This window comes from Polyodon spathula, chromosome 9 (assembly GCF_017654505.1).
Source record: "Polyodon spathula isolate WHYD16114869_AA chromosome 9, ASM1765450v1, whole genome shotgun sequence".
Lineage (NCBI taxonomy): Eukaryota > Metazoa > Chordata > Actinopteri > Acipenseriformes > Polyodontidae > Polyodon > Polyodon spathula.
The window spans coordinates 50,014,051-50,085,282 of NC_054542.1; the positions used below are offsets into that span (position 1 = coordinate 50,014,051).

At 44.7% G+C, this 71,232-nt stretch overlaps 3 protein-coding genes and 1 pseudogene across 9 annotated transcripts; 2 read left to right on the forward strand and 2 right to left on the reverse strand.

The window, feature by feature from the left end:
* Positions 1-4,146: 4,146 nt before the first annotated feature.
* LOC121321112 (leucine-rich repeat extensin-like protein 5) lies at positions 4,147-6,344 on the reverse strand. The gene is made up of 2 exons (XM_041260016.1): positions 6,323-6,344; positions 4,147-5,714 (listed from the first exon to the last, which is right to left on the reverse strand). Exons 1-2 carry the CDS (start codon positions 6,342-6,344, stop codon positions 4,147-4,149), a joined length of 1,590 nt encoding a protein of 529 aa, XP_041115950.1.
* Positions 6,345-6,879: 535 nt separating this feature from the next.
* Positions 6,880-14,620, reverse strand: LOC121321296 (annotated as a pseudogene).
* An 11,864-nt stretch (positions 14,621-26,484) lies between these two features.
* On the forward strand, positions 26,485-45,397 carry LOC121320995 (calcipressin-1-like). Of its 4 annotated transcripts, XM_041259877.1 has the most exons (4): positions 41,725-42,191; positions 42,774-42,947; positions 43,234-43,393; positions 44,332-45,397. In XM_041259877.1, the coding sequence occupies exons 1-4, from the start codon at positions 42,105-42,107 to the stop codon at positions 44,487-44,489; spliced, it is 579 nt and encodes a 192-aa protein (XP_041115811.1). In that variant the 5' UTR covers positions 41,725-42,104; the 3' UTR covers positions 44,490-45,397. The 4 variants fall into 4 exon arrangements, with proteins under 4 accessions (XP_041115810.1, XP_041115809.1, XP_041115808.1 ...); XM_041259876.1 differs by lacking the exons at positions 41,725-42,191; positions 44,332-45,397 and adding an exon at positions 26,485-26,553 and having other exon boundaries at positions 43,234-44,325; XM_041259875.1 differs by lacking the exons at positions 41,725-42,191; positions 44,332-45,397 and adding an exon at positions 28,599-29,222 and having other exon boundaries at positions 43,234-44,325.
* A 2,770-nt stretch (positions 45,398-48,167) lies between these two features.
* LOC121320996 (potassium voltage-gated channel subfamily E member 1-like) lies at positions 48,168-56,915 on the forward strand. Of its 4 annotated transcripts, XM_041259881.1 has the most exons (3): positions 53,542-54,979; positions 55,543-55,593; positions 55,785-56,915. In XM_041259881.1, the coding sequence occupies exon 3, from the start codon at positions 56,039-56,041 to the stop codon at positions 56,399-56,401; it is 363 nt and encodes a 120-aa protein (XP_041115815.1). In that variant the 5' UTR covers positions 53,542-54,979; positions 55,543-55,593; positions 55,785-56,038; the 3' UTR covers positions 56,402-56,915. The 4 variants fall into 4 exon arrangements, with proteins under 4 accessions (XP_041115814.1, XP_041115816.1, XP_041115815.1 ...); XM_041259880.1 differs by lacking the exons at positions 53,542-54,979; positions 55,543-55,593 and adding an exon at positions 48,168-48,621; XM_041259882.1 differs by lacking the exons at positions 53,542-54,979; positions 55,543-55,593 and adding an exon at positions 48,168-48,603.
* The last annotated feature ends 14,317 nt before the right edge of the window (positions 56,916-71,232 follow it).

Here is a 71,232-nt window from a genome sequence, read left to right on the forward strand (position 1 = left end):
TGGCTCTACAGTGTATGAAATAACTTACAGCTACAGTATGTTTAACTTGTCTGATTCCTGCTAACAGTTTTCTTGGCAGATTAACACTGAAGTGTAAACTCAAGCATTTGAAATAAATTCAATGGAACTAACCTTGGGGATTTCTAGAGAAGGAAAGTCATATCCCGAATGTTACCAGGTTGAGGAGTCCCTGCAAGTAGAGTTCGGGCAGCTCCCCCAGGACACTGGTCTGCAGCCCCAGGGGAGAGGAACTTATTTCAGGCTCAAGGACTGAATAGACCTGCATGCAATGCATCCCTGTCTCCAAGTATCGATAGTGCTTAAGACAGAGGACTGTGGGAAAGTATGTCGATGTCATTTTAATATGTGTTTGTCTTTTCTTTATTGTAGCTAATACGAGGAATCTGGGGAGAAGGGCTAAAACGGTAAGGACAGCTCTTTATAAAGCCCTTTGATTGCAGTGGGGTTGTATATTTGATTGCAGTGAGGTTGTATATTTAGCATTTTTGTATTTTTAAAGGCCTTTTTCAGCCAAAGCAATTACAAAAAAAATACTATGAATCGATTGAAGTTTTGTTCTATGACTTGTGAAAGGCAGTTATCTGAAATTCCATCCCCACTTGAGTAATCAGTGGTTTTTTTATTATATTATTATTATTATTATTATTATTATTATTATTATTATTATTATTATTAATGTATTTTATTTCTTAGCAGATGCCCTTATCCAGGACGACTTACAGTTGTTACAAAATATCACATTACAGATAAGAGCTGTTATAAAATACAATACAGTCAGTAGTAAATAACAGCAAATATAAATAAGAGAAAATAAATACAGTAAATAATTATGTTTGAGAGCGAGTTTGATGAAAAGCAGCTAAACTTACAGTAAAAAATATGTGCTTATAAGAGTAAAATCCACCAAGAGTAAGTAGAACGGCTAAGAACAATTTCAAACAAGCAATTACAAAAAATGTGACTACGGTTTCCTTTAGAGAACAATCAAGACACAGATACAGAAAATATAGCTCTAATTGAGAGCAGCAGTAGAATACAACAACGGTTATGTAGCAAATTACAGTCTCAGAGCAGCTGACTGTAGAGCACTGCTATAGTACCACTTGACATCACTCTCAGAGAGGCCAAGGAAGGCATAGATTGTGTCTTTTTGGTAGAGAGCCATTGTGTATTGCCTCCTGTACCCGTGTCAATATAAATACACACAGTACACCAATTGTCTGCCATGTCAATGCTTGTGTAACAGACAGTGTTGTGTAGATTCTGTCCTGTCCTCTGTCTGTGAAATGAGATGAGATTAAAAGCACTAAATGTCTTTATTTCTTTTTTAATTGGTTAGGGTTAGGGTCTCAGTGAGCGCTCTGCTGTATCTCATGCACTCTGTTGATTTATTTTCCCCCCGCAGTTCTCTGAAGAGTCTCAAGTAGCTCCCACCCCTTCCTCTCAAGACGAGGGCAGCTTGCTTGAGTTCAATGATGAGATCTCCGACACCCGCTATCCGGGAGGGAGAAGCTTCAAGAAATCCGTCCAGCCTCCAGCGAAGAAGCCAAAAAAGAGAGGTGAGCGCTCCAGGGATCCTGCGGATTCAAAGTTGATCTATTACTGAGGATAGAGCTTTGCTACACAAACTGCGCCTGAAAACCCCACAGTAAAACTTGACAGCAGTAAATGGTGCTAAAAAGCATAGTAAAAGCACAGTGAAAGCATGCTAGGCCCAGGGAAGCTTGGTGCATCACTGGGGGATTATGTTAAAGTGCAGTTTTGAGGCCCTATTGTAATGAACTCTTTAAGAGTACAGAATAATATTGAAAAAATCTATTTAGTCAGTCCTCTCCAATCTGGCATAACCACCACTTACTATCTGCTGGCCAACTCTTTGTATATCCTATCTGGTCGTCCAGGGGCACTTACACATTGAAAGCTATATCTGATGATGTGGATGTTCCCGGTCATTAGGGATAAGTACTCTCTCCAGGGTTCTTCCTTCTTTATGTATCTAAAGCTTAGATTAGCTATGCGGGCCTGTGGTGTGCCTTGGAATTCACTTTTACCATGTCATTCTATGGCAGATTGGATCAAACAGTAACAAAGTTCTTGGGCATAGTTTCTCATATATACAATTTATTATTGAACCAATCATGCCACTCTGTGCCAATTACACACATTTGGGACCGAGAGCTCGGCTGGATGGGACTTAATCTTCTGGGAAAGAATATGGTCAAACATATCTTTAGCATCTAAAAATCCAGCCCCTCAACTTACACATTTCAAACTCATCCACCAAGCCTATGCAACACCTTACAGATCCTATCTGGAACATCTGCCACCTTAACACACCAGCTACCTTCATGCACATGTTCTGGGACTGCCCTGCGATTGCACGCTTTTTGAGTCATGTGACCTCTGTGCTATCCAATCAGTCAGGGGTTCAGTTTGGACCTGACCCCTGTTTATGTTTGTTAATGATGGTTCAATATCTGATTTTGCACTGCTTCAACATTGAATTCTATTAGCAGGTCTAACTTCAGTGAAGAAGTCAATTCTGCCGCACTGGATTACCCCAAGCTTGCCTCTGATCTGATACTGGCTCACTGCTTTCTGAGATATTGTGCACCTAGGGAGAAGTACAGCCAGATTAAAGAGGGCTCGGCCAGCTACAGTAGAGGCACGGAATATAGTCTGGGCAGTCACTGCCCATTTCATCCAGGCATGACCGCTTTTATTTGAGTTGTACAGCTATTGTTCTTCTTGCTTGTATGATGTATATGTGTAAACTTGTGAGCGGTTCCTGTGTGCTTTGTTTTTTGTTTTCGTTTGGTTTTATGTAAGTTATTGTTCTACGTGTGTAAGTGTGATCCATGTATTTCCTTTTTATTGTGAAAATAACAAAGAAAAAAATAGTGATCACAAAAAAGTGCCTATTTGACATGGCAAGCTTTTGTAAGGGATTAAAGGGCTAAAAGACATTTTTAAACCTGACTATGTTCCCCCACCAGTCGGACACGACCGCCTGCCTGTCTGCAGCAGCTGGCACCAAAGTCACTTTCTAATCCCTTGTGCTGCAGACTCGAATTGCTCATCTTTAAACCAGCAGTGAATCCACGGTTCAGACCTGCTGTTCAGAGGCACGGGTCTTGTGCATCACTGCTGGATCACAGCCAGTTTGTCACTTCCTTTATCTATTTATTTTTCATTATTTTTTTTTCCAGCATGTTTCTGGAAGTACTGTGTGCAGAACTGACCTTTGACCCCTCGACTAAACCTCTCCGGTGACCTCCTAAACCAACGCACACCGACAATGACACTATGACAACGATGACGAACACTTCAAGAAAGAAAGTGAAGCAGCTTTACACTAACCCACTGAAACCGACCATAATCACATAGAACCTTCTGTCCATTATGACTTGTGTACCGGCTGTGTGCATTAAGAGCAGAATAGGATACAGCGCAGTAAATAAATGTTAAGGCATGAAATAATAAAACTGCATTTTATTTTTGTACAATCTGGGGTGTTCCCTATGGACATGGTTTCTGTGGTTACACTGTGTTATCAGACAGAGTTATAAGGAGGCTGCCCTTTACAGAAAGGAAAATAGTTGTGTTCTTCTCTGTTTCCTGTGAAAGAAACACAAAGGAGACGCGGCCCACCCCTATGGAGACGCAGTGAAATCCAGGCTCATAAACCAGGGTCTGGGCAATAAATAGAGTACCGTGTGTCCAGGCAGCTGTCAATCCTACTGTTGCCATGCCAACTGGGCAATTAATGAGCAGGAGTCAGACTTCCAGCAAACGAGAGGACTAAAATAACTCGCCTTGGTGGGAAAAACTAATAGAAATCAAGAGTTTCCATTCAGCTCAGGTCACACTGTGGATGAACACCAAAACATACAGAGGGCGTTTTGGTTCTCTCTAGGACCAGGCAGCTCTTGAAAGTTTCCAGCAGAAAGCAACCCAGCCCTAAAGGAGTACCAGCTCCATACATATAGGGCAGAGGAAACCATTTAGCCAACAACAAAGAAGGTATAGAGAGATTCGACAGCAGTGTTTAAAACCTGAAAGAGTCTCTACATAGTAACCCTAGAGTCTCTATTTCAAGCACAGGGGTAGGGAGCTGTACTGAGACTATAGAGCAGAGGGTAGTGGACTGCACTGAGAGTATAGAGCAGAGGGTAGTGGATTGCATTGAGAGTATGCAGCAGAGGGTAGAGGGTTGTAGTGAGAGTATGGAGCAGAGGGTAGGGAGTTGTAGTGAGAGTATGGAGCAGAGGGTAGGGGACTGTAGTGAGAGTATGGAGCAGAGGGTAGGGAACTGTAGTGAGAGTATGCAGCAGAGGATAGGGGACTGTAGTGAGAGTATGGAGCAGGTAGGGGACTGTAGTGAGAGTATGGAGGGGGTAGGGGACTGTAGTGAGAGTATGGAGCAGAGGGTAGGGGACTGTAGTGAGAGTATGGAGCAGAGGGTAGGGGGTTGTAGTGAGAGTATGGAGCAGAGGGTAGGGGGTTGTAGTGAGAGTATGCAGCAGAGGGTAGGGGGTTGTAGTGAGAGTATGGAGCAGAGGGTAGGGGGTTGTAGTGAGAGTATGGAGCAGAGGGTAGGGGGTTGTAGTGAGAGTATGGAGCAGAGGGTAGGGGACTGTAGTGAGAGTATGGAGCAGAGGGTAGGGGACTGTAGTGAGAGTATGGAGCAGAGGGTAGGGGACTGTAGTGAGAGTATGGAGCAGAGGGTAGGGGACTGTAGTGAGAGTATGGAGCAGAGGGTAGGGGACTGTAGTGAGAGTATGGAGCAGAGGGTAGGGGGTTGTAGTGAGAGTATGGAGCAGAGGGTAGGGGACTGTAGTGAGAGTATGGAGCAGAGGGTAGGGGACTGTAGTGAGAGTATGGAGCAGAGGGTAGGGGGTTGTAGTGAGAGTATGGAGCAGAGGGTAGGGGACTGTAGTGAGAGTATGGAGCAGAGGGTAGGGGGTTGTAGTGAGAGTATGGAGCAGAGGGTAGGGGGTTGTAGTGAGAGTATGGAGCAGAGGGTAGGGGGTTGTAGTGAGAGTATGGAGCAGAGGGTAGGGGACTGTAGTGAGAGTATGGAGCAGAGGGTAGGGGGTTGTAGTGAGAGTATGGAGCAGAGGGTAGGGGACTGTAGTGAGAGTATGGAGCAGAGGGTAGGGGGTTGTAGTGAGAGTATGGAGCAGAGGGTAGGGGACTGTAGTGAGAGTATGGAGCAGAGGGTAGGGGGTTGTAGTGAGAGTATGGAGCAGAGGGTAGGGGGTTGTAGTGAGAGTATGGAGCAGAGGGTAGGGGGTTGTAGTGAGAGTATGGAGCAGAGGGTAGGGGACTGTAGTGAGAGTATGGAGCAGAGGGTAGGGGACTGTAGTGAGAGTATGGAGCAGAGGGTAGGGGGCTGTAGTGAGAGTATGGAGCAGAGGGTAGGGGACTGTAGTGAGAGTATGGAGCAGAGGGTAGGGGACTGTAGTGAGAGTATGGAGCAGAGGGTAGGGGACTGTAGTGAGAGTATGGAGCAGTGAGGTAGGGGACTGTAGTGAGAGTATGGAGCAGAGGGTAGGGGACTGTAGTGAGAGTATGGAGCAGAGGGTAGGGGACTGTAGTGAGAGTATGGAGCAGAGGGTAGGGGGCTGTAGTGAGAGTATGGAGCAGAGGGTAGGGGACTGTAGTGAGAGTGTGGAGCAGAGGGTAGGGGACTGTAGTGAGAGTATGGAGCGGGTTATTAAGCCACCTTATAGCTGCTGACTAACTGGAATCCTTTAAGAGCCAACTTTTACAAAGTTTTGGGACTAATCCGCTCCGTGTTTTTTGACTCAGATCAGAAGATAAAGAAACACATACTGCGATAAATCATGATACAAAAATGAAAACTTAAAAAGGATTATAATAGATACTTATTTTGTTCTCTATTGAGATGTATAATGCATGTGTAGTGATACTGGTGCTTAAATTGTTAGTAAGAGCAGACAAAAAAAACAAACGCTACAAATAGCGGCAGATTAAATAACTCAGCAAATAAAAAACAATAATTATGATTAATACCAGATGAGGATATAATTGGGTGGGTTTTTCTTTTTATCCCGGTCAAATGATAAAAATACAATGAAGTATTTCAGAACTCAAACTAGAGCCAATGCCAGCTGCTGACACATCTAACTGATTATTGTGATTGTTATTATTCTAATTGCATGACACACGTATGCAGGATTGTTTCACATTCCGTCACAGTAATCTTTCAAAAGCAGGAGTAAATCCCACATGCATTGGCTCTTTCTAGACATGCCCTGTTAACCTGGTCCAGTACCCAGGAGCATGTAAATGGGCATATTGGGGTCAAAATAATGCCTTGTTACTCCAAGCTGGTAAACTTTAGCATTTTATACTAGTGTAGTGATAAGGCAATATATGTTATGAATTTGCAATTCGTGTTTGAGCTTAGGCTTTCCCAATGCTGAAAATATGATGCAAATCTCTTAAACTTAAATACTTTCAAGCCCCAGTTTGAAGGAGACTTTCCCATTCAAAAAACTAAAGAAATGGACTTCAGTCTTCTCTTACTGTAACTGCAGATTGCAACAACAGTTCCATTCATTGATGTGAAACAATAAACTACAGACACGTGTTGAATCCAGCCACCATGTGATTGCAGTGCAGCTTAACTGCGGTTTCAGTTAAACTACAGCCTAACTATTCACTGCAGTTAATCGACATGGACGCACCAATGGAGGTCATTGAATTCCAATGCTCCTCTGCACATCACTGAGCTGGGCAGGGACAGTCTTTCTTGATAAGGGGAATCTTGTGTGTGAACTCTGCTGTCTGTAGGAGCTGTGATTGTCACAGCTTTCACAGAATGGGTTTTTATTGAATCCTCTTCGCCACGTCCAGGTAAGCGATCTCAATCTCACGGTCCGCCGGGCACGTGTTGGTGAACTCGTCCCGGCTGTAGGCGTTATTGAGGTATTTCCAGACTGCTGTCATCTCCACTGGGATCTCAAAATTGCGATATTTCCTGGCTACCACCTTAAATAAAATTACATTAAAAAAAGTAAGATTACAAAATTAGGATTACAGGTAATTGTGATTGGTAGCTTTTAAATGTATTGATGATGTGCAGTTTGGGGAGCAGGTTGCAGTTCAGTGTACATTACTGTAGTGTGGGGGGGGGGGGGGGGTACCTTGATGATGTGCAGTTTGGGGAGCAGGTTGCAGTTCAGTGTACATTACTGCAGTGTGGATGGGGGGGGGGGGTACCTTGATGATGTGCAGTTTGGGGAGCAGGTTGCAGTTCAGTGTACATTACTGTAGTGTGGGGGGGGGGGTACCTTGATGATGTGCAGTTTGGGGAGCAGGTTGCAGTTCAGTGTACATTACTGTAGTGTGGATGGGGGGGTACCTTGATGATGTGCAGTTTGGGGAGCAGGTTGCAGTTCAGTGTACATTACTGCAGTGTGGATGGGGGGGTACCTTGATGATGTGCAGTTTGGGGAGCAGGTTGCAGTTCAGTGTACATTACTGTAGTGTGGATGGGGGGGGGGGGTACCTTGATGATGTGCAGTTTGGGGAGCAGGTTGCAGTTCAGTGTACATTACTGTAGTGTGGATGGGGGGGTACCTTGATGATGTGCAGTTTGGGGAGCAGGTTGCAGTTCAGTGTACATTACTGTAGTGTGGATGGGGGGGTACCTTGATGATGTGCAGTTTGGGGAGCAGGTTGCAGTTCAGTGTACATTACTGTAGTGTGGATGGGGGGGGGGGGTACCTTGATGATGTGCAGTTTGGGGAGCAGGTTGCAGTTCAGTGTACATTACTGTAGTGTGTACATTACTGTAGTGTGGGGGGGGGGGTACCTTGATGATGTGCAGTTTGGGGAGCAGGTTGCAGTTCAGTGTACATTACTGTAGTGTGGATGGGGGGGGGGGGTACCTTGATGATGTGCAGTTTGGGGAGCAGGTTGCAGTTCAGTGTACATTACTGTAGTGTGGATTTGGGGGGGGGGGTACTGCAGTGTGGATGGGGGGGTACCTTGATGATGTGCAGTTTGGGGAGCAGGTTGCAGTTCAGTGTACATTACTGCAGTGTGGATGGGGGGGGGGGGTACCTTGATGATGTGCAGTTTGGGGAGCAGGTTGCAGTTCAGTGTACATTACTGTAGTGTGGGTGGGGGGGGGGGGTACCTTGATGATGTGCAGTTTGGGGAGCAGGTTGCAGTTCAGTGTACATTACTGCAGTGTGGATGGGGGGGGGGGGTACCTTGATGATGTGCAGTTTGGGGAGCAGGTTGCAGTTCAGTGTACATTACTGTAGTGTGGGGGGGGGGGGGGTACCTTGATGATGTGCAGTTTGGGGAGCAGGTTGCAATGACATCACCCCCACCCCCCCCCCCCCATGAACACTACCCGTCAACTACTACACGTCAAACCCCTCGTCCAACGTCAAGTCACATGTAATGACATCACACTGTAATGACCCCCCCCCCCCCATGGAACTACTACACGTCAAACTCCTCGTCCAACGTCAAGTCACATGTAATGACATCACACCACCCCCCCCCCCCCCCATGGAACTACTACACGTCAAACCCCTCGTCCAACGTCAAGTCACAAAATTACTGTAGTGGGGGGGGGGGGGGGGGGTACCTTGATGATGTGCACAAACTCCTCGTCCAACACGTTCCAAGTCCACCATTACATGTAATATGTGGGGGGGGGGGGGGGGGGTACCTGATGATGATGTGGAATGCAGTTTGGGGAGCAGGTTGCAGTTCAGTGTACATTACTGTAGTGTGGTTGGGGGGGGTGATGGGGGGGGGGGGGGGGGGTACCTTGATGATGTGCAGTTTGGGGAGCAGGTTGCAGTTCAGTGTACATTACTGTAGTGTGGGGGGGGGGGGGTACCTTGATGATGTGCAGTTTGGGGAGCAGGTTGCAGTTCAGTGTACATTACTGTAGTGTGGGGGGGGGGGGGGTACCTTGATGATGTGTACAGTTTGGGGAGCAGGTACCTTGCAGTTCAGTGTACATTACTGTAGTGTGGGGGGGGGGGGGGGGTACCTTGATGATGTGCAGTTTGGGGAGCAGGTTGCAGTTCAGTGTACATTACTGTAGTGTGGATGGGGGGGGGGGGTACCTTGATGATGTGCAGTTTGGGGAGCAGGTTGCAGTTCAGTGTACATTACTGTAGTGTGGGATGGGTGTGGGGGGGGGGGGGGGGGGTACCTTGATGATGGGTACCTTGATGATGTGGGGGGGGGGGGGGGGTACCTTGATGATGTGCAGTTTGGGGAGCAGGTTGCAGTTCAGTGTACATTACTGTAGGGTGGGGGGGGGGGGGGGGTACCTTGATGATGTGCAGTTTGGGGAGCAGGTTGCAGTTCAGTGTACATTACTGTAGTGGGGGGGGGGGGGGGGGGGGTACCTTGATGATGTGCAGTTTGGGGAGCAGGTTGCAGTTCAGTGTGGTACAAATCAAACCCCTCGTCCCAAGCAAGTCCATGTAATGACATCACACCCCCCCCCCCCACCCCATGTGACTCCTACACGTCATACCCTCGTCCAAGTCAGTCACATGCAATGACATCACACCGGGGGGGGGGGGGTACCTTGATGATGTGCAGTTTGGGGAGCAGGTTGCAGTTCAGTGTACATTACTGTAGTGTGGGTAGGGGGGGGGGGGTACCCTGATGATGTGTAGTTTGGGGAGCAGGTTGCTATCGGCCAGGATAAGCTCACCCCCATCCAGGTACTTCCTGATGGAGGAGGGGAGCTCATCCATGCTGTCAGCGTCGATCTCGTCAGGGAGCGGAGTGGTCAAGTATTCATCCAGCCTCCCCAGGGCCTTCAGCAGAGCCTTTTCCAGATCTGCAGCCAACATACACCCATCAACATCAGCACTGAACTTTCCTTTACTCTAGTGCATCTGGAGCTCATGAGATATCAGCCACAGTACTGAACTCTTCTTTACTCTAGTGCATCTTTAGAGCCTTCTCCAGGTCTGCAGCCAAACCACTCCCATCAGCAGCAGCACTGAACTCTCCTTTACTCTAGCGCATCTGGAGATCATGAGAGATCAGCCTCAGTATTGAACTCTCCTTTACTTTAATGCATCTGGTGCTCATGAGAGGTGAGGCACAACGACTATAGCTAGATGCACTGCTGGTGAGCTTAATGAAACCTGAATGCCATAAGCATCAGAAAAGGTGTAGTGACTGGAGTGGCTGTGAGTTCACTAAGCATCATCAGAGCCATGGCAGCGGTTCATAGACCCTGCACTGCAACGGGGCTATACCTGCACTCAGAGCAAAGAGCCAGGCTATCTGTCACAGGGCTAGCAACGCTTACTTTCATTGAAATCCTTCCTGGCATTTTTAATGGAGGCAGAGAACTTGTCAAATTATACCTGCAATAGAAACACAGCTAATTCAATCTACAAATAGAAACACAGCTAATTATACCTGCTAATAGAAACACAGATAATTATATCTGCTAATAGAAACACAGTTAATTATACCTGCTAATAGAAACACAGCTAATTATACCTGCAATTGAAAAAACAGCTAATTATACCTGCAATAGAAACACAGCTAATTATACCTGTAAATAGAAACACAGCTAATTATACCTACAATAGAAACACAGCTAATTATACCTGCAAATAGAAACACAGCTAATTATACCTACAATAGAAACACAGCTAATTATACCTGCAAATAGAAACACAGCTAATTATACCTACTAATAGAAACACAGCTAATTATACCTGCTAATAGAAACACAGATAATTATACCTACTAATAGAAACACAGCTAATTATACCTGCTAATAGAAACACAGCTAATTATACCTACAATAGAAACACAGCTAATTATACCTGCTAATAGAAACACAGATAATTATACCTGCAAATAGAAACACAGCTAATTATACCTGTAAATAGAAACACATCTAATTATACCTGTAAATAGAAACACATCTAATTATACTGCAATAGAATCACAGCTAATTATGTGCTGGGATGCCAGGCACTAACTCTACTGATATTCAAAAGACAGTGAATTTTTAAGGATGCCACCTTAATCCCATTCAGTCATTCAGGGAACAGGTGAAACGAAGACCAGGACTGGAGCTCTGCACCCCTGATGTAAAGACCTGGACTGGAGCTGTGCACCCCTGATGTAAAGAACTGGACTGGAGCTGTGCACCCCTGATGTAAAGACCAGGACTGGAGCTGTGTACCCCTGATGTAAAGACCAGGACTGGAGCTGTGCACCCCTGATGTAAAGACCAGGACTGGAGCTGTGCACCCCTGATGTAAAGACCTGGACTGGAGCTGTGCACCCCTGATGTAAAGACCAGGACTGGAGCTGTGTACCCCTGATGTAAAGACCTGGACTGGAGCTGTGCACCCCTGATGTAAAGACCAGGACTGGAGCTGTACACCCCTGATGTAAAGACCAGGACTGGAGCTGTGTACCCCTGATGTAAAGACTTGGACTGGAGCTGTGCACCCCTGATGTAAAGACTTGGACTGGAGCTGTGCACCCCTGATGTAAAGACCTGGACTGGAGCTGTGCAACCCTGATGTAAAGACTGGGAACCCAGTTTCTCTCTCAGTACCTGGGAGGCACCAGCTTGTCCTCCAGGAACTCCTCTATCTTGTTCACGTCTGTTTTCACCTCCCTGTTAAACATCACGAATGGAGGGTTCGTCCCTGGGGCCAAGTCCTGCAGGTCTGCTGGTTTTCTGTTGAAAGTAATGAACCCTTATAATACTGTACAGGCTTCTGCTTCAATAGAGACTGTGTTGTCATTATAAATCAGGCATGAGAAACCACTTGTCAAAATCCTGGTGCGTCTTATTGTGTGTGCCGGTGTCACCCCACGCAGAACACAAGTTAGGCTTAATGTTAGTTCCTGTTACAGTCTTCATGCTTGTGAATTATAATAAGTTAACATTGTGTTACAACATGTGTAGGGTGTCTCGTATTATAAAAGATGTCATTTTGAACAGTATTAGCCGCTCCATTTCAGGGTCCACTGCGCAAGATGACACCAAACTGCACAAGATGACGCCTCTTATACAATAAGAGGCACTCTAAACACATAGCAATCCCTGATATTACATAGAAAAAATACCTTGCCTGACTATGAAAGTGACCCAACTGAGGTAAAAGTATGGGAAATTGTGCAGCAGCTTTGGAAGCGTGGTAAAGCACAGGTATATATTTTAAATGGGTTGCATTTACAGTTACATGAAGATCAAGACAGGTAGCTGTACCATGAAAAATTCAATTCAAAGTTCAATTACAGATTGAGGCTAATAGTTCACCTACTGCACTAAAGTTAAGAGAAGATGTTATCAGAGTTTGAAAGTATCCCGTTTGTATGTAAAAAATCTGGTAATATATTCTGAACTTTAATTACAATATATGTGTGCTGTTCACAAGCACATAGGTAAGCCTGGGAGAGCCAGGGACAAAGCTCCTTACCTTTTCAGATCCACAGTGGTGACGTTGAATATGACTCCTTTAAGCCAGAGGATCATGAAGAGGCGTTGGCAGAAGGGGCAGTTCCCAATGCTCTCCCCGTCACTGCCGGCCTGCAACAAATAAAGCAACCAGACAGGCTTTTAACAAGCAGGTGGAACCAGACTGTCCACCTGCAGAATCAGTGAGCAGAGAAGGATCGAGGGGCTAGACTCTTCAGCACTCTCTCACTCAGGCTGTCTAGCCCACACCTAACTAGGAGCAAGCAGGACTCCCATTTCACAAAGTGATGCTTATTGAGGCTGTCCTGGTGGAAGTGTTCGTATTGAACAAAGAAGTTGTTTCAGTGTTACACAACTTGTGTGGCTGACCCTTCTGTAGTCTGTCAAAGACAGTAGTAAGATATGTCTTTATTTATTGATGGTCTGTTTGACACTGAGATTCCACAGACAAAGTGACAATTGAACAATAAGCAATAGAAGAGTGCCGGCACTATATACTGTGCACTGTGCTAGCATAGTCTCTTAGAGTTACGTTCGTTTGTAAAATATGATACCCATGATTATCTCAGAAAAAAACACCTCACCTTTACAAAGAGCTCTATATCTGGAAATCCATACTTTTCCCGTGTCAAGTCAAACCAGGCCATGGCCGCTCCGCATTGAGCAGCTGTGCAGGTCCCCTTGTCTCACAACACTGACAACAGCTCTTTATTACCCAGAGGAATGCCCCAGTGCCTGAGTTAACTGAGTCTGCTTTCATTTCTGAAGAGGGCTTCCTCTGCTGTTCCCCATTCCAGTGCAATGGAAAGCGAGGCGTCCTGTTCCTACCAGGGAAGGTGTCGCGCCCTTGTGAGATTAAGCGTTTCTATTTGTGGTGTGGGCTGACACAACATGATGAGATGCATGAAGTACGAAAGACTCCTACAGATTGGCTCTCTGTTGAGAAGCTCCACTGAGAAGCCATCTGGATTAGGGGAAGGCCTAGTTGGGTTTAGGGCCTGTACATTTGTTTGTTGATCACTTTTTCCTTCCCTGGGCAGGGACACAATTTCTGAAAAACACATTTTTGTTAACCTGGTTTGGTGTCAGATATCCATGGAACTATTTCATTAGCTTTATCTCTTTTAAGCATGACCGATACACACATAACACCCTTCTCTAAAAAAGGTTTTTGAATTGGTTAATAACAGACCTGAAACTACATCAAAGTGAGGGGTCCTTGTAAACCGCACCATTCAAGGGCTTGCCTCCCAGTCAGATTCAATGTTCTGAAGGAGGTCAGTTAAGAACCATCAGTGCATCACAATTCCACGGGAAAAGTTACCCTCCACACAGCTCTTCGATTCTTTCTTAATCGCACTCATATAAAATCGGAACACAGCTTCCTGATTCAGACATAATTAAGCTGAGACGGATGGGTCAAGGAGAGGGCCTTTCTTCCTAAAGAAACAAACTTACCCTAACTCGTACCAGTTAGGATCCCCTTTCCCAGTAAAGTGTGGGGCTTGTGCTTTGGGTTAAAGACCTCGATACATATCTGTTCTACAAAGCTACTGCTGCTGCTACACACAGGGTCCCCAATCAAATGCAGTGGATGATTTCTGTCATGCATTTCTCTGGGTCTGTAAGCATTGTCTTCCAAAGGAGATTCCTTATGCAAGTTTACCATGGGATTTTTGCACAATATTTTTGTACTTTTCCCATGCTTTTTCCATGGTAATGACATGTAGTAACCATAATTTACCATAGTTCACCATGTTTATTAATATGCTTTACTATAGTTTTCCATGCTTTCACTATGCTTTATTATACTTTGCTATGCTTTTACTATGGTAAACTTTTACAAATGCTGCTATCTCAGATCAAGCCTCCTACATCCTTTCGCTCCTCTGTTCTCTCACAATGGAGTCTTTATGTTCCGCTGAGAATAAGAATTCCAAAGTTGCTGTTCTGTATTGTTCAGCCTATTGCAAAGCTCAAGTGCAAGCACTACCGAATCCATTGGACCCTGCTTAGCTTGTGAAACGCTCCAGCATGTCGATGGCATTGCTCTGGATCACACAGTACGAAACAGCACAGGAAAGGCTGTTGACTTTATGGTTTGGTGGCGTCATTCATGCCAGGTGGATTCTACTCTCTGGAGACTCACTCCCCATGGTTACAGCCAGCATTGCAGCAGAAATGTTCTATGAATGGTACAGCGAAGACTGCCCTGTGACGAACCCTGGTGTAAAGGGTTATCTATAAACAGGCTGAACTACTGTAGATGGGTGTTTGTCTAGCATTGCGAACAATGCCGATTTCCGCTACCTAAGGAGCAGTTTGTTATGAAAATCTGTAATTGTGTGTATTTCATTGTTCCCTGTACCAGAGATACTGTGGCCCTGGAGAGAGTCCAGCGAAGAAGAACCAGACCTATTCCAACAGGGCTTAAAGGAATGAGCTGTGAAGAGACAGCAAAACAACCAAACATATACTCAATACAGCAGTGTGCATCTCTCCCTTACTCAATACAGTAGCGTGCATCTCTCCCTTACTCAATACAGTGGTGTGCATCTCTTCGTTACTCAATACAGTTGTGTGCATCTCTCCCTTACTCAATACAGTGGAGTGCATCTCTCCTTTATTCAATACAGTGGAGTGCATCTCTCCTTTACTCAATACAGTGGAGTGCATCTCTCCCTTACTCAGTATAGTGGAGTGCATCTCTCCCTTACTCAATACAGTGGAGTGCATATCTCCCTTACTCAATACAGTGGAGTGCATCTCTCCCTTACTAAATACAGTGGAGTGCATCTCTCTCTCCAGCACGGTGTCTCCACTTCTTGTGTGTGCCAACCCATTGTTGCCACAAGAGTCCATATCAAGGAGCCAGAGGGCAGTGGAGCTGATCCCCAGTTCAATTTCAATGAGACAGAGGGCAGTGGAGCTGGTCTCCAGCTCAATTTCAAGGAGCCGGAGGGCAGTGGATCTGATCCCCAGTTCAATTTCAAGGAGACAGAGGGCAGTGGAGCTGATCCCCAGTTCAATTTCAAGGAGACAGAGGGCAGTGGAGCTGATCCCCTGTTCAATTTCAAGGAGACAGAGGGCAGTGGAGCTGATCCCCAGTTCAATTTCAAGGAGACAGAGGGCAGTGGAGCTGATCTCCAGTTCAATTTCAAGGAGACAGAGGGCAGTGGAGCTGATCCCCAGTTCTGTGTAACATCCCTCCAGATGGGTTTCCATCGGGGAGCACAACGCTGACTAAGCATCAATTCTATGAAACTTTTATTAACAAATATCCCCTCAACTCATACCTTTAGAAAAAGAGGCATGGGGTCTGGGAAACTTAAGTTTTATATGAGCATTCTGCTTTCAACTATATCTTTTTAATGACTTTGATAGATTGTAAATATACAGCTATGGTCAAAAGTTTTACATCACCTAGCATTTTGGGATTGATGCATAAAATTAGGTTGTTATATATATATATATATATATATATATATATATATATATATATATATATATATATATATATATATATATTATATATATATATATAAGTTTTGCATTGGTTTACTGAAAGTTCAGTTGAATTAATCTTTGTTATTATAAATGTATGTATCATGGATGTTCAATTATGCTCATTTTTATAGTTCACTAAGAAAACATTTGAATGTTAAAAGAATCATTTGGAATACAAGATGGAAAACAATCTCAGATGAATGAATGAATCTGGATCGAAAGAAAGAAAGTACAGACAGGGTGATTGGAAAGTAAGTTCACCTCATCAATGATATGGTGCGTTGATATGGTAACCCTATTTCTAATCACCCTGCATATCTAAAGTCTCCCCTGAATGTCTGGTACCCTGCTAAGGAATGGTGTGACAGGATGAAACTCACGTGTAAATAGTATTCATGTCATGTCTACTCGGCAGGGAAGGTACTTGCCATTGCCAGTGCAGGGAAGTGTGAGGTAAACAAACAAAAACAATAAAAACCAATGTTTCATTTTTAGTTTGATTGCTGTTTTTTTGTTTTTTCCCTGTAATTTGAAAAGCGTTTTCTTTTATGCTCACCTGTGTGGTGAAGCAGTGGGACTAGTTCCCATGACAACCTAATAAAACCTTTTTCATCCTGAAGAACTCTCATAGTGCCAATCATCTACCGATAAGTATAAAAAAACATGTAAATGGTGTGTGTTGTTATGCCTGTATATAATTCCATTTGGAATCACTTTACTACACCCAAGAATCCAGTAATGGAATGCCAACACACACACACACACACGCACACACACACGCACACGTCTTTAATTTCAGTATCTCCCATATGATATTTATAATGCACGTTTTTGTTTCTTTTGCAGTACCTTACACTTTTCTCTATTAAATGTCATTTGCCATGTGACTGCCCAGTTCTGAATCCTGTCTAGATCATTTTGAATGACCTTTGCTGATGCAACTATGTGTTTGCCACTCCTCCTATTTTTGTGTCGTCTGGGAATTTAACAAGTTTGCTTACTATACCAGAATCTAAATCATTAATGTAGATTAGGAATAGCAGAGGACCTAATACTGATCCCTGTGGTACACCACTGGTTACCACACTCCATTCTGAGGTTTTTCCTCTAATCAGTACTTTCTGTTTTCTACATGTTAACCACTCCCTAATCCATGTACATGTGTTTCCTTGAATTCCTACAGCATTCAGTTTGAGAATTAATCTTTTATGTGGGACTTTGTCAAAAGCTTTCTGGAAATCTAAATAAACCATGTCATATGCTTTGTAATTATCCATTATCAATGTTGCATCCTCAAAAAAATCAAACAGGTTAGTTAGACACGCTCTCCCTTTCCTAAAACAATGTTGACTGTCTTCCAGGATACTGTTACCATATAGGTAATTTTCCATTTTGGATCTTATTATAGTTTCCATAAGTTTGCATATAATAGAAGTCAGGCTTATTGGTCTGTAGTTACCTGGTTCAGACACACACATGCACACAGGCACGCACGCACACACGCACACACACACACACACACACACACACACGCGCACACACACACGCACACACGCACACACACGCACACACACGCACACTCACGCACGCATGCACATACAAACCGGCTTAACAGTTACTTCACAGGAATTAGTTGACATGATTAAAGGTGTTTATATAAATCCTCTGCTGCTGTTCCTCAGTGACAAGACTGACACCTTCACAAACGTTTATTTGTAATCACGTACGAGGAGCAAAGCTGTGCAGTGTGCCAGGCAGCTTCTAGGACAGTGTAAATGTCCTTGAACGAAACAGACAGGGGAGCATGCAGCTGCAGTTCCAAACTTTCCCAGCTGGGGGCACTGTTGCTCTGCTATGCTTTTGGAGCCTGAGTTGGGAGCGTTGGGGTCTGTTTTAATGTGTCAAGATTTACAGTAGATCTGTTAAATGGCAAGCTTACTGTAATTAAAATTACAAAATCACTTCAGACACATGTAACAGGCAGCATTGTGTGATACGCTGCCGTTACAGATTCTGTCCCATCAGTGAGATGAGATGAAGTTTAAAGCTCTATAACCATAAATCTAGACTAGCCCGGCTCTTTTGCACAGTGGTCAAGACGCTCGCGTGCGGTGTGTGGGGTCACTCGTTTGCACCCAGCCTCCTCCCTGTTACACATATAGACCACATAGTAGATTAGTATAGGGCAGCTTCTACTTCAGGGTCTGTGGTTAATTGAATGCAGGTATTGATCTGAACCCGTTCCACTCAGAGATGCAGTTACTAAGGATTGCTGATTTCATGACTCAGATGGAACTGCGTTATTATATTAACTCAAGGCTGATGTAAATGTGTGTGTCGCTCAATCTCCTACTGCTCTGAGGTTTGGAATGAGGAATGCAGCAGCTGAGGGATTACTTCAGCTTGGAGCCAGCACAGCGCCAGCCCTGGAGAGGAGAGGAGAGCCGAGCCCAGCGTGGAGAGCACTGCAGGCAAGGTCTCCACTAGCAGAGAGAGGGACAGGAGCCTGCACAGAGAGGCCACTGCAGCTGGGAAAAAAGTGGCTGGCTTCATTTAACCAGCTGAAAACACCAGCAACAAACAACTAAACAACAGTAAAGCACAGTGAAGGCATGCTGAATCAATGGGAAACATGGGAAACTTTGGTAAAGAGCAGTAAATGAAAACACACCATGAGCATTGGCAAGTGACTCGTTTTGTGGAAAGTTCCCCATGTAAGAAACTAGTGAAGAGACCAGCACACTGCCTGCCCTTAGAAAGGTTTACCACAATTCATTTGCATGGTACTTTGCATGGTTATACTATGCATTTACTATGGTCAGCTAGTTATACCAGTGAGCTGCTGGATTGTTCCTTTAAATAAGTAAATAAAAAAGCGGACTGTTATTTGTGTGTTTCAGGTACAGACTAACACATTGAGGGAACCATGTTTAAGAACAAAGCAAATACAGTACTAGGACTTGACTTCAACCTACAGCTGCAGCTGTGCAGTACAGATGAAAGGTTTTGAAATCCTCCATTAACTCAGGAGGCTTTCTCCCACTGGAGACTATATTATATTGTTCTGAGTGAGAACTGCCAAGGTTATCCCATCACACACTTTTTTTCAATTTCTCCTGTAACACACAGGGCCCTTTTTGTTAATAGAAATACCTCAAAGAAATGGAAAAGGGGAATTAAAATATTTCCCTCAGCTTAAACCTTCACTCTGGTCCAAGGCCATGTTATTAAACAAGGATTTAGCTGTGCATTCCAGTCGTGTGCCTGTGCGATTCTCATTAAGAGTTCAATTAGCGGAGGGTACTTGCTGTGGAGTTTATATGCAGGGGTGTGTCCATTGGAAGTCCCAGTCCACAAAGAGATCAGACCCTTTCTACTGAAGTGCATGTGAGGGGACACTAAGGGGGTAGAGTATGGTGACCATATGGATCATACAACAGGTAAAAAAATATAGTTCAAATACAGATTTGATCACAGAGACCTCACAAAACGCCAAGAGAACAACTGCATGTACAGAAATGAGGATCATGAGATCGGTAAGAGATATATGTGGAGAGGTATGCTCAAGTTTCAAGTCAATTCAACAACAGTCCATAAGAACATACATCAATCAAATAAGACTGCTCTTTCTCTCCTCTGGAGCCTGTCTTGCACTGACAGTCACTGGCTGTGGTTTTAATCTTTCCACCTCTGGTACTGCTGAGTGTTGCATTCCAGTCTCTGACTCCACAGTGCAGTGTGTGCATTGTAATCTCTGTCTCCACAGTGCAGTGTGTGCATTGCAGTCTCTGTATCTACAGTGCAGTGTGTGCATTGCAGTCTCTGTATCTACAGTGCACAGTGTGCATTGCAGTCTCTGTATCTACAGTGCAGTGTGTGCATTGCAGTCTCTGTATCTACAGTGCAGTGTGTGCATTGCAGTCTCTGTATCTACAGTGCACAGTGTGCATTGCAGTCTCTGTCTCCACAGTGCAGTGTGTGCATTGCAGTATCTGTCTCCACAGTGCAGTGTGTGCATTGCAGTCTCTGTATCTACAGTGCACAGTGTGCATTGCAGTCTCTGTATCTACAGTGCACAGTGTGCATTGCAGTCTCTGTCTCCACAGTGCAGTGTGTGCATTGCAGTCTCTGTCTCCACAGTGCAGTGTGTGCATTGCAGTCTCTGTATCTACAGTGCAGTGTGTGCATTGCAGTCTCTGTATCTACAGTGCACAGTGTGCATTGCAGTCTCTGTCTCCACAGTGCAGTGTGTGCATTGCAGTCTCTGTATCTACAGTGCAGTGTGTGCATTGCAGTCTCTGTCTCCACAGTGCAGTGTGTGCATTGCAGTCTCTGTCTCCACAGTGCAGTGTGTGCATTGCAGTCTCTGTCTCCACAGTGCAGTGTGTGCATTGCAGTCTCTGTCTCCACAGTGCAGTGTGTGCATTGCAGTCTCTGTATCTACAGTGCAGTGTGTGCATTGCAGTCTCTGTATCTACAGTGCAGTGTGTGCATTGCAGTCTCTGTCTCCACAGTGCAGTGTGTGCATTGCAGTCTCTGTATCTACAGTGCACAGTGTGCATTGCAGTCTCTGTCTCCACAGTGCAGTGTGTGCATTGCAGTCTCTGTATCTACAGTGCAGTGTGTGCATTGCAGTCTCTGTCTCCACAGTGCAGTGTGTGCATTGCAGTCTCTGTATCCACAGTGCACAGTGTGTGCATTGCAGTCTCTGTCTCCACAGTGCACAGTGTGCATTGCAGTCTCTGTCTCCACAGTGCAGTGTGTGCATTGCAGTCTCTGTATCTACAGTGCAGTGTGTGCATTGCAGTCTCTGTCTCCACAGTGCAGTGTGTGCATTGCAGTCTCTGTATCTACAGTGCAGAGTGTGCATTGCAGTCTCTGTATCCACAGTGCAGTGTGTGCATTGCAGTCTCTGTCTCCACAGTGCAGTGTGTGCATTGCAGTGTCTCCACAGTGCAGTGTGTGCATTGCAGTCTCTGTATCTACAGTGCAGTGTGTGCATTGCAGTCTCTGTATCTACAGTGCAGTGTGTGCATTGCAGTCTCTGTCTCCACAGTGCAGTGTGTGCATTGCAGTCTCTGTATCTACAGTGCAGTGTGTGCACTTTGCAGTCTCTGTCTCCACAGTGCAGTGTGTGCATTGCAGTCTCTGTCTCCACAGTGCAGTGTGTGCATTGCAGTCTCTGTATCTACAGTGCAGTGTGTGCATTGCAGTCTCTGTATCTACAGTGCAGTGTGTGCATTGCAGTCTCTGTCTCCACAGTGCAGTGTGTGCATTGCAGTCTCTGTATCCACAGTGCAGTGTGTGCATTGCAGTCTCTGTCTCCACAGTGCAGTGTGTGCATTGCAGTCTCTGTCTCCACAGTGCAGTGTGTGCATTGCAGTCTCTGTATCTACAGTGCAGTGTGTGCATTGCAGTCTCTGTCTCCACAGTGCAGTGTGTGCATTGCAGTCTCTGTCTCCACAGTGCAGTGTGTGCATTGCAGTCTCTGTATCTACAGTGCAGTGTGTGCATTGCAGTCTCTGTATCCACAGTGCAGTGTGTGCATTGCAGTCTCTGTCTCCACAGTGCAGTGTGTGCATTGCAGTCTCTGTCTCCACAGTGCAGTGTGTGCATTGCAGTCTCTGTATCTACAGTGCAGTGTGTGCATTGCAGTCTCTGTCTCCACAGTGCAGTGTGTGCATTGCAGTCTCTGTCTCCACAGTGCAGTGTGTGCATTGCAGTCTCTGTATCTACAGTGCAGTGTGTGCATTGCAGTCTCTGTCTCCACAGTGCAGTGTGTGCATTGCAGTCTCTGTATCCACAGTGCAGTGTGTGCATTGCAGTCTCTGTATCCACAGTGCAGTGTGTGCATTGCAGTCTCTGTATCTACAGTGCAGTGTGTGCATTGCAGTCTCTGTCTCCACAGTGCAGTGTGTGCATTGCAGTCTCTGTCTCCACAGTGCAGTGTGTGCATTGCAGTCTCTGTATCTACAGTGCAGTGTGTGCATTGCAGTCTCTGTATCCACAGTGCAGTGTGTGCATTGCAGTCTCTGTATCTACAGTGCAGTGTGTGCATTGCAGTCTCTGTATCTACAGTGCAGTGTGTGCATTGCAGTCTCTGTATCTACAGTGCAGTGTGTGCATTGCAGTCTCTGTATCTACAGTGCAGTGTGTGCACAGTGTCTCTGTATACAGTGCAGTGTGTGCATTGCAGTCTCTGTATCTACAGTGCAGTGTGTGCATTGCAGTCTCTGTACAGTCAGTGTGTGCATTGCAGTCTCTGTATCTACAGTGCAGTGTGTGCATTGCAGTCTCTGTATCTACAGTGCAGTGTGTGCATTGCAGTCTCTGTATCTACAGTGCAGTGTGTGCATTGCAGTCTCTGTATCTACAGTGCAGTGTGTGCATTGCAGTCTCTGTATCTACAGTGCAGTGTGTGCATTGCAGTCTCTGTATCTACAGTGCAGTGTGTGCATTGCAGTCTCTGTATCTACAGTGCAGTGTGTGCATTGCAGTCTCTGTATCTACAGTGCAGTGTGAGCATTGCAGTCTCTGTCTCCACAGTGCAGTGTGTGCATTGCAGTCTCTGTCTCCACAGTGCAGTGTGTGCATTGCAGTCTCTGTATCACAGTGCAGTGTGAGCATTGCAGTCTCTGTCTCACAGTGCAGTGTGTGCATTGCAGTCTCTGTCTCCACAGTGCACAGTGTGTGCATTGCAGTCTCTGTCTCCACAGTGCAGTGTGTGCATTGCAGTCATTGTAGTCTCTGTCTCCACAGCGCACAGTGTGTGCATTGCAGTCTCTATCTCCACAGTGCACAGTGTGCATTGTAGTCTCTGTCTCCGCAGAGCAGTGTGTGCATTGCAGTCTCTGTATCTACAGTGCACAGTGTGCATTGCAGGCTCTGTCTCCACAGTGCAGTGTGTGCATTGCAGTCTCTGTCTCCACAGAGCAGTGTGTGCATTGCAGTCTCTGTATCTACAGTGCACAGTGTGCATTGCAGTCTCTGTATCTACAGTGGAGTGTGTGCATGGCAGTCTCTGTATCCACAGTGCAGTGTGTGCATTGCAGTCATTGTAGTCTCTGTCTCCACAGTGCACAGTGTGTGCATTGCAGTCTCTGTCTCCACAGTGCAGTGTGTGCATTGCAGTCTCTGTCTCCACAGTGCAGTGTGTGCATTGCAGTCTCTGTATCCACAGTGCAGTGTGTGCATTGCAGTCTCTGTCTCCACAGTGCAGTGTGTGCATTGCAGTCTCTGTCTCTGTCTGCAAGCCTTGCTTTCAGATTGTTTTCCACTTCCATGGTCATTTCACCTGGACAGTGAAATTGTCCCCATCCCTACAGGGCCTTCTTTCTAGTCAGTAACCAACCAGCTTCTTCCCTGATTGACTGACATGCTTTACAACCAATAAGATACTTTGACCCCAGAGACACTGCTGGGGTGAAAAGACCTTGAGGACATAAAATAGTAACAGATTTCCTGGAAGGCAAGGCAAGCAAACTGAAAACTTTCCTTAACTTAGGGTAGTACCAAATGAAAATGTTTGCTTTAACATGTGTTTCTTTCAAAACTGCACATTTGTGCCCTATACAGTGAATGGAGGTGCATGAGAGATAAACTTTATTCAATGAATTATTGCCATGTGTGGATTGCAGTTGTAGCTCAGCATGAACAAAAAATGAGCAACATTTCTTAACATGCTAGTAAGCTAGTTGTTTACCGTTCATGAAGAAAAATAATGACTGAGTCTTTCTAAAACACGGTCTTGATTCCATGTTTAAACTTATGGCTAAAACTATACTGAAGATTGCAGATGAAGAATCTGGATCATAGTTGTACTCTAGTACCCTGCACCCTCAGTCTTCATGGAGTAACATCATGTCTTTGTGGGCCCGAGGGGTCCAATCTGAAAAAGGGAACATCACTTGATCACATGTATTGAAGGGTGGTGGAGGCTGTGCATTGCTGTACAATTTCTAAAGTTTCAGAAAACCATACAGTATAGTTTCCAGGGTTCATCGATGTGCATTGCAGTGAAATAACTTGTCCCACCCTTTGCCTTTCTATTACAGGGTGACGTGAGGCAGGCAGCCATGCTCTGAGCAATCCTGCACTGAAGTGGGTAAGTCTTTAATCTGCTGGACTCCACAGCTGCCTTCTAATTAAGACTCTGATGAACTGCACTGCCAGGTGGTTATTAGTGGCCAAGCCGAGCCCTATTTTAGACTCTCCAGGAGCCTGTAGATTTGTGCAGACGCCCTGTCGTTACTGTGAGTTAAAGAGAGCTGAGCAGAAACACACTCCACCAGGGAACCTGCAACTCAGCAATTACGGAATGCAGGGATCCCATTAAACTGGGGGTCCCTGTGCCACTGGATCTATTTTCAGTCAGTCAGGACTTCAAGCTGATCTTTAAAAACGAGTGGCCAGGCTTACTTGTGTTGTAACAGCAAGGGATCCACTATCCAGCCATGATGCCATTCTAACAACCCTGTTAAACAGTGTATTGCATTGTGGTTCTCTTGTTAAACAGTGTATTGGATTGTGGTTCCCCTGTTACACACTGTATTGGACTGAAGTTCCCCTGTTAAACAGTGTATTGGACTGTGGTTCTCTTGTTAAACAGTGTATTGGATTGTGGTTCTCTTGTTAAACAGTGTATTGGATTGTGGTTCCCTTGTTTAACAGTGTATTGGATTGTGGTTCCCTTGTTTAACAGTGTATTGGATTGTGGTTCCCCTGTTAAACAGTGTATTGGATACTCAATCCCACTGCAGTCTAGCACTCTCATCACTGAGCCACTCAAACACACTACCTTCCACAGTGCAGTCCAGTACTCTAACCACTGAGCCATTAAAACTTACTGCCTCCCACACTGCAGCTCAGCATTCTAACCACTGAGCTACTCAAACCCACTACCTTCCACACTGCAGCCCAGCACTCTAACCACTGAGCTACTCAAACCCACTACCTTCCACAGTGCAGTCCAGTACTCTAACCACTGAGCCACTAAAACTTACTGCCTCCCACACTGCAGCTCAGCATTCTAACCACTGAGCTACTCAAACCCACTACCTCCCACACTGCAGCCCAGCACTCTAACCACTGAGCTACTCAAACCCACTACCTTCCACAGTGCAGCCCAGCGCTCTAACCACTGAGCTACTCAAACCCACTACCTTCCACAGTGCAGTCCAGTGCTCTAACCACTGAGCTACTCAAACCCACTACCTTCCACACTGCAGCCCAGCACTCTAACCACTGAGCTACTCAAACCCACTACCTTCCACAGTGCAGTCCAGTGCTCTAACCACTGGACTACCTTCCACACTGCAGTCCAGTACTCTAACCACTGGACTACCTTCCACACTGAAGTATGGTGCATTGCGTAACTCTCTGATACATCCACACACAGCCTGTTACTACAGCGACCCAGACAATATTAAAAGGGTACCTTGACGTAAAGGGAGATGTCATATTCCTGAGGCTCAGCAACCCTCTCCCAACTCCTGGTTGCTCCCTGGGCATGGTCTTCACTTGGGGTCTTTTCTGTTGTGGGGGCTCCTCCTCCTTGTTCTGCTTCCTCCTGAGCTCCTGGGGCCGGATCCTTGGCCTCCTTGGGCAGCCCGTTCTCCTGCACAGCCTCCTGGTTCTCCCCTGGTGTGCCCCCAGCCTACTTATCCTGACTCTCATCCTCACTGCTGGAGTCCTCATCACTGCTGCTGCTGCTCTCCTCCTCATCCAATTCTCCACTCTTCTTTTCCTTTTCCATCACTTCTTTCAAAGCCTCTTCCTGCCATCCTTGTTTCTGTCCAGCCTCCTCTTGGTCTGTTTTCTCTCCTTCTATCTCGTTTGCCTCCTGCGCTTGTCGCTGCCCCCCTCTCCCCTTGCTTCCACTTCTCCCTGTCCCCCCTCAGCCTCCTCTTCCTCTCCAGCTCCCTGGTTCCCATTAGGAGTCCCGCTCCCCTCTGCAGACGCCCTTGCCTCTTCTCCCTTCACAGCTTCCTTGTCCTCCGGGGGTGCTGTCAGTCCCTCCACAGCATTTCTGTCAGCGGTCTCAGCCTCTCCTGAGTGTGAACAAACCCCCTGGTCCTGCGTCTCTTGTCCCGTGGCAGGAGTTTCACTATACATCTTGGCTTTCCCCTTCCCTTCTTTCAGTCCATCTACCAGCGGGGTGCTATTGCTGTGGAGGGGTTCTCCATTGACCAGCACTGACCTCCTGAACCTGAGAGTGAGCCATGCTGCTGCTTGTTATCTCTGTGTAGTGGTTTGTTTAAGTTTGTGAGTCTTCAGAATGCTCACTCTCACTTCACTGACTGCTCCTCATCTGCCCTCTCTCTCTCTCTCTCTCTCTCTCTCTCTCTCTCTCTCTCTCTCTCTCTCTCTCTATCTCTGGGATTAGCCAGTTTCAGAGCCTGATCTCCACATGACTTCTCTATCAAATCCCCTTTTTCAAGAGCTTGCACACACAAGCTGTTCCTTTTAGAAAGGCCGGCTGACCTGTCAAACAGTTTTTATTTCCAGTCCTGCTCTATGTGAAGAAAGGAAGTAGGATGGAGAAGGTAATTACTGTTTTCTATATGCTGTGCTTGTGCAACATAAGGGAAGTTAAGGGTTTGCGCAGAACACTTTAGAGAATTAATAAACAGACATGTTAAAGTGTATCTTTATTGCGTACAGGTAAAAAAAAATTCCTTGAATTAGACTTGTTTGCATTTTCTTTAATGCTAGTTGTCACTGAGACTGAATAACACATTTTTTTCAGTGGTAATGCTTACAGGAATGTTTGAGGACAATGTGTAGTTACTGGGTAAAGGGGAGAATATGGCATGACTTAGGGATTTCAGTTACACGTGCAAAACGTGTTTGATATGTTACATCTGCTGCCTCAAACAGAAATGTACAGTAAGTCACTCTAAGAACTGGACACGTGACGCATTTATTAAAAATACAGCACAATAGACTGCTGTAAATTAAAGTTGCCACCAGAGAGCGCAGTTTCACTGCAGTCCCTTGCACGACTTATTCGTTACTGTTAATTATGTTCTATGTTGATCGCGCAGACGATCAGATCTCTGTTTATTAATGTTCCAAAAACTCACTCTAGGTCACATTTTACAAAAACATGTTTAAACTAATAAATAAGCAATTAGCATAACGAACATTATAGTATCACAGAAAGCTGAGTTCTTACCTGTAAACAGGAACGCGTTTTAAGTTTGAAACTCATTGTCTGGAGCTTGGTGATACATTGCGTTTTAAGGTTCAACTTGCATCTCCATCTTATAAGTGGATGGAAGCTGAAAATACTTTTCTAAAAATACTTCAGATAAACTGTTTTTATCTTAAGTATTTAAATTGTGGTGAAACCTCAACGTTTCCATAAATATATTTTAAGGGCATTTCTCATACCTTCCATTAAATCTGCATTATGCCACACCCGCTCTAGCGCTCAACGCTGAATGGCACACAAGGGATGTAATGTTTTATTACACATCCTTGTAACATATGTCATTGTTTAAATAGAATATTCGTCAAGCTACAAAAACTGTGTCTCCCAAACACTTCTGAAACCAAAGTTACGCCATTGAACTAATGTACTCATTAACATTCGTGCAGCTTTGCATACGGTAGATTGTTTATTAAAATAACATTTTAAAATCATCCGTTGCTCTTTGGTGCAGCACACATTCGCATTTCTATAGCTCCGCCTTTCATCACAAGTTCAATTAAAGGCTATACAAAATGCAATTAAACAGAAACTAATGAAGAGATACAAATGTGTTAATAATTGCACAGCTAGAAAAACTGAGATTAAACCACTTGTAAAAACAGAATACTTTAAAGTATAAAAGAAAAAATAATAACATAAATAACATTGGAAATAAAAAAAATGCAGTTTTGAATGTAAAATAGAAAAATATTATATATAAAAATGATTTTTAAAAAATAGCTATTTTACAAAACTTCTTGGTTTAAACAATACTCTATTTAGTCTTCGTTATTATATTCAGCACAAGTCAAAGGTGCTGGCCTGCCTGGCGCTGGTAATTAATACGAGAGGGGCAGTGGTGACATACAGCCCAGTTATCCTGTCAAAGCATTTGGAGACTGGCCATGACGACGAAGGGGTCCGGGGGCTGGTTAATGTGATAATATTGATAATATGAAGGTGGCTACCCTGTTGAACCCCTTGAGTGGTTCTTGTTGTAGGCGTGGCGTATTTTTAGGGCACCGTGCATGGCCAGCCTCTTGCGCACGGCTTTGGTAAAGACATCAAGGTGCTTACTTTTCAAATTATTTCTTTAACACGACTGATTGACAGCAACAAACTAAACAGATATTGTGACGTTTGCTGGTTGGTTGCACTCTATGTGAATAAATAAATCACTTTTGTTAAATAAATACAGTAATAACCATATAATAATTTACAATAACCAAGAACCATTTCCATTCAAAATGAGTTTATTTATTTGTTTATTTATTTATCATTGCAAAACAACACTGCAAGCATCCCGGGAACACACCAAGACAAACCCCTCCTAATCCTTCGCCACCCCTTGACATCCGTTATGGCCTCTAGATTCAGCGCAACTGTTTACTTTTCACAGTCGGTCGGTAACTAACGAGCAGTCCCTATGCATGACAGAGCACCGGGTTTAGCGCAGTCTGAGTGCATGCAGTGCGTCTAAGGAAGCCATTCTGGGTTTGGAGGTGTGTGAAACAGTGCTGTCTGTAGTAGAAGGGCAAGAGGAAGGGGCGGCAGAGGACCGGAAACGTCTTTAGTGCGACGGGTACCGGGCAGCTGCTTTGTCTCCCAGTCGCGGCCTCGGCTGGTAGAAACAGTCGCCACAGACACACTACCGCCGAGAAAAGGACAAGCCTTTGAACTGCGGCAGTAGCAACAACAGCTCCCTTCCCTCAATGCAGTAAATCAATAGCAGAAGACGACGACGTCGGGCCGCTAGCAGCATTCACAAAGAACAAACGCCGAAAAACAGATTGGTTTGCTGCGAATCCCAGTACGCAGTGTTTTGATACCACACCGGCAGCAGAAACAGCGGAGGAAAGCCTCAATAACTCTTGCATGCAACAAGAAGAAGAACAAGAGTGACAGGAGAAGGAAGGAGCCGGCGATTCGAAGATGGTTGATGTGCATTTTACCGATCTGCCGAATGCCCTGATTGCGTGCAAAGTGGACGAGAATGTCTTCACTGACCGTCAGTGCAAGGTACGATTCAGACTCAATGCCTGTGTTATTACACGTATTATAATACTGTAAATGCAACTGCAAAATATAGTTTAACGCAGTGTGGCAAAACATGGAGGAGTGGAGCCGGTTAGACTGAAAGGGCAGAGAGGCTAAAAACAAAACATCACAAATATTGGGCGCATTTATTGATGTACTTCCCCAGGTTACCTTTTCTAAAAATGTTCTTAATTGTTCTCGATCATTCCACTTTCCAAACCGGTTGAACTGTACATCACCACGCCGGCAGATAGACAGCGAGGCAGTCTGGTTGTACTTGTAAAATAAGATGTTACTGTTGTCATAGTCATGGTCCAGGAGACTTTAGTTAAATTGAATACACAGACCGTAAGTGATTTACTCTTTAAAAAAAGAAGAAAACAAATCTAAGTTGCCGCTAAGATTCGAGATTTGGGTTGCTGACATGCTGCATTCTAGTTATTGTTTAACAAAACATTACACATCATAGTCCAAAAAACCCCACTTACTGCCACATTTTTTCCAAGCTCTAATTTGCTTTGAAATTCAGTTTTTATTTTTCCTATGAGCTAGTGGAGGGCATTACAAAAGTTTGTGTCGTTCCAGTGAGTAATATCCTGGTTATTGTAAGATGTGAAATGCTTTTGTAGGCTTGTTCCACCCACTTGCACTAAAATAATTCCTTTTTCATACATACATACATGCATGTTTTCACAGCAAGGCTCAAGTTTGTCATTTTTGTCCTGAGGAGCAAAAAAAAAGTTATTCTATCTGCGTAGTTTTAGTACAGAGATTTATATCAATCTGTTACAATGACCATTTCGGTAAATTAAAAAAAAAAAAAAAAAACTGAAATCCACTCGGTTATTGTAGCCAGAAAGCATAAAGAAACTGAAGCTCCCACAGCTCTTATTGTGACTTGTCTGCAGTAAGAATTGCACATCTCTCCCGCAGGTTAGCGAGGATCGTATAGGCCTGCAGTCTTTGGAATTTGGTCACGCGGTTCTGTGCATCTCCAATTACAGATGCAAACCAACAAGCTTGTCGGAGCTCCTCCTCGCAGTGCTTGTTTTAGTGTTCTGGAAGCTCGGCGGAGCTCCTCCTCGCAGTGCTTGTTTTGCAGTGTTCTGGAAGCTCGGCGGAGCTCCTCCTCGCAGTGCTTGTTTTGCAGTGTTCTGGAAGCTCGTCGGAGCTCCTCCTCGCAGTGCTTGTTTTGCAGTGTTCTGGAAGCTCGGCGGAGCTCCTCCTCGCAGTGCTTGTTTTGCAGTGTTCTGGAAGCTCGGCGGAGCTCCTCCTCGCAGTCTTGTTTTGCAGTGTTCTGGAAGCTCGTCGGAGCTCCTCCTCGCAGTGCTTGTTTTGCAGTGTTCTGGAAGCTCGTCGGAGCTCCTCCTCGCAGTGCTTGTTTTGCAGTGTTCTGGAAGCTCGGCGGAGCTCCTCCTCGCAGTGCTTGTTTTGCAGTGTTCTGGAAGCTCGTCGGAGCTCCTACTCGCAGTGCTTGTTTTGCAGTGTTCTGGAAGCTCGTCGGAGCTCCTCCTCGCAGTGCTTGTTTTGCAGTGTTCTGGAAGCTCGGCGGAGCTCCTCCTCGCAGTGCTTGTTTTGCAGTGTTCTGGAAGCTCGTCGGAGCTCCTCCTCGCAGTGCTTGTTTTGCAGTGTTCTGGAAGCTCGTCGGAGCTCCTCCTCGCAGTGCTTGTTTTGCAGTGTTCTGGAAGCTCGGCGGAGCTCCTCCTCGCAGTGCTTGTTTTGCAGTGTTCTGGAAGCTCGGCGGAGCTCCTCCTCGCAGTGCTTGTTTTAGTGTTCTGGAAGCTCGGCGGAGCTCCTCCTCGCAGTGCTTGTTTTGCAGTGTTCTGGAAGCTGCTCGGTCGGAGCTCCTCCTCGCAGTGCTTGTTTTGCAGTGTTCTGGAAGCTCGGCGGAGCTCCTCCTCGCAGTGCTTGTTTTGCAGTGTTCTGGAAGCTCGTCGGAGCTCCTCCTCGCAGTGCTTGTTTTGCAGTGTTCTGGAAGCTCTCGGAGCTCCTCCTCGCAGTGCTTGTTTTGCAGTGTTCTGGAAGCTCGTCGGAGCTCCTCCTCGCAGTGCTTGTTTTGCAGTGTTCTGGAAGCTCGGCGGAGCTCCTCCTCGCAGTGCTTGTTTTGCTTGTTTTGCAGTGTTCTGGAAGCTCGGCGGAGCTCCTCCTCGCAGTGCTTGTTTTGCAGTGTTCTGGAAGCTCGTCGGAGCTCCTCCTCGCAGTGCTTGTTTTGCAGTGTTCTGGAAGCTCGGCGGAGCTCCTCCTCGCAGTGCTTGTTTTGCAGTGTTCTGGAAGCTCGGCGGAGCTCCTCCTCGCAGTGCTTGTTTTGCAGTGTTCTGGAAGCTCGGCGGAGCTCCTCCTCGCAGTGCTTGTTTTAGTGTTCTGGAAGCTCGGCGGAGCTCCTCCTCGCAGTGCTTGTTTTGTAGTGTTCTGGAAGCTCGTCGGAGCTCCTCCTCGCAGTGCTTGTTTTGCAGTGTTCTGGACCAGCAGGTTACAGTTATAAAAAAACTATTTTAAAAAATCAGTATGTTTTGTTTTTTTTTAGTTGTTTTAAGTGAATATGTTTTGGTTTTGTGCATTCTACATGTTAAGCAAGTTTCAAAAGGAAAATGCTGAAACAGTTAATTCAGCTCCCTGGTGATGTAATTGATTGACCTCAAATGGAAAACTTGAATACCAGTACATTGCAAAAGCATTTCGGATGCGTTTCTCACATTGCAGCTCCATGTTTGAGTTACAGAGACCTACTGTACAACGTGCAACACAGTCACGCGTTAACAGAAAGAAACAAACCAGAATATACCACTGACGTCAAGCCCAGTTGGTTTCCTATCGGTATGAAAATGATACTGAACCGTTACTGCTGGCAAAGCAAAAGGCTTCGTGCTCGTGAGAGCAACAAAGAAGAAAATGGCATTCTCTCATTAACAGATCATTTGTGAATATTGAGTTGCACATTGATATCATGCCTTGCTTCTGGCTTGTACCTGCTAGGGGAGGAGTGTACAGTATTTGACTCCAGTGCACTTCTTTTGCTTACACAGCGGCGTTGTGTTGGAGCAGGGAGGCTTGTTTGTCCAGTAGGCTTGGCAGTGAGCTGGTTACACTCCAGGAAACTCAGGCAACAGAAACACGGTATCTCAACTGTAGCCTCCAATGGCTTCGATTTAGTTTTTCGGAGTAGCAACAACTATCATATGAATTAGGGATGTAACGACCCCCTAATATCACGACCCTGGTCTGTATCGCCATGGGCGGGTCGACCCTGGTCTGTATCGCCATGGGCGGGTCGACCCTGGTCTGTATCGCCATGGGCGGGTCGACCCTGGTCTGTATCGCCATGGGCGGGTCGACCCCGGTCTGTATCGCCATGGGCGGGTCGGATCCTGCTCCCTGGAGTTGAACAGAGAGAATACAATACCATATTGACTCACATGCACTACTGCATGCTCATTCTGAGCACCTTGCTTTTCCAAGCTTCTAGTGTTTAGATCAGCTGCTGTTCAGATGACTTGAATAGACAACACCAGGTTCTAATGGGGATATTGATCTGCCTACTATGCTTTATGTCTTGTTCAGCCCCAAAGCATGGCAACATCAACTCTACGGAACGAAGTGCAGCGCCGGACAGTGGGCAGAATAAATGTTTCATGATATCACTGCCCTGAAGGAAATGACTAATGCTGCCGTCTTCATCCAGTAACGTATTTACATGTGTCGTCTTTCCACCAGCTACCAGGAATGTGAGGACTGGGTTACTCGCTCCGGGATACACAGGATTAAGAGATTTGACCACAGCGAATGAGCAATACGAGGTTAGAGGCTGGAAAAGGACAGGATGTGGGAGCTGGGAATTTTGTGTTGTTTACTGTTCTGAGTTAGAGATTTGAACACATTGAAACTGGGATCAATGGGTTAACCTGTGGACTTGGGAACTGGGAGACCTGTTGTTGTTAAGAACATAAGAAAGTTTACAAACAAGAGGAGGCCATTCGGCCCATCTTGCTCGTTTAGTTATTAGTAGCTTATTGGTCCCAGAATCTCATCAAGCAGCTTCTTGAAGGATCCCAGGGTGTCAGCTTCAACAATATTATAGGAGAGTTGGTTCCAGACCCACAATTCTCTGTGTAAAAATGTTCTGTTTAGAATGCCCCTTTTATCTAATCTCAATTTGTGACCCCTGGTCCTTGTTTCTTTTTTCAGGTCAAAAAAATCCCCTGGGTCGACGTTGTCGATTTTGAATGCTTGAATAGATTCAATTCTTTTAGCCTGTCTGCGTATGACATGCCTTTTAAACCCAGAATAATTCTGGTGGGTCTTTGCACTCTTTCTAGAGCAGCAGTATCCTTTTTGTAGCAAGGCAACCAGAACTGAACACAGTATTCTAGATTAGGTCTTGCTAATGCATTGTACAGTTTTAACATTACTTCCCTTGATTTAAATTATTGTTGTTGTTCATGTATTTGGTAGACACCTTTATCATAGGCAACATTACAGGTGTTCCAGGGTTACAATGCAAAAATCAATATTGAAATAGTGTAGTTTACAGTAAGGACAAATTATACTTAAAATACTGTATGAAATAAGATGCAACAAGTTAGGATTACAACAATTTAATCTACAATGAATGTCATAATAGTAGTGCAAGCATAGTGCATCAGCCGAGGATCCAGTAACGTGGTGCTGAGGTCATGTGAATACAATGCATAGCAGGAGAGGTAGATCAGGAGATCTACAAGTGCAGTCTAAACAGCGGAGTCTTGAGGAGGCGGCTGGAGGCAGTGAGAGACACAGTTATACCTGCTTTATTCATTTATTGTATATTTGTTTATTGTATAAAAGTTTATTTGTTTATAATATTTAGTAACCTGTGGTACTGTCAGTACCTCACTCTGAAACGTAGATCGCTGGTCTCAAGATTGATATCCTAGTTGAATAAATATAGTTTATTTGAAACATTGTATAACTGAAAAGAAAGCCTGTACTGTAAGAGAGGGTGTAGCACTGGGCAGGACACAATGCTGAATAAACTCGGAAATAGGAAAAAGCGCAGCCGGTTTCGGAGAACGTTGATTAATCTTTGAAGTGTTCCTCACATCTTTAACTTTCCTTGGAAGCCGGGATATGGAGTGGTGTTGAATGGAAATTCCTTGCTGTAAGGCCGGTGGAAATGTTGTGTGCTTTCCGCACGGAGTGTGATGTTCCTGTCACTGAGCCAGATATGTAGCAGCCAGAATTGTGCAACACCAATCACAAGGACAATCGCAGAGCCTTTCATTCCAGTGCAGAGACAAGCCTGGGTCTCCAGTAAACTAAACACATCTTTCTTCAGCACACTTCCGTGTAGTGCCCCAGAGCCAGGCCACTTGCAGTAAGGCATGTTCACACTTCGTTCATTGGAGCTGTTTATATAATAGATATAAGGTTATATGAATCCAACAAAGTTAGTCCACCACAGAGTTTGTGTTAATCAAACTGAACTGCAGCCTTACTATACACAAGCAGCCTTACTGTACACGGGTCTCGCGCCGCCATTGTGTAGAGCAATACTGTAAAACACTGCTGTTTATAGGAAAATGATCATTCACTAATATAATGTGAACTGAACCCATTAGAATTCCAATGTAAACGATCACCTCCTTGCTTACTGCAGTGAGGGACAGGAGCTGTGAGCTGCTGGTTCTTGTGTGCATGCTTACTGCAGTGAGGGACAGGCTCTGTGAGCTGCTGGTTCCTGTGTGCGTGCTTACTGCAGTGAGGGACAGGCTCTGTGAGCTGCTGGTTCCTGTGTGCGTGCTTAGTGCAGCGAGGGACAGGCTCTGAGCTGCTGGTTCCTGTGTGCGTGCTTACTGCAGTGAGGGACAGGCTCTGTGAGCTGCTGGTTCCTGTGTGCGTGCTTACTGCAGTGAGGGACAGGCTCTGTGTGCTGGTTCCTGTGTGCGTGCTTACTGCAGTGAGGGACAGGCTCTGTGAGCTGCTGGTTCCTGTGTGCGTGCTTACTGCAGTGAGGGACAGGCTCTCTGAGCTGCTGGTTCCTGTGTGCGTGCTTACTGCAGTGAGGGACAGGCTCTGTGAGCTGCTGGTTCCTGTGTGCGTGCTTACTGCAGTGAGGGACAGGCTCTGTGAGCTGCTGGTTCCTGTGTGCGTGCTTACTGCAGTGAGGGACAGGCTCTGTGAGCTGCTGGTTCCTGTGTGCGTGCTTACTGCAGTGAGGGACAGGCTCTGTGAGCTGCTGGTTCCTGTGTGCGTGCTTACTGCAGTGAGGGACAGGCTCTGTGGGCTGCTGGTTCCTGGTTCCTGTGTGCGTGCTTACTGCAGTGAGGGACAGGCTCTGTGAGCTGCTGGTTCCTGTGTGCGTGCTTACTGCAGTGAGGGACAGGCTCTGTGAGCTGCTGGTTCCTGTGTGCGTGCTTACTGCAGTGAGGGACAGGCTCTGAGCTGCTAGTTCCTGTGTGTGTGCTTACTGCAGTGAGGGACAGGGTCTGTGAGCTGCTGGTTCCTGTGTGCGTGCTTACTGCAGTGAGGGACAGGCTCTCTGAGCTGCTGGTTCCTGTGTGCGTGCTTACTGCAGTGAGGGACGGCGCTGTGAGCTGCTGGTTCCTGTGTACATGCTTACTGCAGTGAGGGACAGGCTCTTTGAGCTGCTGGTTCCTGTGTGCATGCTTACTGCAGTGAGGGACGGCACTGTGAGCTGCTGGTTCCTGTGTGCATGCTTACTGCAGTGAGGGACAGGCTCTTACTGCTTGTAATCATCAAGGTGCATAAACGTATTGCATCAACCAGACCTGTGCAAACAACACTATTGTTTCACAGTTGGCTACGCAGTGCAGATAAACTGAATCATTCACAAAGGATTTGTTTTTCTGTTTGTTTGTCCCTGCCTTGTGTTTCTGCGTGCTTGTCTGTTTGTGTATGTCTCTGTATTTGCTGAGTGAATCTCTTGCCCTTTGCCCCTGCAGTAAGTAGATATCTGTCAGTACCTACTCCTCTTGGAAAAACAGTTTTGCATGTAATTAGCATTGTAAACAATCTTCTTTTTTTTTCCATATTGATACTGCAGCTATTTCCAAACACTAAAGTTTGAATTATTTAGCATGGCTTGTTTAAGCTGATGCATTGTTCCAGGCATGTGTAATCTGTTACTCCTATTTGAGGTTTTAGCTGACACAAGTAGTTAAAATTAAAATAGATTTTATTGGCATGACAAGTCATACAAGTATTGCCAAAGGTAATATAGTAAATGTACAGAAATATTGAAAAAAATCAATTATATATAAATAATTAGTATGTAAATATAACATCTATAAAATTAGTAATACAATACAGTAACAGTGCTAGTATTGAAAGGCCTCTGCTCTGTACTTCCAAGGTTGCAATATTATACTGTGCAGAGAATTCTGCTGCCTCTTTCTTTTCCCCCAAAAAAGATTTTTGTTTTTCCTTTGTCCCCTTTCATCAGTGAAACATGTTTTTGTCTGCCAGCCTGACAGAGTATTTCTCTGATTTCTCTGTACATTTGTTTTGCACAGGGGAGGATGCAATGTGTCTCTGATTCAGTCTCTCCACTGCCTGTCGCACTGGTTACAGTCTCTCAGGGCTTCCAGTTTCATTTGTGTCTGCCTGTTTCAGTTTGCGATTTGTGGTCACAAAGGAAAAGTTAACAAAAGTAGTGTAGGCCCCTGTGTACAGTACTACTCGTTGGTAGTGTGTGCTGGGCAGGACGTCAGAGTGCAAGGTTTAGACTAGTTTGGTGTGCAGGTTGTATTTCGCAGATAAGAAGTCCAGGATATTCATGTTGTTAGCACAGCTTCCCCTGTAGGGTGATGGAATGCAAGCACACGCTCTCTTGATTTTTCAGCCACAGTTGAAAGAAGCGACAGGTCTGTTTTTCATGTCCTTTTCAAGCACATTTATGCAGGTTATTTTGTGTTGTTTTTTTTCCATTCAGTTTTGTCAGGCCTTGTCAGAGTGCTGTACAGCCCCCTTTGTAAAGAGACTACAAGGTCTTACCCCACATGCAAATTCTCTTAAAGCTAATAAATGCTTTTGTTATAATTTTTTTTTTTTTTTTTTTAAAAGTTGGGTATGCATTTTTCCAAGTCAGGTAACGCTTTTACACACTCCATTGTTTTTCGAATCTGAAGGTTGTTCCTGATACCACAGAATCTGTTGCCACTACCTGTCTTGGTTCTTTTTCCATGTGGAATGTGCTGTTGCCACTCCTGCTCTATGTTGCAGGCCGGTGAAGTGTGGCGGCTGGCCGTTGGGTTTTCCAATAGCCTGTGGCTTTTCACTAGTAACCGTCTGTTTTTTCAGTACAGGATTCCTAAAGACAGCTGGGGATTCATAAGACATTAGCTTTTGAAAGGCTGCCTGCAATGTGGCCTTTTCTATAAGGTCAAGTGGCTGTCCATTGTCCATTTGCATTTTAAACAGCTGATTACCAGCTGGCTTCATAAAGTAATTAGAAAGGCTCCTGACCTGCAAGCAGCCAGCTTCATGACCCTTGAGCTTCTGCCAGCCAGTGAACGCTGGAGGCTAAAGCAGCCTAGTCCTGCCCTGTGGGTGTGAGGAGACCCAGGGGAAGCTGTAGGCTGTGTGTGAGGAGACCCTGAGCCAGCCTGCTGTGGACAGGCTCTGATACAGAGTGCCAGAGAGCACAGGAGGAACGCTGGCCTGCCTCGCTCATAACTTTAAACATCCTGCAGCAGCGAGGGCCTCGACATCAGCATTGGAAAACAAGCAACCGGGTAATAAAAGAGGAACGCTTTGACAAGAAGTTGCAATCACTGGCCGTCATGGCTCTGTAAACTGATGAAGGCACTAGCAGGGATGTTTGTTAGCTCAGCTTAGTTTCTGTTGTGATTGTGTTATGCACTTGTGAAGAGTAAGAGAGCTACTTTTAATCTGCTCTGCTTAACTGCATGTGTACAGTCTGGAGGACAGGTAAACCCTTGCCTGTGTTTGGGCTATTGATAAGAAAAGGATTTGTATCTGAAAATATTAACTGACGCACACTCCTGTACATTCTCCAGTGTCATTTTATTTCATTGTTGTGTTGACCATTTGTTCTATTAGTCCTTTTTTTTTCTCTATTTTTGTATATAGTTCACTTTTCTATATCTGTATTTCTGATGTGCCCTCCCTCAGATGCTCATTTCACACTGCATGGAAAGTAGCTAAAGTGTAGCCACTAAACAAAGGAGGCAGTAGTTCTGTTTAGAGCAAGGACCTGATATTCATCATCGTTCCCTAAAGCCTGACCCCAGCCTACACTCGCAAAAACATTCTTATAAGAGGAAACATTTTCAGGATGCATTTCTAGGCGACACAAGATCGTGACCCCTAAACTCTGGAAGTGTAGGAAAGTTTTTAATTTGAAGGAGTGGTTCAACTCCAATTATACCTTCTACAGAAATGGTCTGCGTAGATATCAGTGAAAATGTGCACGTCAGCAGCTATCCGGAGAACGTTCTCAAAGTAGACGCCGGTCTACTCCAGGGAGAACATGGAGTGATCTGCACAGCCCAGGACACACGGTCTCTGGAAGCACGCTTCCTTTTAAATATTCAGTATACACAGACCCAACTCTTATAGCTTGCCATTTTTTGTAGACAAGCATTTCAAGTTTCTCATTTCCATTACAGGACATTGATTACAGCAGGGATGGCAATAAGACTCCCATTGCAGAGCAGTTTGATCCGTTCCTGGTTTTACTATGAGTTTAATAAAGCACACCTGAGCTCGTTCCCTGTACCAATCAAGCATGTATTAAACCCTGGAATCGGTGAAACTGCTGTGCAATAGGAGTCTTATTTCTATCTCTGATTTACAGTCTAGATCAGTAATAAAGAATAAAGGCATTCCACTGTGTGAGTGGCACGGCTGATCCCTGAAGGTTTGTTAGAGTGACCTGGTGGTTGTTGGAACAGTGAGCCTCATGAGTAGGACTCAGTTTATGAACAAGGTTACAAGCTGAGTTTAATGAGGGTGTAAACAGTGTTCAGGACTTCTCAGCTGCTGTTAGCACAGTCAGGGTTAGGGGAGCGTCAATAGAGACAGTAGTGTGTACACACACAGAGCACATTCCTCTTTGCTGACTTCATTTCCACTTTCGCTCAGATATCTGAAGCATGACTCTGCGTTTTGATGGTGTTTTATTTTTCCATTGTGGAAATTTTAGGTGAATGCTAAAAACATACAATAAGTTAAGTACTATTCTGTCATTGCTGCTCACCTTGAGTGCCTCCCACTATATTGAGGTCGTATGGATGTGGACAAGATCAAAACAGTATCATTCTTCAAGTGAAAATTAATAAATCTGTATATATTTCTATGAATCATGAGTAAACTGGCAGGCTAAATTCAACTGTAATCCTATCCGTTTTTGTTGTTTTATTATTATTTATATTATATAAATTTAGTTTAAAAGTACCCACAAGGAGGGAAACGCTGACAGAACCTACCGTCGGAGGACACAGGCCAAGTCCCTGTAGTGTTTAAACTGGTATTTCAAACAGAACAGTGCAACAGTATTTCCTTTAGCCCCTGTGACTTCCATTATTGTATTATTCTATTATTGGGTTGAGTGTGTGTGTATGTGCTGTCTCTGTCGTCCTGTAGTAGTGAACTTGGCATGCTGTTTATCCCAGCTGTGGAAAGTCTGCTGAGCCAGGAGAGAAGCAGGTCACAGCAGTTACCTTTTTAAAGCTGCATTTGTGAGGGGGAGGGGGAGGTTAATCAGCTGACTGTCAGATGCCTGAGAGGGGGAGTCAGTCCTGTGCTTCATGAAAACTCCACAGACTGGACACTAGTTACTGTTTACTGTGTCTCATTGCTCTTTTACTGTTTCTTGCACTGTCACACGTTCCATGTCAGCTGCCATGGCCCTGTATCAAGGCACACTGACACACACACCCACACACACGTTTACATTCACATGGGGATGGTTTTTCCATTTCAGATTTGAAACCATTCTGTATTCTATACCGTTGCATAGATACAGCAGGAGCTGCTGCTTCTAAAAGGAAAGGTATTTGCAACCACTGTGACCACAGCAATGCCACGACCTGTGCACAAACGCACTGCAGTAAAACACTGTTAGTGCTGTACGTTATTCTGGGTGCAGCACTGCAGTAATAAGAACATAAGAACATTAGAACATAAGAAAGTTTACAAACGAGAGGAGGCCATTTGGCCCATCTTGCTCGTTTGGTTGTTAGTAGCTTATTGATCCCAGAATCTCATCAAGCAGCTTCTTGAAAGATCACAGTGTGTCAACTTCAACAACATTACTGGGGAGTTGATTCCAGACCCTCACAATTCTCTGTGTAAAAAAGTGCCTCCTATTTTCTGTTCTGAATGCCCCTTTGTCTAATCTCCATTTGTGACCCCTGGTAATTGTTTCTTTTTTCAGGCTGAAAAAGTCCCTTGGGTCGACACTGTCAATGCCTTTTAGAATTTTGAATGCTTGAATTAGGTCGCCACGTAGTCTTCTTTGTTCAGGACTGAACAGATTCAATTCTTTTAGCCTGTCTGCATATGACATGCCTTTTAAGCCCGGAATAATTCTGGTCACTCTTCTTTGCACTCTTTCTAGAGCATCAATATCTTTTTTATAGCGAGGTGACCAGAACTACACACCTGATGTCTCCATACAATAAACTTCCCAGCACCTTTTGCCATATTTAAAAAAAAAAAAAAAAGAAAAAAGAAAAAAACGTGCTGCAAGCCTTTTTTACATCTATGTGATGCTTTTGACCACTTGGTCCATAAAATGTGTATATAATGTTTAAGTAGCCGTGTGGATGATTTTCTAATGTGTTTTCATTCCCTATAACTATTCTGAAATGTGCCCACTACATACAGGCACCTCCTATATATACAGTAAGTGCACATACACCTCTTTGCACAGTTATTCAGTATCCCCAACGTTCAAGGCTGTGCTGATACATGCCCCTCTGTGCAAACACCTCTTTGCAGATATTCAGTATCTCTGGTGTTTGAGGCTGTGCTGATCCATGCCCTTCTCTAGCACTAGGCACAGTTAGACACTATGTCATCTCTGCACAGAGATAGTCACACAGGTCTGTGTGTATTCGGGGGGGGGCATGTGCCAACAGAATATATATCTTCAGAGAGAGTTGGAATTAGCACTCATGGAAACTATGCTGCTGGGTTGCTGATAATGCAGCTGTCACTCTGCAGACCTCAGCTGATTTACTTTTTCCACTTTCAGCAGCAAAAACAAAGAGGAGTGGAGTAGGGCTGTGATTAGGTTGTGTGAGGAAGGTGATGTCACCTTTTTCCAGCTGGTCTTTCTTTTCTGTCTCTGCCTGTCTTGAGGCCAGTAAGGGAGGGGAGGTTAAGGTTCATTGGAGAAACACTTGTCCTGCCCCCTGGCGGGCCAGCCCTCTTTGTTCAGTGGAAAAGGGGCTGGGCTGGCTGGTGGAGTTATAAAACACAGCAGCTCTGAACTGGCCTCTGGAAACAGAACCTGAGGACAGGTCCTCCAGCTGGGCTGTGTCAACATTCCTGTACAAACAGAGGCTTGTGGAAGACAAACCTGATTAAAAGGGTTTTGGAGCTGTTTTTAATTTTATTTTTAGAGATAGATGAAAGCTGCTGAGCTGTGGTTTCATTTGAGTTCCTCTGCAGCCCAGTGAACCAGGCTGAACAGTCTCTTAGAAAGCTTCTTTGCTTTATTTCAGACTGCCAGGCTTGGTTGGGTTCAGTCAGAGCTCTGTCCGGGTTGGGATCCTGTAAAGAAAGAGGTTAGGTTTTGCCAGTGCTGTTTGAAGTAGTGAGAGGTTTGTTTAAGTCAGCCTTTGCTAGTCTGTGCTGCTTCTCGAAGCTGGTGTTCCAGTCTCTCTCTGGAGAGACACCATGCACCTGAAAACCCTGAAGAGATGCTGCTTCTTCCTGATTGCCTCCCTGGCAGATCACGATGTCTTCTACAGACCTGACGTCAGGGTAAGAGCATCAGAGCAGGGCAGGGAGAGGGAGAGGTGTCGGTGGCAACTGCTTTTGAAATTGGTGTGATTCCAGCCATGGCGTATTTATGGTTGGAAGTTTGGAAGTCTGTAATCCATGCTAACAGTAAAGACTTGTGCTGTATGCTATTTAACAAAGTGAACGTATGCTCTTTGACCCCAGACATGCCCTCCGACCCTGCCCAAGATGGGGTTGCGTATAGACTCTCTGTTTCACACACATGAAAGAACTGTCCTCTTTTAGGGCTGAAATATCCGAGTCGCTCGCCTTTCTGCAATGTAGGTATTCTGGCTGGAGCTTTGATCATCCAGCAGGTTGCTATAAACGGAGGCACTTCAAACTCTAATAGTAAATTCAGAATCTGTGGGGTTGTAGTTGTAGTTGTTCAGTGTCAGGGCTATTTCCAGCACAGCGATTTCACTTCAGTTTCCTTGGAGCGTCAACTCTTTTGAAGCGCATTCAGATCTCTTTTTAACTAGGTTTTGTGTGGCTTGTATCAAATGGAGAAGCTGAAATCCACGTTTTGTTTTTAACTCCGGTTGTATCCTTTCTCTCCTGCAGGCAGGCTTCGAGGCTCTGTTCCGATCCTTCGACTGCGACGCCACCTTCCAGTTCTTCAAGAGCTTCCGCCGCGTGCGAATCAACTTCAGCGACGCCGTGACGGCCGCCCAGGCCAGAGTGACTCTGCACAAAAGCGACTTCAACGGGAAGGAGATGCGCCTCTACTTCGCCCAGGTGAGCAGCACTGCTTCCACTGCCACGGGGGTGCTTTCAGCATAGTGCCCTGCACAGCAAACTAGGCACACGCAGCTAAATCAGCAGGACTCTCAGAAGCTTAGCCAAGCCTTTACTCTCAGTGGCAGAGAGCCATTGCTTAAATGAGAACAGCAAGTACAGCCACTGTTACAGACATAGTGCACCTCCTTACCAAGACAACAGCTCCCCCTTGTGTAATAAAAGAAGTGAAGATCTGGAGAGCAGTGAAGTTCAGGGTGCCTGAGATTTCTCTTTCTCTCCGCAGTCTCTGCACATCGGGAACCCCCGACTGGAGCCCCCCAAACCAGACAAGCAGTTCCTCATCTCCCCCCCGGCCTCGCCCCCTGTGGGTTGGGAGCAGGCGAAGGACGCCACCCCGGCGATTAACTATGACCTGCTCTGTGCCATCGCCAGGCTGGGCCCAGGTGACAGTCACTTCGCAGTCACTGTCCCTGCCCCTAACGTCCATATCCACCTGTCTCTATCTCTCTGTCCTCTTCTCCACTTTGACTCATTGCTGGTGCTTTGCCTGCCTGCCTGCTCTCTCTATCTATGGCGCTGTTCACATGTCTACCGCTGCCCCCAGTGTTTTTACAGCAGGCTTTATCCTTGGCTAGGACTGAAAACCTTCCAGTTCAAAAGACACCAGCGCTGTAACAATCCAGCAACACACAGTCCTGGAGAAGCAAACAGGCAGCAATTAGCTGCTACTGCCATCTAGTGGTGGCAACCTGTCAAGATTCCTAGCCAGAGAGAAAGCCTGCTGTAAAAACAGTGGGGGCTGAGTCACGGGACAGACATGTGACTTACAATACTCCTAAAGAACAGTGATTCATAAAGGATTTCAGTGTCATTTGTTTTGAGATTTCTGTAGATTATATAGTACAGTGAGATCACTATCTGCTTCGTACATCAACACCAAATGATTACACCGTCCATACAATGTTTGTTTTGCTTTTTTTTTTTTATTTTTAAGGTAAACAAATAAAAACAATAAAATACAATAGGGTCTACATTAGTGAACAACAGCAGATGTAAATACCATAATCCGCTCTTTCTGGGTCAGTCCTGCTGCTAAGGTATTGATCCCCAATAGAAGGGCTTCACTGGCATTAAACCAGACCTCTGTTTATTACTGAGGTGACGATTATCTAAATAGCAGCAGAAGTCAACACTGCCAGCCTCTAACTCTGTCATCCCAGCCTGGGGGATTTGTAGTGCCTGTTCAGATCGCTGGTTGGGTTTTAGCGCTGCAGTATTTAGGGGGCTGCTGTTTTAGCTCATTAGGATGAAGTCACTGTACGAACAGTGCGGCGCAGCGCAGGTGTGGAGAGTGACCCTTTGCTTTCTGTTGGCTGCGCAGGTGATAAGTACGAGCTGCACGCAGGGACCCCGACCACGCCCAGCGTTGTGGTGCACGTGTGCGAGAGTGACCACGAGAGCTCGGGAGGAGAGGACGAGGAGCAGCGGCGAGTGAGGCCTCGTATCGTCCAGACACGCCGACCTGAGTACACGCACTGAGCCCCGAGCGGGCAGCAGCTTCACCTTTATTAAAGGGGCGCAGGGACCAGTCTGGAGGCATCACCAGCCTTCCCTCACACCTCTGCTGCAGAGAACCCCTCCTCCTGGGGTGTTTGAGTGCAGCCAGAGCCGGGACTGACAGGCCCATCTCATTGTTGTTATTGGGGTCTGTCTTTGTTGTATTTATTTCCTTTCTGTGATTGGTCAAGAAGATGCAGGAGAAAGTGGAGCATGACTTTGTGGTTCTTGCATGGCTGCCACAGCACAGAAGATGATACCTTCAGAATGAGAAGTCTGAGGATGTGTGTGTGTTTGTACTGGAAAGAACTTCCTTTAAAATGTGTGTGTGTGTGTGTTTTTATATTTGTTACACTCTTCATTGTTTTTCTTGTCAACCTATTTTTTGGCATTGTTGACATCATAAGGTTAGACAGACAGACCGATATATTCTTGCTTCTTGAGGCGAGTTGCTTCTTGAAAGTGATGAAAGGGGAGGGAATGGGATTTGTTGTTCATTGTTTTGTATTTTTCGGTATCTCTGGCTGGGTTGTGCACAGCATACAGATTCCCCTGCTGTGACGACACTGTGGAGGAACAGCAGACCGGTTTTCCAACTCCATTTAGGTATCTGCATCTGTCTGTTCTGCCTCTTATTTCCTGTCATGAAAACTAATTGCATTCAAAGCTGTAATCTGAAAAGTGGATGCTATAAAAAGCTTGTTTAATGCAGCTGTAGCGTTTGTGTTTGTCATTTGTGCCTGGAATGTCAAAAGCATATCCTGGTAGGAATGTACATTACATATCAGCATTGCAGGTTCATCAACATTGTAGTCTGCTCATTTATTAACATTTTTATATGATTTACTATTAATAAACACACCCAGGTGGTTGTCTGTTGTGTTTCTTCAGACATTGTTTCTGTCTTTGGCAAGTCTAGGAGTTGTTTCATTGAATCAGGGAGGAAGGGGGAGGCGGTACAGCTTAGTATTCTCCTGTAGCTTTCACAGTTAATCCATTTTACTCATACACACCCTGCTAATAAGATGTGTCACTACAAGAGAAACAACAGAAGAGCAACAAGCACCAACAACCTCCATATATCAAACCCAAATAAGGGATGTGTTTCATTATCAGTAACTTTCCAGTAGCTTGCCTTTCCATTGAGAACTAACAACATCAAATAGAAGAAAAATAAAACCAAGCACATTACAAACACACAGCAGCAAGAGAAATAGAGAACATTACAAACACACAGCACAGCAGCATGAGAAATAGAGAACATTACAAACACACACAGCACAGCAGCATGAGAAATAGAGAACATTACAAACACACACAGCACAGCAGCATGAGAAATAGAAAACATTACAAACACACAGCACAGCAGCATGAGAAATAGAAAACATTACAAACACACACAGCACAGCAGCATGAGAAATAGAAAACATTACAAACACACAGCACAGCAGCAAGAGAAATAGAAAACATTACAAACACACAGCACAGCAGCAAGAGAAATAGAAAACATTACAAACACACAGCACAGCAGCATGAGAAATAGAAAACATTACAAACACACACAGCACAGCAGCATGAGAAATAGAAAACATTACAAACACACACAGCACAGCAGCATGAGAAATAGAAAACATTACAAACACACAGCACAGCAGCATGAGAAATAGAAAACATTACAAACACACACAGCACAGCAGCATGAGAAATAGAAAACATTACAAACACACACAGCACAGCAGCATGAGAAATAGAAAACATTACAAACACACACAGCACAGCAGCATGAGAAATAGAAAACATTACAAACACACACAGCACAGCAGCATGAGAAATAGAAAACATTACAAACACACACAGCACAGCAGCATGAGAAATAGAAAACATTACAAACACACACAGCACAGCAGCATGAGAAATAGAAAACATTACAAAACACACAGCACAGCAGCATGAGAAATAGAAAACATTACAAACACACACAGCACAGCAGCATGAGAAATAGAAAACATTACAAACACACACAGCACAGCAGCATGAGAAATAGAAAACATTACAAACACACAGCACAGCAGCATGAGAAATAGAAAACATTACAAACACACACAGCACAGCAGCATGAGAAATAGAAAACATTACAAACACACACAGCACAGCAGCATGAGAAATAGAAAACATTACAAACACACACAGCACAGCAGCATGAGAAATAGAAAACATTACAAACACACAGCACAGCAGCATGAGAAATAGAAAACATTACAAACACACAGCACAGCAGCATGAGAAATAGAAAACATTACAAACACACACAGCACAGCAGCATGAGAAATAGAAAACATTACAAACACACAGCACAGCAGCATGAGAAATAGAAAACATTACAAACACACAGCACAGCAGCATGAGAAATAGAAAACATTACAAACACACAGCACAGCAGCATGAGAAATAGAAAACATTACAAACACACACAGCACAGCAGCATGAGAAATAGAAAACATTACAAAACACACAGCACAGCAGCATGAGAAATAGAAAACATTACAAACACACAGCACAGCAGCATGAGAAATAGAAAACATTACAAACACACAGCACAGCAGCATGAGAAATAGAAAACATTACAAAACACACAGCACAGCAGCATGAGAAATAGAAAACATTACAAACACACAGCACAGCAGCATGAGAAATAGAAAACATTACAAACACACAGCACAGCAGCATGAGAAATAGAAAACATTACAAACACACACAGCACAGCAGCATGAGAAATAGAAAACATTACAAACACACAGCACAGCAGCATGAGAAATAGAGAACATTACAAACACACAGCACAGCAGCATGAGAAATAGAAAACATTACAAACACACACAGCACAGCAGCATGAGAAATAGAGAACATTACAAACACAGCACAGCAGCATGAGAAATAGAGAACATTACAAAAACAACACCTCATCCACCAACAGCATGGTCATCATCCATGTGCACTGGACAGTGAAGCTGCAGCCTGCTCTACTATTCCAAACTAGGTCCCTGAGCTGTGCCACTGCAAAGTGTTTCTCTTCATCTGTTTTGATGAATGAAATGTATGATCAATTCTGCACTTGCAATTCACTACTTCTTAATATTTTATTGTGCATGTTTGTTTCAACTAGTCTATTTGATTTGTATTATTTTCTTATAAGATAGCTTTCAAATTGAGGATACATTATTGCTGTGTTAGCTTAGACCACAAGAGAGCCAGGACCTCCCTGAAGAAGCTTTGACCACGAGAGAGAGAGAGAGAGAGAGAGAGAGAGAGAGAGAGAGAGAGAGAGAGAGAGAGCCAGGACCTCCCTAAAGAAGCTTTTATTTACAGAATACTAATATAGAAATGAATGTACATCCATAGAGATATTAAGTATTAATACCTGTATAATTAAAAACAACCCCTTCTTTCCATTCTCATAAGAGCAGCCCTGAAGCAGTGCCGTTATTGCTCTAGCACAGTAACACTTCATGCTATGAAGAGCCAGGCACCCAGTGTGAGTATTAAAAACGACGAGGCTTGAGTGTGAGAGGTCACTGGCCTCGCTCTGGAAAAAAGACACGTGGGAGCCAAAAATAAAAGCACTTCTTGTAGAGCAGACAGCTGTGAGAGCAGAGAGCTTACTGTAAGTCTTTCAGCAGGGCATGGTGTCTTCTGTGCAGTGTGAGCTGAGCTGACACATTCTTATTGACCACAGAGGGAGAGTCGAGAGTGCTTCATGTTTACATCACGAGTTCCAGCACAGCTCTCAACGATGCAGTGCTAATCAAGTGGGAAGGAGATGTTCTGTCCTTGCTGCTGTAACTGGACTCGGGCAATGGGAATCATCTACAGTGCCAGCAGTGTGTTATTTCTGGTAAAGCACAGAGAAGACTGGACTGTGGAAAACTGTTGCAAGAGGACAAACGGAATCTGGTTTTCGTGTGAAGCTAAACCAGATTGCTGGAGTGCTGCTGTAATTCAGCTGGATGCTTTACCATGCAAGCGTGTTACCAGTAAAGGATGGATGGCCTCTTTCACGACCGCTGATTAGCACTAACTCTGGACTGCCTCACCTGAGGTCTGTGACTCCCAGCTGGTAATAAATGGTGTGGGATCTGCATGTACATCACTTTGCTCATTTTACAGAAGCTATGCCAGCATGGGATTATTTTCAAGGAATCACACATTTTAATTCAGGCAGATGCCACCAGTCTTTCAATGCAAACCAGGGATGGAAACAAGACTGACGTTGCATAGCAGTTTGATCCATGCCATGTTTTACAAGGAGCTTAATAAGACACACCCGAGCTTGTTGCCTATACACTGGGGCTAATCAAGCTTGTGTTAAAACCTGGAATGGGTGAAATTGCTATGCAGTAGGAGTCTTATTTCCACCCTTGTAAACGGTGTTCCATTTGCCTGTGATCCAGACACTGTGTGTTGTATAACATGGAGTGATAATCTCCTGCTTGCAGCTGTTCATGGTAGAGGCAATGGGACAGGCTGGAAGAAGATCCTGTCCTTTGCTTTTAAGAGCTCTGATTTTGCCGCTAGGAGAAGCTGTTAACTCAGGTATCCCTTCATAGCGTGTGGTGGAGTAAAAGGATTAACACTGTTTATATTTATATTGTGTAAAAAAAAAAAAAAAAAAATTTTAATAAAAACACAGGTGTCATTTACACCATATTCCAAGACAGAAAAATACAAATAAAAAGTTTTCAGGTTACAAAACAAGTAACACACTCCTCAGAAGGTCCATGTGCAGGGAGACAGGTCAGTGTGTGTGGTACAGATTTCACTGTGGACCAAGGTGTTCTGGAAGGAGGCAGGGAGCCAGACCCTGCCAGGCTAGGACATGCTCAGTGTGCTTATCTACCTCCTGTTGGGGAGAATCTTTGTAAGTGACAGGACCTGAATGTGTTAAATAAAGCGTTTTCCATTGAGCTTCCTGTTCTTTGCGCGTCTCTTATGCCCCTAGTGGTAGTCTTGTATACATGCTCTATTTTTATATTTACTTTAAAGAAATCGAATATAAATCAAGCTATATATACAGACAGTGAACAGGAAAATCAGCTGAAAAGACATTCTGTTTAACCATAATTCATTTAAATTAATTATACCCAAATGTAAGCACTCGTTTAAAAAATAAAGTCCTTTACTGTTTGTTTACAGAGACATATCCATTGGTTGAGAATAATTGCCTGTTTTGGAATGTTTACTGGGCGTAAATAAAAGGTTAATAACCTTTTTGTTTACAACATTTCCAGGATAAAGCAGATGCATTCCATTGGATGGCTGGAAACCCTAAAATCAGAAGCTTATATATACTGTGTGCTGGAATTCGATTGATGATGAATTGCCCAGGTTTAGGGCCCTGCCCACACCTGACACCCCAGAGATCTGATGGAAAAATGATTGATAGAGAAACTGCCCCCTCCACGTTTGAACCCAAAGTCACTCCACTGATACAGCTGCCTGTCCAAACTGCAACCTGTTACTGTCATGATGGTCGAGTTGTGTTGAGTTGGGGGGGAAATGTCTATTATATGATAATAGTGTTTTTTATGTATGACTCCTCCCATGTGTATGATGCATATGTTGGCAAGTATGGGAACGGATGCACCTTCCTAACCAATATAAAAATGCCAGCATACAGCATACAGCTGGTTTAACATAAATCGATTAGCACTGATGTTATTTCAGGCAAGGTGGTCCAAGATTAATATTAATCTGGGTTTGTGAAACCAGCTGATACTGTTCCTAATACAGTAGCTACTCTGAAGAAGGCACAGACCTTAGAGCACTGCATGTAACAAGACCATTAACTGAGGAGGCAGCCTCCCTGCACTTGGAATCCTTTTCCTGTATTCATGTATTTTGGAGTGCTGGCTTTCCCTGCATTCCATCAGTAGAACGTTTCAAGGTGAAAGCTCCGTGCATTGCAACTGGCCTGTCCTGATTACACAGTACTTCCTTAGCCAACCTCCCTGCTGTAAACTCTGCTCAATGGCTGTATTGTTATCTCCAGGTTATCAATGTCAGTGTTAAGATGCAGGATGGAGGGCTGTGGAGAGATCTCATCTCTTCACTAAAAAAATGCAAAACAAGATCATCACGGGATAAGGATAAGCCAGTTTTCTACAACAACAAAAAATAGTCACCCTGCACCCAGTTCTCACTCTCTTTTCTCTGCTTGTGCAGTCGAGTTTCGAGGTACTGTCACTGCTAAAGGACACAGGCTCCTTGCTGAATGTATTCTGCATCCGAAACTGCAACCATGGGTGAGTGCAATCAGAGCTGGGAATAAGTTGCAAAGCAGTTTCACCCATTCCAGGTGTTAATACAACTTAATACAAGCTCAGGTGTGTCTTATTAAGCTCATAGTGAAACCAGGAATGGATACAACTGCTATCCCTGCCAATTCACAGAAAGGGAATTTGTGTACAGAGATCTGTGGCTTCTCTAAAGATAAATCACTGGAAATATACTATTCCTGATCCTTGGAGAGTGAAGACACCCCAGGTGCACTGGAAGCACCAGGTAGTTGTGTTCTTGGGTTCTTGAGTTGTAAACTGAAGGGCTCAGACCAGACTACACACCCTGCTCCCAGTCTGGAGGGCTCAGACTAGACTGCACACCCTGCTCCCAGTCTGGTGGAATCAGACCAGACTGCACACCCTGCTCCCAGTCTGGAGGGCTCAGACCAGACTGCACACCCTGCTCCCAGTCTGGAGGAATCAGACCAGACTGCACACCCTGCTCCCAGTCTGGAGGAATCAGACCAGACTGCACACCCTGCTCCCAGTCTGGAGGAATCAGACCAGACTGCACACCCTGCTCCCAGTCTGGAGGAATCAGACCAGACTGCACACCCTGCTCCCAGTCTGGAGGAATCAGACCAGACTGCACACCCTGCTCCCAGTCTGGAGGAATCAGACCAGACTGCACACCCTGCTCCCAGTCTGGAGGAATCAGACCAGACTGCACACCCTGCTCCCAGTCTGGAGGAATCAGACCAGACTGCACACCCTGCTCCCAGTCTGGAGGAATCAGACCAGACTGCACACCCTGCTCCCAGTCTGGAGGAATCAGACCAGACTGCACACCCTGCTCCCAGTCTGGAGGAATCAGACCAGACTGCACACCCTGCTCCCAGTCTGGAGGAATCAGACCAGACTGCACACCCTGCTCCCAGTCTGGAGGAATCAGACCAGACTGCACACCCTGCTCCCAGTCTGGAGGACTCAGACCAGACTGCACACCCTGCTCCCAGTCGGGAGGACTCAGACCAGACTGCACACCCTGCTCCCAGTCTGGAGGAATCAGACCAGACTGCACACTCTGCTCCCAGTCTGGAGGAATCAGACCAGACTGCACACCCTGCTCCCAGTCTGGAGGAATCAGACCAGACTGCATACCCTGCTCCCAGTCGGGAGGACTCAGACCAGACTGCACACTCTGCTCCCAGTCTGGAGGAATCAGAGCAGACTGCACACTCTGCTCCCAGTCTGGAGGAATCAGACCAGACTGCATACCCTGCTCCCAGTCTGGAGGAATCAGACCAGACTGCATACCCTGCTCCCAGTCTGGAGGAATCAGACCAGACTGCACACTCTGCTCCCAGTCTGGAGGAATCAGACCAGACTGCACACCCTGCTCCCAGTCTGGAGGAATCAGACCAGACTGCACACCCTGCTCCCAGTCTGGAGGAATCAGACCAGACTGCACACCCTGCTCCCAGTCTGGAGGAATCAGACCAGACTGCACACCCTGCTCCCAGTCGGGAGGAATCAGACCAGACTGCACACTCTGCTCCCAGTCTGGAGGAATCAGACCAGACTGCACACCCTGCTCCCAGTCTGGAGGAATCAGACCAGACTGCACACCCTGCTCCCAGTCTGGAGGAATCAGACCAGACTGCACACCCTGCTCCCAGTCTGGAGGAATCAGACCAGACTGCACACCCTGCTCCCAGTCTGGAGGAATCAGACCAGACTGCACACCCTGCTCCCAGTCTGGAGGAATCAGACCAGACTGCACACCCTGCTCCCAGTCTGGAGGAATCAGACCAGACTGCACACTCTGCTCCCAGTCTGGAGGAATCAGACCAGACTGCACACCCTGCTCCCAGTCTGGAGGAATCAGACCAGACTGCACACCCTGCTCCCAGTCTGGAGGAATCAGACCAGACTGCACACCCTGCTCCCAGTCTGGAGGAATCAGACCAGACTGCATACCTGCTCCCAGTCTGGAGGAATCAGACCAGACTGCACACCCTGCTCCCAGTCTGGAGGAATCAGACCAGACTGCACACCCTGCTCCCAGTCTGGAGGAATCAGACCAGACTGCACACCCTGCTCCCAGTCTGGAGGAATCAGACCAGACTGCACACCCTGCTCCCAGTCTGGAGGAATCAGACCAGACTGCACACCCTGCTCCCAGTCTGGAGGAATCAGACCAGACTGCACACCCTGCTCCCAGTCTGGAGGAATCAGACCAGACTGCACACCCTGCTCCCAGTCTGGAGGAATCAGACCAGACTGCACACCCTGCTCCCAGTCTGGAGGAATCAGACCAGACTGCACACCCTGCTCCCAGTCTGGAGGAATCAGACCAGACTGCACACCCTGCTCCCAGTCTGGAGGAATCAGACCAGACTGCACATTTTTGAACTGGTGGCAGTGCAAAGTTGAAGAGGCTAGCAAATATCAAATAACAGTGAATACACAGAACTGCAAAAAAGAAAAGTGGCGAAATGAGTAACTAGCAGAGCAATATCCCGAAACAATGTCATGAACGCGCGAAGCCGTTTTAAGGGAGAAACAGGCTTTTCAAATGAACCGAAGCCTTTTGTGCAGAAAGAATACATCGCCATGATAATAATGCAAAACCTAAAGGGTTAAAAGACAATAATAAAAATGATATTGTTTTAAAATGATCAATTTATAACCAGAACATTTATTTAAGAAAATTGTATTTCAGTGTTCAGATTATTTTTTACATCTGACAAGGAATACATGTTAAAATTAAAAGGTAAACATATTCCTGTTACTTTTCTTTAAAAAAGTGCAATCTATGTTTATTTTTAGTGTGCTGTTATCTTAATTCTTTTTACCGTTACACCACACTAAACTGCCATTTCAAACCCACCAAACCAGCGCGTAGGCAAACTGCGGAACCAAGCCCGCCAGCACAAAGAAATGATCCACTTTCATGATAGCTGTAACCTTGAGGTTCTGAAGGAAACAAAACCAAAGTGAATTAATATGTTTGCCTCATAATTTCAAAGAGTCATCAATATAAAAGCCATGAAGGTGCTGCCCAGCAAGGTATTTGTTTTTTACCTGTTGCAGCAGCACTATGGAGTGTGCTGCACCCCTGGTTGAAGCAGTAAGTTGCATGTAAAGCTTTACTAGAAGCACTGCTGTTAGTATAGCTACAGGCATGCAGTATACTATATGTTAATATGTACAGCTGACCCTGTCTCTCACTGTATTGCAGCGCTGTTTCTTTGGGAGGGCAAGAAGATGAAAAGAATAGTCAGGTAGTTAATGCTGTCTTCGTTTACTATAGGATCTTGGTCAGCTGAGTGAGACAGCAACATAATATGCAGTCTTAGTTAAATCTGGCATCATGGCTGGCTGAGAGTGGCTTCATGATTTATAATTCTAAGTGTACAAAACAATCTCCAGATGGTCTAAGAACTGCAGCAATCCTGCAGACAAAGTTGTAAAGATAAGGTTCCCTGGCCACACCTTGTGCTGCTCTTGTAAAACGTGCTTTGAGAATGGAATGCAAAGCTGCTTGGATTCTCTGTTTGTGCTATCAAAGTTCTGCATTGTCATCAAATACAAACACAAATCAACACTTGGGAGACATCCAGCACAGTGAAAGACTTGCTTCTTCATTTCCGAGTACTGAACTTCTTTGCAGATGTAATAACCCCAGACTTCAGGGAAACTGCTTTTTTAAGCTTCACTGACCTGACTCCCTCACAAACTGTGCAGCCAGGTGGGCAGGCTGATTGGACACGAAGAAGGTGTGTTACTTGGAAGAAGAGGCGTCTGTCTCAGTCATCAGCCAATCAGATCAAACGGGAGTCTAGAAATTGGGAGTTATTGCAACAGGAAAGCCAGTCCCTCCTGCTGTGAATCGGATTGTCCTGTCTACACTAACAGCAGCAGATCTGTCCTGTCTACAGTGCAGCAGCAGGTCTGTCCTGTCTACACCAACAGCAGCAGGTCTGTCCTGTCTACAGTGCAGCAGCAGGTCTGTCCTGTCTACAGTGCAGCAGCAGTAGGTCTGTCCTGTCTACAGTGCAGCAGCAGTAGGTCTGTCCTGTCTACAGTGCAGCAGCAGTAGGTCTGTCCTGTCTACACCAACAGCAGCAGGTCTGTCCTGTCTACAGCGCAGCAGCAGGGCTCGTGAGGGGATGTCAGCACTGCGCTCCACAGGTAAGAGGTGGGATGGTTTACTAGTTGTTGCGATGCTTCTCCTTGGTGTACCTCAGTTACAATTCCAAGCTGTACGCTTTCTGGTTTTGTATTAAATAAAAATCTTATTTAGGTCTCTTCTTCCAAGTTTGAAACGCATGTCTTTAAAACTCTTTTCAAAGGGGGTCTAAAATGTGTTGCTTTCACTTTGAATGACTTTTCAAGAATTATTTTTATAAGCGAATGCAAAAACGTCAATTGATTGCGATTTAAATCCATCTGATTTACTTGCTCGTGTTATTATGGTCTGCTGACATAGTCCAGACTATTTAGCAAGAGCACAAGCAATTTGCATAATCAATTTTGTACAGATTTCAGCACTTTGCAGTACAGAGCTTAGCGTAATGTTTTAGCAGGGTTGTAACTGTTACTGATAGACCAGAAAGCCACCAGAAAAGCAGATCATGCTGCCTTCAAGATCATGCTGTGTGGCACACTGGTAACATCTTGGACCAACAATATGAATAGAGTATTTCCAATAGGTACAGTCTCCTCATTCATCTCAAACTCTTCTGATTCTATAGGGTCACTTTCCAGGAGGAATACTTCAATGGTATGAAACTAGCAAGAGTCAGGTTAGTTAGAGTAAAGCCATTGTTTATTGTTCTGAGGAGCTGCTTTCTACCACAAAAAGGGTTTTATTTGGGTAGAAAAACATTAACAAAAAAATAAAGAAAAAAAGCTACTTACTTTACTGACAGTGAATTATTTCCAATCCCTTATGGCTTCATTCTGCATTTCACTGGATTTCAAATCTTTCTTTTAGGAAGCAGGACTAGCCTATAAACTGGGAGACACCTTGAGTTATCCATCAGCTGAGACCCTCTAGAACTAATAAGACCCCGTGTGATGTCCACTTAACCCACACCTGAAGACACGTAGCAGATCCCAGACAGACGCTGAGGCTGCAGGTGAGAAACCACAAGAGGGCAGACATCCAGGAGACTCCAAGAAGGTGCTTATCAAGGTCCATCATAACGGGGCGAGGGCAGACGACGCGTGGAGAGCTTCTAGAGAAGCATGTCTGTGGTGAATGACACCAGGCTGGAGTCCCTGCTGGCCTCACTGCTCCAGGAGTACCTGAACAGGACAGCATCGGAGGTCACAGCGAATCCACAGGACGAGAGCATGGGGACCGTGTACATCCTGCTCATGATGGGCTTATTCGGCTTCTTCACCTTCATCATCATGCTCAGGTACATCCGCTCCAAGAAGCTGGAGCACTCCCACGACCCCTTCAACCTGTACATCGCCAACAACTGGACCGCGGGCAACTCCGCCTTGACCCACATCAACACCAGCATCTCCAACACCAGCAACAGCGGCTGGGTCATCTCCAACCACATGGTGACAGGAGGGGCCAGCCGGCACATCCCTGGGTGACCAGCAGGGAGAAGGGTGTGTGTGTGTCTCTGGACACTGAGAAGCAACCTTGATTTGCTGCTTCAAAGCACATACAGAGCAGCTGATTTTGTACCACTATGTGTGTGTCTGTGTGTGTTTGTCTCTGTATCTGTGTTTGCATTTCTATGTGTGTGCGTGCATCTGTGTGTTTGTGAAGAGAGTGGAACACAAAACAGGACGATAACTAATTTCCTCTAATAAAGAAAGACCACTACAGCGGTTGGAATCCCATCACACTCAAAACATTAAATGGCCTGTTTTCTAAAATGTGCAGTTGTATTTTACTTTCACACAGGTTGGTGGAAATCACATTTTGATGTAATGGCCTTCAAGCCATCTCTACAGATTAGAAATGTGAAGGCACGGCTTATCTTCTGAAGTCACAGCAGACTCTTCTATTACAAGTTCTATTGGTTAGGACTCTATGGGCAGGATTTTCAAAAGCAGTGTTATGATATCGAGCTGGTATAGTAACGAAAGCTCATCAGTAACAAGTGATCCTCGAGCAGGTTCGGAAGCATTTAAACTAGAAAGGAAGGGGGGAGAAATCAACAAAAAAACAGAAGGGAGACCGCATCAAAACAAGAACAACAACTCAGGTAAGACAACCATTAAATGTATTTATCTAAATGCTAGAAGTATCAGAAACAAAATTCTAGAACTTGAAGCTACTGCACTAACAGGTAACTATGATGTGATAGGTGTTACAGAAACGTGGTTATCTGAGAGTGATGGGGACGAATATAATATTTGTGGGTATACACTGTATAGGAAAGACAGGCAGGACAGACGAGGAGGAGGGGTAGCGCTATACATAAGAAACAGTCTTGAAGCCCAGGTGTTAAACCTGGACAAAGAAAATAAAATCGAATCAATATGGGTCAGAATAACAGACAAAAATTCAAAAGGCATAATAATAGGAGCATGCTATAGACCGCCAGATTCAGACGGTGAGCACAATAATCTGTTATACAATGACATTAGAAATGTGTGTAGCAAAGGAGAAGCCATACTAATGGGGGATTTCAACTTCCCCCAAATAAAATGGGAAAACCCGGTGGGTAGCGCGAAGGATGAAATAGAAATGGTGGAAATGACAAATGACTGCTTCCTAACACAATTTGTCAAGGCACCCACTAGAGGGGAGGCATGCCTTGATTTAGTCTTTTCAAATAACGAAGATAGAATAACTAAAACAGAGGTCAGAGAACCACTGGCAAACTCAGACCACAACATGGTCTCATTTGAAGTGTTTTTTAAATCCCCAAAAGTAAAGACTAAAGCTAAGGTTTACAATTTTAGAAAAGCAAACTATGAAGGCATGAAACAGAGACTAACAGAAGTAGATTGGAGTAAAATAGAGAAAACACCCACAGAAGAAGGATGGTTGTTCTTCAAAAATGTAGTACTAGAGGCGCAAAACAATTATATCCCTAAAGTAGACAAATCTAAATGTAAAACTAAAATTGCCAAAATGGTTTAATAGATCAATTAAAAAAAATATTCAGCGAAAAAAGGCACTTTACAGAGCATTAAAAAAGGACCAAAAAGAAAGTACACAGAAAGAGTACACAGAACTGCAAATGCAAGTCAAAAAGGAAGTTAGAAAGGCCAAGAGAGAAATAGAAATGAACATTGCTAAGGGAGCTAAAACCAATTCCAAAATGTTTTTCCAATATTACAACAGCAAGAGAACATTCAAAGAGGAGATTAAATGTTTAAGAGATACAAATGGCAAAATCGTAGAGGAAGAAAAAAAAATAGCAAATATGTTAAATGATTACTTTTCACAAGTTTTTACAAAGGAAGATACTGACAACATGCCCCACATGTCATCCAGTTCCTATCCAGTTTTAAATAACTTTAGCATAACTGAGGCAGAAGTGTTAAAGGGACTAGGAGCTCTTAAAATAAACAAATCCCCTGGGCCGGATGAGATCCTCCCAGTAGTACTCAAAGAAATGAAAGAAGTAATTTACAAACCGCTAACCAAGATCATGCAGCAGTCTCTTGACACAGGGGTGGTACCGACAGACTGGAAAATTGCAAACGTAATACCGATCCACAAAAAGGGAAACAAAACTGAACCAGGTAACTACAGACCAGTAAGCCTGACTTCTATTATATGCAAACTTATGGAAACTATAATAAGATCCAAAATGGAAAATTACCTATATGGTAACAGGGTACTGGGAGACAGTCAACATGGTTTTAGGAAAGGGAGATCGTGCCTAACTAACTTGCTTGATTTTTTTGAGGATGCAACATCGATAATGGATAATTGCAAAGCATATGACATGGTTTATTTAGATTTCCAGAAAGCTTTTGACAAAGTCCCGCACAAAAGATTAATTCTCAAACTGAACGCAGCTGGGATTCAAGGAAACACATGTACATGGATTAGGGAGTGGTTAACATGTAGAAAACAGAAAGTACTGATTAGAGGAAAAACCTCAGAATGGAGTGTGGTAACCAGCGGTGTACCACAGGGATCAGTATTAGGTCCTCTGCTATTCCTAATCTACATTAATGATTTAGATTCTGGTATAGTAAGCAAACTTGTTAAATTTGCAGACGACACAAAAGTAGGAGGAGTGGCAAACACTGTTGCAGCAGCAAAGGTCATTCAAAATGATCTAGACAAGATTCAGAACTGGGCAGACACATGGCAAATGACATTTAATAGAGAAAAGTGTAAGGTACTGCACGCAGGAAATAAAAATGTACATTATAAATATCATATGGGAGATATTGAAATTGGAGAAGGAATCTATGAAAAAGACCTAGGAGTTTTTGTTGACTCAGAAATGTCTTCATCTAGGCAATGTGGGGAAGCTATAAAAAAGGCTAACAAGATACTCGGATACATTGTGAAAAGTGTTGAATTTAAATCAAGGGAAGTAATGTTAAAACTGTACAATGCACTTGTAAGACCTCATCTTGAATATTGTGTGCAGTTCTGGTCACCTCGCTATAAAAAAGATATTGCTGCTCTAGAAAGAGTGCAAAGAAGAGTGACCAGAATTATTCCGGGCTTAAAAGGCATGTCATATGCAGACAGGCTAAAAGAATTGAATCTGTTCAGTCTTGAACAAAGAAGACTACGTGGCGACCTAATTCAAGCATTCAAAATTCTAAAAGGTATTGACAGTGTCGACGCAAGGGACTTTTTCAGCCTGAAAAAAGAAACAAGGACCAGGGGTCACAAATGGAGTTTAGAAAAAGGGGCATTCAGAACAGAAAATAGGAGACACTTTTTTACACAGAGAATTGTGAGGGTCTGGAATCAACTCCCCAGTAATGTTGTTGAAGCTGACACCCTGGGATCCTTCAAGAAGCTGCTTGATGAGATTTTGGGATCAATAAGCTACTAACAACCAAACGAGCAAGATGGGCCGAATGGCCTCCTCTCGTTTGTAAACTTTCTTATGTTCTTATGTTCTAATTAAATCAACCCGTTAATGCTTTGAAATTGAGTCGATGAGGTCGTTATTGAACTCATTTCCTGTTACAAAGCTTTATTGTTGCAGGTCAATTCCTCTAAGCATGCATTTTCTCTGATACTCTCTGCTCGCCTCCACGATAAATAAACTCAGCATGATTAGAAGTAGCCACCGAACACTTGCAGTATTAGAAGAACACTTTATATGCACACAGGCGTGTGTGGGGGGAGTCTGACCACATTACAAATACATCTGGGCAAAATCCAGTCAATGACCTCGGTCACATTCCTAGTGCGTCGCTGTGTGTCCTTGACGCCTGTTCTTCATTCTTGTGTGGATAAGACACAGGTGTTAAAGTCAAGGATGCATTGCAAATCCACAATCACCTCAGGAAACTTTATTGTAATATCTAACATGCCGTTTTCTATACCAAGATTTCAGTTGTGTGATTCAGAAAAACTCTACTGTAGATGTCAGCTGTCATAGAATGTATGTATGCAGAATTCAAATAGACTGCAGACAATTGCATTGATAATTTCTTGGTAACATTACACTGGGTGCAAACAACGGTATATCATTTTAGCAATACAGCAGAATTGGGGCCCACGCGACATCAACGTTTTTGGGACATTTTACAAAAACTGCATGTGGGCAACCAGGCTCACACACACGGGAAGCCAGGAACACAGAAACTTGCTTTTGATTCATTTTTTACATGTTATTTTATTACAGCATAACTGGTCTGAGTCTCTCACGCAAGCAGTTTCCTGCTGGTGTACAATACCAGAGCTTCCACACCCTCTACCTCTTGAGAAATCTCTGTCCCTAGCCAATGTCAGGTGTCAGTCTGCAGATAAAATGTATGACTCATGCTCAATTTGCACATTCATTTACTTCAGTTTTAGAGCCAATTTAAAAAACCGTCCTGTCTCAAATGTGCATAGTATGACTGTTTACATTTTAGAAACTTTCCTTTTTAATTTGGGGGTCTGAATCTTAGAAAAAAAAGGCAGGTAAAGCTAAACATGTAGAATGCAGGGGGCTGCCCTTCTGCAGCCGGCAACAAGGGTTTAAGTCCATACCGTTTGTTTCTCTCCCTTTATATACTGCGCGGAAATCATGAAATTATCCCAATACCAAGATTATTTCAATATTCTTGAAAAATAAAAATACATAATTTCGTAATTGTTTGTATTTCATTCCAAAAAAAAATCACATTAACGAAACTGTAGTGCTGTGCTGTGTGCCTGCGTGTATTATTCGCATGCACACAGTGCTGTGCAGTGATTATGTCATGTCACTACAGGATATGCCATTAAAATACTACACACTGTAAACAAGACAATGGGTGTCTCTAAAAATGTGTCTGCAGCAGATCACGTAAAGCAGTGTGCAGCAGGAGTTTTACACAGCGATGGAGGTAATACTGCAGCTGCTGCTCGATTGTCACATTGTGAGAAGATCTGTGTAGGTTTCTGGGGTTTTGTCAATTTAAAACAAGAGGAGCTCCCTAGATGATTGCTTCGATGACAAGCTCAGGTCTGGTTAAACAGGCTGATCATCTCTAATATTCCAGGGTTAGTAAGATACGTGCACAGTAGATGTCACTCGCTATGATGAGGGTGTTAAACAGGCTGATCAGGGAGTCAGGCAGCACCTTTGTGTGCTTTGTGTTGTTCATTGTCTGCTTTCAAAAGGGCTGCTCTGGAAGAAGTGCCATGATATCAGATACATGAACACATTCTTCAAGGTCATTCTGCTATTAACATGTGGAGCTTATGATTAGAAACAACAACACAGAATTACAATCACGTCTTGTTTTGCTCATTTGTATCAGATATACAGTACATATTTGATCTATAACATCTTGTTTTGCTCATTTCTATCAGATACAGTAAATATTTATTTATTTGCATTTTTATAGAGCTTTATATACAGAAGTATTTCAAAGCACTGTACAGTACACAATAAACAGGAGGTAATATGTTCACTTTTCCTGGTTTTAGTCAGAATCCTTGCGGCAGTATTCTGAACGAGCTGTAAGCGAGAAACCACCCGTTTCGTGATACCAGAGAAGTGCATTACAATAGTCAGTTCATGAGGAAACAAAGGCATGAATCCGCCCCTCAGCATCAGATACAGCAATCATGGGTCTAAGCTCAGCTATATTTCTCAGATGATAAAATGATGCTTTAGTAATTTTCCTAATGTGATTCTCAAATGATAGATCAGGATCAAATTTCTCATTTCTAGTTTTAGTTCTGACAAGACACTGCTAAGGTCTAGCTTATGTAAATTGATATTGTTTAGATGATGCCGTGCGCCTACAAGCATGACCTCCGTTTCGATAGAATTCAACATTAAGAAGCTCAGTGACAACCAGCACTTGATGCCAGCAATGCAAGCAGCTGATAGCACCCCATCAGAAGCAGTGCCTGGATCCAAAGACAAGAATAACTGAGTGTAATTGATTAGCAACAGCTCTCTCTAGAACCCTTGATACAAATGGCAGACTGGGTATTGGCCTATAGTTGCTAAGGGCTTTAGGGTGGAAGTTTTCTTTTTATTTGAGCACAGGCTTTACCACCGCAGCCTTAAAAGCAGAGGGAACTATACCAGAGGAAAGTGATTCATTCATAATTGTTAAAATGCGGGTTAATAACACAAAAAACAGCTTTTAATAATTTGGTAGGGACTGGATCGAGGGCACAAGTAGTAGGTCTCATATGCAGACCCAATGCTGCAGGTGTTGTGAGATAATCACAGAAAACGCCTCCAGTGTCGCTCTATCAGGTCTAACGGGTTCAGGTATGAAAGAGTGGTCTCATAGAAGGAGTGTGTAAAATCTGATCTCTACTGTCAAGTATTTTATTTTGGAAAAACTTTAAGAAGTCATTGCAGCTAAAAGTGACGCCAACTGTGAGGGTATAAGCATTAGAAGGTGGATTGATCTATAGCATGTTGCCTTGCTCATTTGTATCAGATACACAGTAGATATTTGATCTATAGCATGTCGCCTTGCTCATTTGTATCAGATACACAGTAGATATTTGATCTATAGCATGTCGCCTTGCTCATTTGTATCAGATACACAGTAGATATTTGATCTATAGCATGTCGCCTTGCTCATTTGTATCAGATACACAGTAGATATTTGATCTATAACATGTCGCCTTGCTCATTTGTATCAGATACACAGTAGATATTTGAGTTATAGCATTTTGTTTTGCTCATTTGTATCAGAAATACGTTTTGGGGAAATTTTACAAAAACTGCATGTGAGCGGTGCGGCTCGCTCACACGCACAGGGAGAGAGGTGCAGAAACTTGCTTTCGGTTCATTTTTTAAATTATTGTATGACGGCTAGGCATTCATTTATGATTGCAGCATACCTGGTCTGAGTCTCTCACGCAAGCAGCTTCCTGTTAGTGTACAGTGCTCTACCTCTTGAGAAATCTCCGTCCCTAGCCTCCGTCAGAGGTGTCAGTCTGCAGGTGAAATGCACGAATCATGTTCAGTTTGCACATTCATTTATTTCAGTTTTAGAGCCAATTTAAAAACCTGTCCTGTCTCAAATGTGCACAGTATGCCTCTTTACATTTTTAAATGATCCTTTTTGATTAGGGGGTTTGAATTTTAGAAAAAAAGGTAAAGGGTTTATGTCCATAGCATTTGTTTCTCTCGCTTCATATACCGTGAAATGCACCGAATAACGCGATTTTTTCGATATTCTGAAGAAATAAAAATACATTGTTTCATAATTATTCATACAAAAAAAATCACATTGACTACACTGTACAGCTCTGACGTGTGCCTGTGTGTAATATTCGCATGCACACAGTGCTGTGCAGTGACTATGTCATGTGACTACAAAACTGTCTGCAGCAGATCGCGTGAAGCGGAATCCAGCAGGAGGTTTACCCGGCGATGGAGGCAAGCGCTTCTGCACACCCTGCAACGTTACTCTGCATCCCTACTGAGAACCGACTGCTGACAAGCATTTACATTCAAGTATTCAGTAAGAGAAAGGCGGCAATCCAGTGGTACCGCGACTACTTTACTTGAAAAGAAACCGGTGACTTCCATGTTCCAAAAGTCCACTGAAGCACGAAACATTACAGAGGAGTTTCTTTGCGCAAATATCCCTCTTGCAAAATGGGACAACTAAAAAGTGATAGAAATTCTTCCCAGCTGAGACATGAATACTTACCTAAAGTTGCCGAGTATCACAAGCAGGAGATTGTGGAACTGGTAAATTGGTTGCTTCAGTTGTCAGTGGTCAAGGTCTAAATGGTGAAAGATTTCTGCAGATACGCTTTACCTGCAGGCTGTTAATTACAGCACCGTTTCAACAAAATACGGGTTAGAGTCGGCCCCTCTTGTCCATTAATCCGGCCTGATCGAGGTAGTGTGTAAGAAGTTAGTCCTGAACTAACACTCTCTCTCTCTCTCTCTCTCTCTCTCTCTCTCTTATACTGTAATTATTTGTTAATCGTTTCGTTTGTTTTGGTTAGCATTTTATTGCTTACTGCTTAGTGTTGTGTGCGTGTGTGTGTGTGTAGATTCCGTTATGGGATCTCTCTCTGGAGGGCTGAGGGCTCTCAGCCGCCGGCACGGGTTCAGCTGCTTGCCGGATACCGGCGTGTCGGCTGGGCAGTGCCTGCTGGCAGTAGGAGAGGTAGTCAGCTATGAAAACATCGTGTCGGCTTCCTGCATGAATACAATATTTGTCATCTTTTTAAAAGAGGTATCGCCGTTTTTTAAAAAATGAGATCTTGGAGAATGAACTTGACCGATATGGCAAGCTGGTGTCTTCAATTAAGAACATTCCCTTAGGTTGTAAAAATGCCAGTGTTAAGCACGTCTTGTCTTTTCGGAGACAGGCGTTTTTACTGCTGAATAACCCGGAGCAGGTGACTGATGTAGCTTGGGGCTTCAGTGTGGAGGGTACGGGCTGTGTTGTATTTGTCAGCCCAGACACAAAGCGGTGCTTTAACTGTGGGGAACAGTGACACCAAAGGAAAGTCTGCCCGAAAAAAATAATCGAAATGAGGAAAGGCAGGAGCAGGGTACTGATGGCAGGGAGTTGGCTGGGGATGTTGGGGGTGAGCGGGAGGATGAGTCGGCTCCCCCGTCACAGCGGCAGCCAGAGTCTGCGGAGACCAGGGAGCCGCCGAATCGAATGGAGCCGCCGACACTCCAGCCGAGGCTGAAGAGACTCAGAGGTCCTTCAAAAAAAGAGGTTACTGAGAAAGATGAGTCATATGTCATAGTAACTAAAAAATAAAAATTAAAAAAAGTGAAAAATAAAGAACCTGCAGATCTGCCTAAAAGGGAACGGAGCAGAGCCCGGCACGGTGACGGGCTCCAAACCCGGCGCTGTGCAGCGCTCTTCTCTCTCTGAACCCCAGCAAGCGGAGGCAGAGGCAGAAGCAGCGGTGATGGCTGTGGTTGTGCTGGGAGGAGAAGAGGAGAGCGGGCGGTGGAGGTGGAGAGAGCCGCGGAGGAACGGCCAGTCGAGGATAGCGGAGCAGAGGAAATGGAGGGGGGAGCTCTCGGACTCCTCGTTTATCTCTGACATCCCCGATAGCCAACCCGTTAACAGGGGGAAAAAAAATTATACACTTGATGAATTTAAACAATTCATGGAAAACACAAAAGGAAAAAGAGGGGTTGAAATTGAAAACTTCTTCCCAGATCTGAGACTGTTCCTCCACTCAGCACACATCGTCACACGAAAGGCAACATTAGAGGAATCTGACCAGCAAAAAAGGTACCGTCTTTAAAAATATGTTCAAATTAAGAAAAAGATCGCTAATGTTGCCAAATAATAATATTTTTAATGGATATTTCTTTTAAGAATCTTTTTTTATTGTTGCTTGTTTTACTCTGTCGGTGTGAATGGCTGCACAGTCTTTTAAAAGAGCACAGCTGTGTAAGTTTTTAGAGCAGAAGCGGGCGGGGGTAGCGCTGCTGCAGGAGACGCACCCACAGTGAGAATGAGGCGGCGTGGCTGGCAGAATGGAAGGGGCCATGGGTACCGAGCCACGGTTCAAGCACTAGTGCAGGAGTGGCAATTTTATTTAAGTCCAGCCTAGGAGCAGCAATTTTAGATATTGAAGAGTGAAAATGGAGGTTATTAAAAGTGAGAGCAAGGTTGGGTGGCACTGTATTTGTTTTTATTAATATTTATGCACTAAATAAAGTGAGGGAACGTATTTTAATTTTTAACACACTAAAGCAATCTCTTTCAGGTGTTGATAAAGATGATGTGGTGGTAGTGGGAGGTGATTTTAACTGCACTGTTGATTTTACTATGGATAGAAACAATGAGGAGCCCAATCCCCAGTCCTCCAGTGAATTAGCTGCAGTTCTTCAGTTCAGTGGCCTGGTTGATGTCTGGAGGTGTCTGCACCCTAATGCAAGGCAGTACACCTGGTCTCATTGTCGCTCACAACAAATATATAGAGCAAGGTTAGACCGCTTCTGCACGTCACACACTCATTTGAATAAATTCATTAAAGCCAACATCATTCCCAGTAGCCTCTCTGACCACCACTGCCTGTTAGTTACATTAATATATACCACTGACTCTGACAGCACCTCCTACTGGCATTTTAATGTAAAGTTATTACAGGAGACAGTTTTTGTAAAGCAGTTCAAGCAATTTTGGAACATATGGAAAAAAGAAAAAAGACTCTATAAAAATATGAGGCAGTGGTGGGACATTGGCAAAACACAGATTAAAAGTTTTTGCCAGCAACACACACTCAATTCAACTGGGTCACTGAACGCAGCGGTGAGTGAGTTGGAGTTTAAAATTCTCCAGTTAGAGAGCAGCCTGGACACAGACCACCAGGAGCAGACCCTGCAAACCCTGAGGGAGCAGAAACACATGCTGGGCAGCCTGCTGAAGGAGAGAGTGAAGGGGGCGTTGGTGCGCGCTCGCTTCATGGAACTGAAAGACATGGACACCCCCTCCAGTTTCTTTTTTGGCTTGGAAAGGAGGAGAGCAGACAGCCGGCAGATGCATTGCATCCGGATACCTTGCAGCAGGGAGCTGTACAGCCGAGAGGAGATTGTCAGGGAAGCAGTAAAACGTAATACTGAATTATACAGTAAAGAGCCATGTGACCAACAGGATATGGAGCTGCTGCTTCAGGATTTACCCAACCTTAGCGAAGAAGAACAATATCAATTAGATAAGCCACTAACATATCAGGAGCTGACCACTGCTGTTACACAGCTTTCCATCAGAAAAGCTCCTGGCATTGACGGACTGCCAGCTGAATTTTTTAAAAAAATTCTGGACTGATTGGAGAGGACTTTTTGCAGGTGTTGGGAGAGAGCCTCCAGGATAAAGAACTGCCCCTCAGTTGCAGGAGGGCAGTAATCACACTGCTGCCCAAGAAAGGAGACCTGTGTTTGTTAAAAAACTAGAGACCTGTTTTGCTTTTATGTTCTGATTTTAAAATAATTTCAAAATGTCTGGCCAATAGATTAAAAACATGTATAGGGGCTGTAATTCACATGGACCAAACCTACTGTATACCGGGATGCTCCATTTTTGATAATTTGTTTTTAACTCAAGACTTTTTATCAATGGCTAATACATGTGATTTGAATGTTGGGCTGGTCTGTTTAGATCAGGAGAAGGCGTTTGACAGGGTCGACCACACATACCTTTTTAAAACCCTGGGAGCCTTCGGGTTTGGCCTTGTTTTTATCTCTTACATTCAACTTCTATACTTAAATGTTTTTAGCATTTTAAAGAATAACAATGGGCTGAGTCAACCCTTCCCAGTGTGCAGGGGTATAAGGCAGGGCTGCTCCCTGTCTGGAATGCTTTATTCACTGGCCATAGAACCCCTTCTGCACCTGCTGAGGGGTAGACTGGTTGGCTGGGCAGTGTCCTGTCACAGTGAAGGTGTCTGCATATGCAGATGATGTGAATATGTCTGTGTGCAGTGACTGAGACATCAAGGCACTACAGAGCCTGCACACATTCCAGGGAGCATCTACGGCAAAAGTTAACTGGGCAAAGTGTGACACCTTCCTGTCAGGGAGTTGGCATGATTGCTCACCCCCTGTCCTTCCCCAAGCGCTGAGATGGGACAGGACAGGTATAAAAGTGTTGGGTGTGTTTTTCGGAGTGGAGACTTAAGTGCAGAAAAACTGGGAGGGCCTGGTGGACAGGGTGAGGGGGCGGCTGCAGAGATGGAAGGGACTGCTGGCCCAGCTGTCCTTTAGGGAAAGGGTCCTGGAGATTAATAATCTGGTGGTCTCCATGCTGTGGTACAGGCTGGTGTGTCTGGACCCTCCCCACGGTATGGTGCAAGAGATCCAGAGAATACTGCTGGATTTCTTCTGGAGCGGGAGACATTGGTTGCGGCAAGCAGTCCTGTATCTCCTCACTGATGAAGGGGGGCAGGGGCTGGTCAGCATTGCCAGCAGGGTAGCAGCCTTCAGGCTGCAGGCGGTTCAGAGGCTCCTGTACACTGGGGAGGAGGCTCATTGGAAGAGGCTGGCTTGTTTTTTTTCTCAGCAGAGAAGGGGGGTTGGGGATAGGCAAACACCTGTTTTTAATCGAGAGTACTGGGTTAGCTAAAATAGGTCTCCCTTGTTTTTACTTGAGTGTTTTATATGCCTGGAGGGCAGTGAGGGTGGAGAGAGATGAGAGGTCTCTGACAGGCAGGGTCCTGTTGGAGGAGCCCCTATTCTTCAATCCACTCTTCCCTGTGCGTTTCTTTCAGTCAATGACTCTCTGTGACGGTTTTGAGAGGGCAGAAGTGACCAGGCTGAAAATCTACCAGTTGTGTGTGAAGATATCACATTTTCACCAGTTGAGGGGGTTGGTAGATTCAAGGTGGAGGGCATGTCTGAGGTAGAGGAGAGGCACAGGCCAGTATGGATTAAATTTATGGAGTAAAATTAAGATTACTACTGCCTCAGCAGATATAAAAAAACCTAAAATATATCATGTTCTTAATTTTTGTTGTGTTTTACCTTTATTGAATTTTAATGGATTTTATTTGGAATGTTTAAATAAAGGATCTTAAAAGTCAAGTGTCTCTCTCTCTCTCTCGTCGACATCACAAATGCGGTCTGTTAATTGTCTGTTTCAAGGTGTTATATATTCTTTTGTTAATTAAAACCCTCTTTTTATATGTGCAAATTAACTCCGATAAATTAACAATTAACACAGATTTGCTTTTAAATTATCACGCACACAAGAAGCCCTGCTCATTAAGATATTAACATATCGTAAATAATAATAATAATAATAATAATAATAATAATAATAAATAATAATAATAATAATCTTTATTTGTATATAGCACCTTTCATAGTGGACCAGCACTTTCATTTCAGAAATCACATCAGGATGACCGCTTGAAAATGCATAAATCAATGCTACATTATTTCCATTACGTGAGTAGATGTTAAACTTCATGCTGATTTGAACTCGGCTCTCGCCAAGATAAGCACTAACTAAGACGTAGCTTTGCAGTAAACTAGTGTGATCCATCTGCATCTCCATCCATCTCAGAGTGAGAGCCTGAATAACACCACAGTCCTAGTTAAAACTAGTCAAGCAAGAGCAGCATTGAGATCACAAACCTCCCTGCAGTGCACCGGAAATGACACTGAGCACCGCAGCATTGAGATCACAAACCTCCCTGCATAGTAACGGAAATGACACTGAGCACCGCAGTATTGAGATCACAAACCTCCCTGCAGTGCAACGGAAATGACACTGAGCACCGCAGCATTGAGATCACAAACCTCCCTGCAGAGTAACGGAAATGACACTGAGCACCGCAGCATTGAGATCACAAACCTCCCTGCAGTGCAACGGAAATGACACTGAGCACCGCAGCATTGAGATCACAAACCTCCCTGCAGAATAACGGAAATGACACTGAGCACCGCAGCATTGAGATCACAAACCTCCCTGCAGAGTAACGGAAATGACACTGAGCACCGCAGCATTGAGATCACAAACCTCCCTGCAGAGTAACGGAAATGACACTGAGCACCGCAGCATTGAGATCACAAACCTCCATACAGTGCAACAGAAATGACACTGAGCACCGCAGCATTGAGATCACAAACCTCCCTGCAGAGTAACGGAAATGACACTGAGCACCGCAGCATTGAGATCACAAACCTCCCTGCAGAGTAACAGAAATGACACTGAGCACCGCAGCATTGAGATCACAAACCTCCCTGCAGAGTAACGGAAATGACACTGAGCACCGCAGCATTGAGATCACAAACCTCCCTGCAGTGCAACGGAAATGACACTGAGCACCGCAGCATTGAGATCACAAACCTCCCTGCAGAGTAACGGAAATGACACTGAGCACCGCAGCATTGAGATCACAAACCTCCCTGCAGAGTAACGGAAATGACGCTGAGCACCGCAGCATTGAGATCACAAACCTCCCTGCAGAGCAACGGAAATGACACTGAGCACCGCAGCATTGAGATCACAAACCTCCCTGCAGTGCACCGGAAATGACACTGAGCACCGCAGCATTGAGATCACAAACCTCCATACAGTGCAACGGAAATGACACTCTGCACCGCAGCATTGAGATCACAAACCTCCCTGCAGTGCAATGGAAATGACACTGAGCACCGCAGCATTGAGATCACAAACCTCCCTGCAGTGCAACGGAAATGACACTGAGCACCGCAGCATTGAGATCACAAACCTCCCTGCAGTGCACCGGAAATGACACTGAGCACCGCAGCATTGAGATCACAAACTTGACACTGAGCACTGCAGCATTGAGATCACAAACCTCCCTGCAGAGTAACGGAAATGACACTGAGCAGCGCAGCATTGAGATCACAAACCTCCCTGCAGTGCAGCGGAAATGACACTGAGCACCGCAGCATTGAGATCACAAACCTCCCTGCAGTGCAGCGGAAATGACACTGAGCACTGCAGCATTGAGATCACAAACCTCCATACAGTGCAATGGAAATGACACTGAGCACCGCAGCATTGAGATCACAAACCTCCCTGCAGTGCACCGGAAATGACACTGAGCACCGCAGCATTGAGATCACAACCCTCCCTGCAGTGCAACTGAAATGACACTGAGCACCGTAGCATTGAGATCACAAACCTCCCTGCAGTGCAACGGAAATGACACTGAGCACCGCAGCATTGAGATCACAAATCTCCATACAGTGCAGCGGAAATGACACTGAGCACCGCAGCATTGAGATCACAATCCTCCATACAGTGCAGCAGAAATGACACTGAGCACCGCAGCATTGAGATCACAAACCTCCCTGCAGTGCACCGGAAATGACACTGAGCACCGCAGCATTGAGATCACAAACCTCCAT

Excerpts from the sequence above, each read along its gene's own strand:
- LOC121320996 (XM_041259880.1), top strand. The coding sequence starts at position 56,039 with ATGTCTGTGGTGAATGACACCAGGCTGGAGTCCCTGCTGGCCTCACTG.
- LOC121320995 (XM_041259875.1), top strand. The coding sequence starts at position 29,136 with ATGGTTGATGTGCATTTTACCGATCTGCCGAATGCCCTGATTGCGTGC. Across the intron at positions 29,223-42,773 it reads TCACTGACCGTCAGTGCAAG|GCAGGCTTCGAGGCTCTGTT; the intron begins GTACGATTCAGA and ends TCTCTCCTGCAG. Across the intron at positions 42,948-43,233 it reads TGCGCCTCTACTTCGCCCAG|TCTCTGCACATCGGGAACCC; the intron begins GTGAGCAGCACT and ends TTCTCTCCGCAG.
- LOC121321112 (XM_041260016.1), bottom strand. The coding sequence starts at position 6,344 with ATGCCCATTTACATGCTCCTGG. Across the intron at positions 5,715-6,322 it reads GCCCATTTACATGCTCCTGG|TCCCCTACCCTCTGCTCCAC; the intron begins GTACTGGACCAG and ends CTCTCACTACAG.